A 72,089-nucleotide genomic window follows, 5' to 3' on the forward strand; every position below is an offset into this window, starting at 1 on the left:
CGTCCTCCTGGTGTGGTTGAATGGCCTTCTCTTCTTGTCTGAGTAATCTGGCCAACTCTTCAGGGAGTTCACAATCTTCCCCCACTTCGTCTTCAGCTTGGTAGATTGGACAATCAAAATCATGCCAGACCCTAGCAGTGTCGTTATCAATGGTCTCGATGGTGTCTCTACATGTTATAATTTATGCAGTTTATTTAGAAAGTGCGTGCATAAAAATTGATGCCATTTTATTGTAACAGAAAAAACGAAAGGAAAGGAACAAAAATTTGAATACAAATCACCATTTTATTAATGATATAAAAACTTCTTGAAAGATAAAGGAGGCCCTATAACACGCCACTGTGCCTTAGGCAGAGCACAGGGTCTTGTCTAAAATAATAAAATTACTTTTGAAAAAATTAGGGGACTTCCACAGCCTTCCAATTTGTCAGTTATTCATTAGGTGCGGCTTGTCGTATCCAGCTAGACACCCCCTCTTCGCGAACTTCATTATTGATCATTTCCACTTGGTTGCCAAAAATGTGGCCAACGCTGGTGAATGTTTCTTCTACCGAAGGAATTTGCTCTTTGTCGTGTTGGTTACCAGTTTCATTTGATGACGGGTCATACCCTAACCCAAACTTGCCCTGCTTCTCTCGTACTTCCACCACTTTTCCCCAGTCTTGAGCATTTTCACTCTCCATCACAGCCTTAGCTCCTTGCCACGAGGCCATGGATGGTCCTGATTTCGGGGTCTCCAATGTCTGTTGGACGGCCATCATATTAACCACTTCCAAGGATTGGAATGGTGTCTCGGTTATCTCGCCATCCACCTCGATATACCGGAAAGATGTTAAATGGCTAACCAAGATATCCTCCTCCTCTCCAATCACAATCATCTTATCATTTGTAATGAATTTTAGCTTTTGATGCAGAGGGGAGGTGACGGCGCCTGCGGAGTGAATCCACGGTCTCCCAAGTAGACAACTATAACCGGGATGTATGTCCATAACCTGCAATGTGATATTGAAAATAGTTAGGCCTATTTTGATCGGTAAGTCAACCTCCCCTATCACTGCTTGCCTTGAGCCATCAAATGCTTTTACGATTAGGGTGTTGGGCTTCATATTCATCCCTTCCATTGGCAGCTTTATCAAAGTGGTCTTTGGCATGACGTTTAGTGAGGAACCTATGTCTACTAATACCCTTGATAGTATAGTGTATATGAATTTCAAGGAGACATGTAGGGCTTTGTTATGGTTCTTTCCCTCGACCGGCAGTTCATCATCGTTAAACCCCAAAAAAATTCCAATGGTCACACAAGCTATTACGTCATCAAACTGTTCTATCGTTATGTCTTTCGTGATATGTATTGCGCTTAACACTTTGAACAACGAATTCTTGTATGCTTCTGAGCTAAGCAACAAAGATAACATGGAGATTTTTGAAGGTGTTTGATTCAACTGGTCCACCACTTTATAATCACTCTTCTTGATTATCCTCAGAAATTCCTCGGCCTCTTCATGAGTTACTGCAGCTTTGGGAGACAGATGCATTTCTTTCATTTCTTGATTAGGGACGGGGATTTGTATAGGAACAACAACTTCCTTCCCTTTAGCTTTTGCAGAAGCATCAACAATCCTTGGTGCGAGTACTCGGCCACTACGTGTTATTCCAGCTGGCCCCATAATCGAGGTGATGTTTGGTTCGTTGATCATCAAAGGTTGGTCTTCTTGCCCTTGCTTAAAAGCTTTGGGCTGATATATCCACGAGACCGCCTTCTCATCTTCATATGCGAACGGTGCTAGAAACTCTATCACCAATGGGCTTATAAGGATTTCCACATTAACCTCATCATAAGGTATGTCCACCACAGCTATCTCTTCTTCTCCCTTGCTCTTGACACAATGATTTATCTGTAGCTCGCCTTGATCCAACATTTGTTGTATAAAATTCCTCAACTTTTTATTGTTCTCTTCATCAACTAGCTCCTCCGGGATTAGACCACTCATTAGCAGTTGTGTTCCTATCTTGGCGATAGGGGTTTGAATCTCTTCAACCTTAAGAATCAATTCACCATGATCACTCTCCTCAATGGCATTGACGGAAGCATCCCCATGTGTTGGCATGGGATTGGTGTTCACGTTTGGGCGTCTCAGAGTGAAGGTGACAACATTTGCTTCAATCAAGTCTTGTACCCGATTTTGAAATGCAAAACAATTCTCCAGGGTATGTCCAGGTGCTCCCATGTGAAACTCACAATGGACATTAGCATCATACCCTGGTGGATATGGAAAAACAACCGGTTTCAGTTCCCTCAACGTCAAAAGCCCCTCCTTTTGCAAGTATGGGAATATTTGGCTATAAGGTACTGGTATAGGATCAAGTTGCCTTCTTGGAGGCCTTGGCCTGAATTTTCTTGGTGGCGCGGTGTTCTGCTGTTGATGTTGTGGTTGATACATTTGTTGTTGTTGTATGGGTTGTTGATAAGGTATGGGTACCACGGCGGCGACTTGGGCATATGAAGCATGTTGCTTCCCCTTATAGCCTCTGGATATAGCGTTCGTATCACCTTCTCTTTTCTTTTGGAATCCTCCAGAATACTTTTTTGGTGCACTAGGGGCTCCCACAGCTCCTGGAATCTTTCCATCCCTCAACCCTTTTTCTATGTGATCTCCGATTGTGACTAGATGTGCAAAGTCGGATGTTGCACTGCTTACCAATCTATCAAAGAATGGGTCCTTCAACGTATCCACAAGTATTCCAGTCATTTCCTTTTCAGACAATGATGGCTCTACCTGAGCAGCCAACTCTCTCCATCGCTGGGCGTATTCTTTAAATGACTCTTTTTCTTTCATGGCCATCCCTTGTAACTGCATTCGGTTGGGCGCCATATCTAAGTTATATTTGTATTGACGGAGAAATGCGTCAGCCAAATCTTCCCAGTTTTGAATCCGCCCTTGCTCTAAGCTCATGTACCATCTTAGAGACGCTCCACTTAAACTGTCTTGGAAACAGTGTATAAGTAGTTTGTCGTTTTCAGTATAGGCAACCATTTTCCTGAAGTACATTACCAGGTGACTTCTTGGACAAGTCTGGCCTTTGTATTTCTCGAAATCAGGAGTTTTAAATTTAGTCGAGATGACCAAATTTGATACCAAACGCATGTTCATGGCAGAGGCGCCAAAGATATTATTCCCCTCTATAGCTTGATCTTCTTTTCCAAGGCACGAAGTCTATCTACAGCAGGATCTGGAAGTATTTTAGGCTTCAGTTGATCAGGCACATTGATACGTCTCGTGACTGTATATAGAATATAGTCTATCAGGTACTTGACTGCAAGTGCACAGTCCAGTCGTTTTAGTTTTAAAAGATATCGAACCCACAGGGACCGATGGTCAAACTAATGCTACTGACATTACTATGTTTAGCTAAGGGAATGATTTTTAGAAGATTGGTTGAAGAAAATTAAATCTAAGGAAAGTTGAGTTTTAAGTATTAATAGGAGGAATCAGTATGCAATGCATTAATCGTCAGGGATTCGATAGGTCACCAGTGTATAATTTAAGTACCAAATATCTTTCAGTAGAAAATACTTATTTAAAAGGCTTTATTTCACACTCTCGTGATTTTCGATTCGACCTATACCTTTAAGTAAGAATGTACGCTCTCGCTGTCCTATTTGAAGTTAAATAATACTTTTTGAAAATAGATAAGTTCTAATTGCTTTTAAAGTGCTCTCGCTGTTTTTAAAATCAATGCCTAGTTTTTACTATCCAGTTCGACCCTCACGCTCTCGCGATCGTCGGTTCTCACCTTAGTTAATTTCCCACTCTCGTGGCAAAATCGTATTAAATAGCTTCTCACTCTTGTGACAAAGTTAATTAAATTTAAATTAAAAACTACAGTCGAAAAGATTGTTTGCGATAAGAAGTTTTTCACCGATTATTATTAAATCCCGTCTAATTAAATTGTTACATACCGATACCGGTAATTTAGCCGAACATGTTAAATAGCACAAACACAGACGAGCATAAACAGATTAACAGTGCAACAAATATAATTATAACAATAACAGAGCAATAATAATAATAATCGAATAAAAACCTGGCAATTGGATAAATAGAGTACGTCGAATCTTGAAGTACTTGAGCAGTCCTCCACAGGTTGGTAGGATTCTGCTTCTTCGAAAAAATTGATAAATCTAAATCAAATAAATTGTAGTAGTTCCCTAGTGTAGGAAACTACTACTTTGGCTAACTGAAAAACGGAAAGGGAAGGGGAAAATGGAAACTGTAAACGGAATGGTAACTGAATTGCGGTAAAAGAAACAATGTTGCTGGAGGAAAATAACACTAAAAGTTGAATTGCTGTAGAAAATAAATTGCAGAGAAAAATTAAACGTCCCCTCTTTCCCAACCTCTGTCCTTTTTATATTCCTGGTAGGTCATGGTAGTTGAGACAAACAAGGATGACTCGGTTGAGTGAGGAATCCACGGGAAAATGGTTCTGTTGCGAGAATTTAGGCATGTTTGGTTTCTTCTGTTGACTGCTTCAAGGCGTTGATTCTGGCCGTGTGACGTTCGTCATGGGGCTGTGACGACCGTCACAGGCTGGGCGTGTCAGTCGTCATACGCCTTGTGACGGTCGTCACATCAACAATTTTTGTGTTCTGCTGCTTTCTCTTCCTTTTCTTCTTCTTTTTCTTCCTTTTCTACACTTTGCTCATTTATGCATGGAGATTGAAATACCTTCAAAAATAACTCGAATACTTGAGGAATAATCGAAATATAAATGAAAGTGGTACGATCTTTGAGTGTAAATCAAGGCAAATATATGATGTATTTTCACGTTATCAAACTACCCTAAACTTGAATCTTTGCTTGTCCTCAAGCAAATAAAATTTGAAAGCACTAGTTAAACACGAATACATTTCCAATTCGTACGTGGTTGTTAGGTACTTTGTTAAGATGGCAGATACTCAAGTAAAACACTAAAGATACAGTGACGACATAAGCAATAAGCATTAACGTAGATCTCTCCTTTGTACAAGCCAGTTCAAATCATGCTATTATAGCTCAACCTAGTGTTTCTCCTTTCTATTTCACACGGTTTCATTCTAGCGCAATCACATTAAGCCCTTTGCCTTCGCACGCACTTAGGGAAGTAGCCGGTTAGTGACTTTGATCCTTTTCTTAGCACAGGGTCTGGTACACTAGTTTTGTACCCCTTTATGTATCCCCTTTTTGAAGGTTATGGGGGATCGAACCGTAGTTCGCCCTACCGAGTCCAGTACCAGGTACCTCTGAACCAACCAGTCGGGTTTTTCTGTTCCTTCTTTTTGTATATCTTGCTACCGTTTGTATGGTTCATTTATCAATTTCTCGATAGCAAAAGTATGAAGGATCTCTTTAATTCATAGGCATCAAACACTTATTCATCGGCTCTTCACGTGGTTTGTGTTTGAGACGGTTCTGACTGCTAGTATAAACTACTAGGGGTTAATCTATAACGGAGACTTAAGGTATCGATATAATGGGTATTCAAACTGATCTCGTAGAAGTGAGAGATCTAAGGTGTCGGGACGGTATCAATCTTGTTAGATTTTTCTCAGTTTCCTAACAGAACCTCTGTAAGACAACCTATATACTCGTAGGGTATGCATTTAATCTTAAGGACAAAAAAGTTGTTGTGCCAAATTAGGTATAAATGAATGAAGGGTTAAATACACTTTTCCCCCCTGTAATGTTAGCGAGTTTAGGATTACCCCCCTGTAAAAATATTTTTTGTAAACCCCCCCTTATGTTATGTAGATTCCTTCATAGAACCCCCTAATATCCAGGTGGCATGGAATCTAATAAGAGGTCCTACACCTGGCATATTTTTAATTTTGTTAAAGTGATTATGTGTCATTTTACACTTTTTAATTTCAAATACCCCCTTAGAAAATTAGGGTTCTGAACATAGCAGGGAAGACGAAGACGAAATTTCCAGGGGAAGACGAAGACGAAGAAGAAGAATGCAGGGAACGAAGCAAACGAGAAAGACGACCGCAGTGAAGACGAAGATGAAGACAACCTCAGCGAATACGAAGAAGCGATCCAGCTCAGTGAAGACGAGCTCAGTGAAGTGTCCAAAGTCCGAGGTTAGTAAAAATTTGAAGTTCATCAATGTCGTAGGGTAAAATTTTGAAATCAACAATCTTTGACATGTGGGTATAATATATTGACAGGATTCACAACACTTTAGTGTTACACTCCACCATGGGGGTGAATTTTATAGGGTTTTTGAAGAAGAAATTATATACAGAGGGGGTACGGATACGACAGTTAATGGGATACATGTTTCAAATTGGAACATGGATAACATTGAGAAGTTGTTGAGTAGGTTAGGGTATAAGGCTGATTGTGTTAGGGTATGGACAAAAGTTTTAGAAATTCAAGATGGTTTTTTTCTGATTAGGAAAGATGATGATGCTGTTGATGATTTTGCTCTATACTTTAGTGCAATGAATGTGAAAGGAGATTTGTATGTTGAACATAGTACTGGGAACATGGACCCTGCTGATAGGGAACCTAAATGTGTGAATGATGATGACCACCCCCCTGATAATGGAATTGATGGGTTAGATGAGGAGAAGGTAGAGGGGTTAGATGACAGTGAAGATGAAAGAGCTACTGCTTACTTTGATGGTTTTGAAGGAATAGATGTTACTAAGCCTATTAGGTGGGAGCCCAATAACAGTATGGAGGAGCCCAATAAGAGTATGGATTCAGATGATGTATACTATAGTGATGAGTTGAATAGTTCTGACCCAGATGATTCTTGTGATGAAGAAAGGCCCAAGTATGCTAGGTTTAGGAAAGAGCATCTAAACAAAGACTTTATATTCAAGTGGGGTATGGAATTCAACACACTTGATGACTTTAGGGCAGCTATCCGTGAGTGGTCAGTGCTTAATGGGAGGGAAATTTCTTTTGTGAAAAATGAGGGAGATAGGGTAAGGGTGGTGTGTAAGCATAAATGTGGGTTTTTAGTCTTATGCTCTAAGGTGGGCCACAAGGAGACTTTTGCTATAAAAACACTTGTACATAAGCACACATGTGCTAGGGTTTTGAACAACAAGTCTGCTAGCTCAAAGTGGGTGGCCAAGCATGTGGTAAAGAGGATGCAAACTTCTGATACAGTCAGGATAAGAGACATCATCCAAGATATGAGGCAAACATATTCTGTGGGTATTACTGTTGCAAAAGCATGGAGGGCTAAGCTAATTGCCAAGAAGATAATTGAAGGTGATGCTGACAATCAGTATGCTTCATATGGAGGTATGCAGAAGAACTAAGAAGGGTAAACCATGGCAACACTGTGAAGATAAATGTAGAAAGACCTAGTCCATCCATACAACCAAGGTTTGGGTCATTTTATTTCTGTTTTGATGGCTGTAAGAAAGGCTTTATTCATGGATGCAGACCATTTGTGGGGGTTGATGGATGTCACTTAAAGACCAAGTATGGTGGACAGTTACTTATTGATGTAGGCAGGGATGCTAATGATCAATACTTCCCTTTGGCATTTGGTGTGGTTGAAAATGAAACAAAGGAGAGTTGGAGATGGTTTATACAACGACTAATGGAGGACATTGGTCAGGATAGAAGATATGTATTTATCTCTGATCAACAGAAGGTATGTATTTAACTCTATCTTTCTGTTGCAAATTATTCTATTCTCTAAATGTTGGAAAAATTTCTATTTTGTATCAGGGACTTGTGGCTGTATTTGAAGAATTGTCTGATACTATTGAGCATAGATTATGTCTTAGGCACTTGTATGCTAATTTCAAGAAAAGGTTTGGTGGAGGAGCCCTTATTAGAGATTTAATGATGGGAGCTGCTAAAGCCACATACTATCAGGCATGGGTCCAAAAGATGAATGAATTGAAGAATGCAGATCCCAATGCTTGGACTTGGTTGATGGTTGTTCCTACCAAAAGCTGGTGTAAGCATGCCTTTTCTTTTTACCCTAAATGTGATACATTGATGAATAATATCTCAGAGTCTTTTAATGCTACCATTCTAGCTGCTAGGGACAAACCTATACTCACAATGTGTGAGTGGATAAGAAAATATCTGATGAATAGGTTATCCACCTCTGCAAGTAAACTAGAAAATTGGCCACATAAGGTGATGCCAATACCTAGGAGAAGGTTAGATAATGAGGTGTTCAGGAGTGGTCATTGGTTGCCAACATGGTCAATTGCTGAGACTTTTCAGGTTACACATAGTTACAACACACATGAATTTATTGTTGACATTGCTAAAAGGTCATGTAGTTGTAATTTTTGGGAATTAGTAGGAATTCCATGTAGGCATGTTGTAGCTGCTCTGAGTTATAGAAAGCAAAACCCTGATGAATTTGTTGATGCTTGTTACACAAGAGAAAAGTTTGCACTATGTTATGGATTTTCAGTAAGTCCAATCAATGGTCAAGATATGTGGCCAGAAGTTGAGATGGAACCACCTCTACCACCTGCATATAAAAATGGTCCTGGTAGACCTAAGAAGATTAGGATAAGAGAAAGTGGAGAGGATGGTGCAAGGAAGAGAAGATCTGGTGTTGCATATAAGTGCACCAAATGTGATAATTTTGGTCACAATGCTATGACTTGTAAGGCTACCACTCAGGATCCCAATGCACTTAAAAGAAAGGTAATTCATTGTGATATACATTTTGCCTTACATTCTACATTCTGTCTTACATTCTTCATTGTGATATGCATTGTGATGACAACCATACATTGTGTCTTACATTGTAGAGAAAACCTAAAAAAGGACATGTGCCAACTGCAACTGATATGCCAACTGCAAATGATATGCCAACTGCATCTGATATGCCTGCCCCAACTGCAACTGATATGACTGTTCCAACAAATGTGCCTGTTCCAACTGATCCACAGCCTCCAACTGATATGCCTGTTCCAACTATTATGAGTCAAACAGGATCTAGTGTGGCTGCCTCAATCACAAAACAATCCAGAAAAAGGGTTGAAAAAAAACCTATCATCAAAAGAAGGCAAAGTGAGAGGATCAAGTTGAGTTGGTTTAAAAGACCCATAACAGGTGAAGGAATATCTAGTGACAAACCAATTACCCTACCAGAAAATGAAGACATACCCACTTCAAAATGAGGGACTGATTATTATGTTTCTGCTATGTATTTTGTAATCCTTTTGGAAAACTCTTTTGTAATGCCAACTGATCTTTGAAGACATGTATTTTGTAATCCTTTTGTAACAAACATATGCACTTACTGTGATGATCAATTCTAATGTATCAGTTTAACATTATTGGTGTGTATTGTCTATAAAACACAATGGCTAGTCTGTCACATTTTTTTCTTGTTTTTCATAAACCATGAATTCTGCAGAGAGCCATGGCTAGTCTGTGCACTAATCTTACAACAAAACCATGAATTCTGCAGGACCTAAAGAAAAAGCCAAAGTATTTAATTACATTCACCTTGAATTCTGCACTGAAAAAGTTTAAGAGATAGACTACATTAATATATTTCAATTTATTTATATGTTTACTATGTCATATTTTCTTTAGAATTACTGACTATAAAATTGTTCTGTAGTTTTCTGATGATTTTGCAATTTTGCTCTTTCATTATGATATAACTTTTTTCTGTCATTATTGGTAGATTGAATGCTGAAAGTTTAATCAAATAATGATGCTGCACTGACAGTTTAAGATTGATGAACAGATTACATTTCATTGATGAACACATTACAAGTTCAACATTACATTGCTGAAAAACACTAATGACATAACAATTACATGACAGACTCATTAGACTAACTTAACCATAGCTGCTATCAACATCCATGACAGACCAATTACAAACATTAACCATAAATTTTTCCTCTTTTCCATTGCAATCTTTTTCTTCAGTTTTTCTAACTTGTTAAGCTTTCCGACTCTGCAATCTATCTCCTCAACAATCTCTTTAGCAAATTCAATCAAATAAGCCTTGTTGACTTCACATTGGCGGCATCCGGACGGATTGGTTTCTTTCACTGCAAACTCACTGACCAAATCATCCCACAAAAATAAACCGCACCCATTCTGCAATTTGAGACAAACACCACCAACAATTAATTTCGAAATCAAACTCAAAATAATAAAATGCTTCAAAATTGCTCACCATATTATTCCTGCATTTCCAAAATTTGCGACCGGGGTTTTCAATTGACTTGGAGACCAACAACTTCATGGTTTCATTGCATCCACATCTTGGTAAGTCGTTTCCAACTTCACTCGTGGAAGATGCCTTGCTGCCACCCATAACCCAGATGAAGGGGACACGGACGAAGATGAAGAGAGGGATGGATTTGGGGTAGGGATGGATTTCACGAAGAGAGAGAGGGATGGATTTGGGATAGGGATGGATTTCACGAAGAGAGAGAGGGATGGATTTGGAACCCTAATTTCTAGTTTATGCCATGCTGGAGACCTAATGAAGATTCACATGTGAAAATAAAAAAATTAAAAAGCCACGTCTGAAATAAAAAACCAAGATTCCATGCCACCTGGATATTAGGGGGTTCTATGAAGGAATCTACATAACATAAGGGGGGTATTGAAAAAATAACTTTACCAGGGGGGTAACCCTAAACTCGCTAACATTACAGGGGGGTAAAGTGTATTTAACCCATGAATGAATGATGGTAACGATTTAATAAAGACAAGCAAAAAAATTGTATTGGCTAAAAATAGAAACAAGTAAAGGAAAGATAAGGATTTCCTCCCACATTTGAACAAAGCATTGTCCTCAATGCGACAATATAAAGCACAAGGGAAGAAACAAGAAGATTGCTACTCGTCGTCACGCTGTTGGCCTCTGCGTGCTCTGGCTCTTGCTCGTGCACGCTCACCTCTTCCTCGCTGGGTAGGATCTAATCCTACATGCTGAATGTACTCCTGGATGGCATCAACGCGATGTGTCAAGGCACTCATCTGGTCTGAAAGCTCCGCCATCCCCTGGTCGTGCCAGTTTGCATAGTCATGTTGATCCCGCTGTATCTGCTGGATTATTTGCATCATTTATGTCTGGCGTTCTTCCATCCTCTGTTTGTGTCGTAACATCTCAGCGTAGATGTTTTCCCTGGTGGCGGGTTTTCGCTCATTTCTTCACTGGCCTCAGGAAGATGTCTCTGCAACATACTCAGGAGGTGGCTATGGCATGCCTCGGTTAAGTTCCTCCTCGACTTCATCTGCTTCATTATCAGGATCTCCTTCATTTGCCTCAGGGGCGTTCAGATCAAAAATCCAATTTGCCATATTCTGCGGATCTGTACGATTTCTGTTGGGCATGATGATGCTTCGAACTATCTTGTTTCTAACCATAGGATGATACTTCCCGTCGTCTCTGGCCTTGATGAGGTGTGATGAACGACAATAGTCGATGTCGAGGAACTCGGCTGGCAAGGCTGGCAAGTCGGCGAGCCTATCCCTCAAATTCAGGCCTAGTGCTATGGAGGTGATGACTCCCCCAAAATAGAACGCTTGGCTGCCTCTCATGCATGCAGCCTGAATGTTGTGCAATAGGAATGGAATGGCATTGAACGCAATCGGGGTGAACACACAGTGAAGAAAGAAGAGTTCCTTGGAGTTTACCTTGTGATTGTTGACTCTTCCGAAAACCGTGTGCCCTAGGACTCGGTGGAAATATCTTATAGCTGGGTTGTGAATGTAAGTTGCGTTGAGCGTATCTCAGCTTGTGGCGTTCATGTTGGTAAGGTTATGCCATACTCCAAATGCTATTTCTGACCATCCGTCAGGGATACAGCAGTGAACTCCCTCTCCATGTCGAAAAACTAGCATTCACGCTATTTGAGTTTGGTTTAGGGAATACTCGGTATCGAACATTCTGAATATGGCGACTCCGATGAGAAACTGAGTTGCGCCATGGGGGTAATGTAGGAGAAGAAACTTAGGAATTCCAAGTTTAGCGCCTCGTAAGTTGGTTGTGGTGTGGTGCAAAGTCGTGTCAAGTTGGAGTCGGTCAGCATCCAACCCACGCCATCTAAAAGTCCCAGCTCCGTCAGACATTCGTTATCGACATACCTCGTAGCTTGGACTGAACGTTGATAAAATTTGAGGTAGGTGTCTCTTTGGCGCTCGTCGGCTTCTCCATTTCTGAATACGACAGTTGAGAGGTCGGGAGCAGCTCTCTTTTGACGGGTCATTAGTGTGGTTTATGAAAATATAGGTGTTGGTGGGAGAGATGGATTTTGCGAGTTACACGTTTCTCGCTTAAAAGGATGTAAAGAATTGGTTAATGGAGAGAAGAGTGGTGTGAGTAGGAGATTAGGATGATTTGATGAGGAAGAAAAGAGGAAGTGCGCCTGTTTTTATAGGCACGCCCTCTGTTTTCGTGATGGTCGTCACGGGCCTGTTACGGTCGTCACGCATAACGGTTGCGTAACGGTCGTCTACAACGATCATCAATATGTAACGGTCATCTGCATTATGTGTGACGGGCGTGGTGGATCCGTGACGGGCGTCACGCCTGTGTGGTGGGTGTCACAGTACATGTGACGATCGTCACATGCTCGTTCACAAATTTTTCATTAAATGTAGCAGCAGTATAATAAAGTATAATAAAATGACTGAAAAATAGAATTCATTGTAGAAGCATAAATAAATAAATAGCAATGTTATTAAATTAAAAGATTAAAGTTAAATGTAATATTAAAAGAAATAATAACGATAAAAGTGATAAATAAAAGCAATGAATAAAAGCAATAAAAATGTGCTCCCTCCCGACACCAAAATATAGCAGTGTCCTCATTGCTTAGTGTGAGTAGGAAAGATCAGTGGTCAGTGAAATCAACCACGGTTCTGCCCCAATGCAGCTACAACCTGGTTCAAGTGATCAAACTGTTCGACAGCTACATCCATTAGGCCTAAGACATCAAGGCGCATGATCTTTATTTCTTCTTTCACAGCGGTAATGTCAGTATGGAAATCATCCAGATGGGTAAGAAGCATGGCTAGATTATCTGCATAGGATGGAAGTTCCGGTTCATCTATGTTATAGTAGTTTTGAGGGGTTTCAGGGTCAGATTCATCAACATGGATAGGGTCATTTACATACTCATATATAGGCGGTGTCTCAGGAGGTGAAGGTGATCTAAATCATAAAGCCAGTTATTTCGGTTATGAACACTTGTTCTCTCATGGTTAGGCAGGGTAAATAGTCGGACAACTTCGTTGTTAATTAGGTAATCAAAAGTATTTGGGCCAAGGTTTCCTATGATTCTACAGTCAAAGCAAAATTCAATGTCCATATGTCGGATGTGTCCAAATGGTACATGCTCGTAGAGTGGGCGTCTAAGTCCAATGGCATCAGCTATCATGGTTACTAGGCCGCCTATTATGATTGGGGTGCGATTGTTATTTGTAAGGTGAATGAATCTCTCCATCATAAATCTCACAACATTGACATGTCGACCTTGGTCGATGCGGAGTAAGATGAAAAGTTCATCTCGTGACAGTATGGTGTTGTTCGCTTCCTTTCCAAATAGGGTGTGGGCTAGTATTTTATGGAAGTAGCGGATAGCAGGGTTGTGGATCATTTGGGAGTGTATCTCATTTGGGTTAGGGTGGTAGTCTCCAGTTAAACTACCACAAAAGTAATATAGGTCGATGTCATCGATTAATTCCTCTTGGCGGGTAGCGAAAACAAATGGGACACTAGGAAATCCTAGGAGGTCAGCAAGGTCTCTACGGTTATAAGTGAAGTCCATGCTAAACAGCCTAAAGGAAATCAACCCTTTGTTAAGTCCGTAACCATGCTCGGGGTTGTAAACTAGGGAGCTAAGGAATTCTAGGGTGAGTTCACGGTAAGTGACAAACCTTCTCTTAATAGCAGCATTCTCCCATCCTAGCTGGTTAAACATAAATAAGATGTTGTCTCAGATACCTAACCTATCCATGGTAGCTTCATCATAATATATGGATAAAGCGATATCCTTTTGAGCTAAATAATCATAGAGCCTTCTCTGAACTCTGCCTCTGAAAACTGTGTCTACTGGTTGCATGATGAAAGTTAGTGACTAACTAGTTATAAATTCGCCTGTTAATCAGTATCCAATGTTTCTAAGTTAGTAACTAGAAGCAACAAGTATTACTGCATAGAATCAAGGAAGGGGAGAAAAAAATACAAATGAAAGTCAAAGAAGGAAAATACTTAGTAACAAAGATAACAAGTAAAAGAAAAGGCGGGTTGTCTCCCGCTAAGCACTTTGTTTAATGTCGTAAGTTCGACAATAACGTTGCGATGTACTAATTTTGGGGTTGAGCAGGCAGCTCTATAAGTCTTAGACTATTTGAATAGTCTCTATTGTCAATATTATGATAATGTTTTAATCGCTGTCCGTTTACCATAAATGGTTCACTATTCCGACCTTTGATTTCTATCGTACCGCTTTTAAGGACTTTTGTGATTTCGAAAGGACCTGACCAGCGAGATTTAAGTTTTCCCGGAAAAAGCTTAAGTCTCGAATTAAATAGTAGTACTATGTCGTTGACATTAAACTCTTTCCTAGATATACGTTTGTCATGCCATTTTTTGGTCCGCTCTTTATATATCCTAGCATTCTCATAGGCGTCTAGTCGAAGTTCTTCCAATTCGTGAATGTCCAAAATTCGTTTCTCACCTGCGGAAGTATAATTTATACTTAGGGTCTTAATTGCCCAGTAAGCTTTGTGTTCTAATTCCACAGGGAGATGACATGATTTATCATAGACTAATTTAAAGGGTGTGGTCCCTATTGGGGTTTTACAAGCTGTCCTGTAGGCCCACAGAGCTTCGTTTAGTTTAGATGACCAGTCTTTTCTGGATATTCCGACAGTCTTTTCTAGAATCTGTTTGATCTCTCGATTCAAAACTTCGACTTGCCCACTGGTTTGTGGGTGATAAGGTGTTGCTACACGGTGTCGAACTCCATACTTCAGAAGAAGTTTTCCAAAGATATTGGATATGAAATGTGAGCCACCATCACTAACTACTAGTTTTGGCACATCGAATCTAGGAAAGATGATGTTCTTGAACAACTTAATCACTACTCGTGTGTCATTTATCGGAGAAGCTACAACCTTGATCCATTTTGAAACATAATCGACAGCAACGAGTATGTACTTATTACCAAAAGAAGATGGGAATGGTCCCATGAAGTCAATCCCCCACACATCGAAGACTTCCACTTCTAAGATTCCTGTTTGTGGGATTTCATCGCATCTTGAGATGTTACCAGTGTGTTGGCATCGGTCTCATTTTATAACCGTATTATGGACATCTTTCCATATAGTAGGCCAAAAGAGGCCCGATTATAGGATCTTAGTACAGGTTTTTGAAGTACTTGCGTGCCCACCATAGGGAGCGGAATGGAAATGAGAGATTATGTCGTCTATTTCATCCTCAGGAACACATTGATAGAAAATACAGTCGGTACCTCTTTTAAAAAGCAGAGGTTCATCCCAGTAGTATTGTTTTAGATCATGAAAGAATTTCTTCCTTTATTGGTAAGATAGGTCCGATGGAAGTACTCCAACAGCTAGGTAGTTGACAAAATCAGCATACCATGGCAGAGTTACATTCGTATGAATTTCTTCCACGGATTCTTCTATTTCGATATCATTTATTGTTAGTTTAGACATGTCACTTTCCATTTGGGCTATGAGTCATTCGTAAGGGAAATCGTCATTGATTGGAATTTTTTCAGGTTTATTCCCTTCGATTCGTGATAAGTGGTCTGCTACTACGTTTTCAGTACCCTTCTTATCTTTTATCTCTAAGTCAAATTCTTGTAAGAGTAAGATCCATCTTAAAAGTCTTGGTTTGGCATCCTTCTTACTTAACAGATATCTAATAGCGGTGTGTTCAGTATAGATAATGATTTTATCCCCTACTAAGTAGGAATGGAATTTGTCCAAGGCGAACACAACGGCTAAAAGTTCCTTTTCAGTGGTGGCGTAGTTCATTTGGGCTGGATCTAGTGTTCTACTTGCGTAGTAGATAGCATCAAGTTTCTTATCCTTTCTTTGTCCTAGTACTGCGCCTACGGCGTAATCACTCGCATCACACATGATTTCGAAAGGTAATCTCCAGTCAGGTGGTTGCATTATGGGTGCGGTGATTAAAGATGTTTTTAATTGGTTGAACACTGTTAAACATTTTTCATCAAAGATAAAATCAGCGTCTTTCATTAATAAACATGTAAGTGGCTTGGTAATTTTCGATAAATCTTTGATAAAACATCGGTAGAAACCGGCGTGTCCTAAAAAGCTTCGTATTTCTCATACGGTTTTTGGAGGTTGAAGGTTCTCTATGATTTCGATCTTGGCTTTGTCTACTTCAATTCCTTTATCAGATACTACGTGACCTAACACGATTCCTTGTTGAACCATGAAGTGGCATTTCTCCCAATTCAAAACGAGATTCACCTTTACGCATCTTTCAAGTACCATTTCGAGGTTTGATAGACATCCTTCGAAGCTCTGCCCACAAACAGAAAAGTCGTCCATAAAGACTTCCATAATGTCGTCTATAAAATCAGCGAAGATTGCCATCATGCATCTTTGGAATGTTGCGGGAGCGTTGCATAATCCAAATGGCATTCGTCGGTAAGCGAATGTACCATAAGGGCACGTGAAGCTTGTCTTTTCTTGGTCGTCAGGATGGATTGGAATTTGAAATAATCCTGAATAACCGTCTAGATAGCATAAGTGGGAATGCTTAGCCAATCGTTCAAGCATTTGGTCAATGAAAGGTAGAGGAAAATGATCTTTCTGAGTGGCTTTGTTTAGTTTTCTATAATCGATGCACATTCTACTTCCGGTCACAACTCTTTGTGCTATAGATTCGCCCTTCTCATTCTTAACAACTGTAACACCCCCTTTCTTGGGTACTACATAAACGGGGCTAACCTATTGACTATCGGAGATCGGGTATATGATTCCAACATCTAGTAACTTCTTTACTTCATCCTTGACTACCGTACTTAAGATTGGGTTGATCCTTCTCTGGTGTTCTCTAGAGGTTTTACAATCTTCCTCCAGCATAATGCGATGCATACAGATAGAAGGACTTATCCCTTTTAGGTCGGTGATGTTGTATCCTAACGCAGTTGGATATTTTCTTAAGACATCTAGTAACTTTTCAGTTTCCATCTGTCCCAAGTCAGCGTTGACTATTACTGGTCTTTTGAGTTCAGTGTCTAGGAATTCGTATCTTAGGTTATTTGGTAGTGCTTTTAATTCCAAGTCAGGTTTCTTTGGGCATGGCATATGGTTGGGCGTAAGTGCTAAGCATTCGCTTACACTGTCATTTTGGTATGGTTCATGCCAATTATCATCTTCAAATATTGAAGGGATTTGGATTTTCATTATATCAGAGTATGTGGTTTCTTGCATCTCCATCTCTCTTACGCACTCGTCTATGACATCAAGTAGATAACAGGTATCGTCTATAGCTAGCGCTTGTAAGAATTGTGTCAAGATGAATTCAACCTTTTCCTCTCCAACTTCGAATGTTATCTTACCTCTCTTTACGTCTATTATGGCTCCGGCGGTAGCCAAGAATGGCCTTCCTAATATAATAGGTGTATTGGCATCTTCTTTGATGTCCATGATTATGAGTCTGTAGAAATGTAAAATTGTCCTACATGTACGGGGACATTCTCTAGGATACCGACAAGATATTTGATTGAGCGGTCAACTAATTGAGCAGACATCTTGGTTGGTCTTAGTTCTCCCATATTGAGCCTTTTATAGATGGTTAGGGGCATTACACTAATGTTGGCTCCTAGATCACATAGAGCTTTGTCTATGACGAATTTTCCGATGACACAGGGTATGGAAAAACTACCTGGGTCTTTTAGTTTGGGAGGCATGTTATTTTGGATTATTGCGCTACACTCAGCAGTATGTGTAATTGTTTCATTATCCTCAATCTTTTTCTTATTGGATAGGATCTCCTTAAGAAATTTGGCATATGAGGGCATTTCTATGATGGCTTCTGTAAAGGGAATTGTAATGTTTAGTTGCTTCAGAAGTTCAACAAATTTCCTAAATTGCCCTGCAGTTTTAGAACTTGCGAGTCTTTGAGGATACAGAATGGGTGGTTTATAGGGTGGTGGAGGCACATAAGGTTTTTCTTTCTCTTCGGCCTCTCGGGTATTATCTTCCATTTCCTTCGGTTCAATTACCTGCTCAGTTGTGGTTTTGTCTGGTTTTTGGTACATGGCAGGGTTTTGGAGTCTTGGATCTACGGGTCCGTCTATTTCTTTTCCACTCCTCAGTATAACGGCATTTGCATGTCCTTTTGGATTAGGTTGCGGTTGTCCAGGAAATGTTCCAGCGGGAGCGGCAGTAGATGCTTGTTGTTGATCCACTTGTGAAATCTGCGTTTCAAGCATTTTATTGTGGGTGGCTAAGGCGTCTACTTTGCTCGCTAGTTGTTTAAGTTGCTCGCTGGTATGTATGTTTTGGTTCAAGAAGTCTTTGTTTGTTTGAGCTTGGGTAGCTATGAATCTTTCCATCATTAATTATAGGTTTGACTTCCTAGGCATGTTAGGAGCATTATTAGATGGCTTTTGATATCCAGGCGGAACAGCTGGTGCTTAGCCAGGTGCATATAGGGCGTTGTTATTCTTATACGAAAAATTAGGATGGTTTTTCCAACCTGGGTTGTAGGTATTCGAATAAGGATTTCCTTGTGCATAATTCACTTGATCGATTGGGACTCCTGCTAATATCTGACATTCTGGTGCAGTGTGTCAAGGGTTTCCACATAATTCACAGTTTGGAGTCACGACAACCACGGTGGTTGCGGGTGGTATGGTCAAGTTGTCCAACTTTTGAACAAGGGCATCTACCTTGGCATGTACATGGTCAAGGCTACTGATTTCGTACATTCCACTTTTTGTTTGGGACTTTTCTACTGGAGTTCTTTCACCTCCCCATTGACAATGGTTTTGGGCCATGTTTTCAATGAGTTGATAGACTTCGTTGTATGGCTTGTCCATAAGTGCACCGCCTGCGGCAGCATCTACTGTCAATCTTGTGTTATACAGAAGCCCATTGTAAAATGTGTGAATGATCACCCAGTCTTCGAGACCGTGATGTGGACATATCCTCATCATGTCTTTGTATCTCTCCCACGCGTCGTAGAGAGATTTTACATCTTTTTGTCGAAATCCATTGATTTGAGCTCTCAGCATAGCAGTTTTGCTCGGCGGAAAATATCAGGATAAGAAAACGTTCTTCAGTTCTTCCCATGTTGTAACTGAGTTGGATGGCAAGGATTGCAACCAAGCCCAAGCTTTGTCTCTTAGTGATAAAGGAAAGAGGCATAGTCTTATCGCATCTTGAGATACATCATTCGCCTTTACAGTGTCTGCGTACTGCAAAACTTGGTCAGGTGTTCATTAGGGTCGTCCGTAGGATTTCCAGCAAATTGATGTTATTGGACGGCTGAAAATAATGAGGGTTTCAGCTCAAAATCATTTCGATTGATAGCAGGGGCAGCAATGCTGCTGTGAGGTTCTTGTTGGGACGGGGTAGCGTAGAACTTAAGAGGACAATTTTGTGGTCCTTCTTCAACCATGGTTGGTTTTTTGTCTTGTTTAGCAGTAGGAAAGAAAATATCGGGAATATCGTACCTTTGTTGGTACTATAGTATCCGGCGTCTTATATATAAGAAATGCTCTAGTTCAGCGATTGGCGGTGCTAAGTTATCGCCTTGTGAGCGAGTACTTGGCATACAATCGGGGGAAATAAGGGAAAGGAGATTAGTTTTTATTTTTACCTTAGTCTATACCGTGCAACGAAAGAATCACATTATTTGACTAAATTAGGTCCCCGGCAATGGCGCCGAAAACTTGATACGTCTGGTGACTGTATATAGAATATAGTCTATCGGGTACTTGACTACAAGTGCACAGTCCAGTCGTTTTAGTTTTAAAAGATATCGAACTCACAGGGACCGATCGTCAAACTAATGCTACTGACGTTACTATGTTTAGCTAAGGGAATGATTTTTAGAAGATTGGTTGAAGAAAATTAAATCTAAGGAAAGTTGAGTTTTAAGAAAGTATTAATAGGAGGAATCAGTATGCAACGCATTAATAGTCAGGGATTCGATAGGTCACCGGTGTATAATTTAAGTACCAAATATCTTTCAGTAGAAAATACTTATTTAAAAGGCTTTATCTCACACTCTCGTGATTGTTGATTCGGCCTATACCTTTAAGTCAAAATGTACGCTCTCGCTGTCCCATTTGAAGTTAAAAAATACTTTTTGAAAATAGATAAGTTCTAATTGCTTTTAAAGTGCTCTCGCTGTTTTTAAAATCAATGCCTAGTTTTTACTATCCAGTTCGACCCTCACGCTCTCGCGATTGTCGGTTCTCACCCCTTAGTTAATTTCCCACTCTCGTGGCAAAATCGTATTAAATAACTTCTCACTCTTGTGACAAAGTTAATTAAATTTAAATTAAAAACTACAACCGAAAAGATTGTTTGAGATAAGAAGTTTTTCACCGATTATTATTAAATCCCGTCTAATTAAATTGTTACATACCGATACCGGTAGTTTAGCCAGACATGTTAAATAGCGCAAACACAAACGAGCATAAACAAATTAACAGTGCAGCAAACATAATTATAACAATAATAGAGCAATAATAATAATAATTGAATAAAAACCTGGCAATTGGATAAATAGAGTACGTCGAATCTTGAAGTACTTGAGCAGTCCTCCACAGGTTGGTAGGATTCTGCTTCTATGAAACAATTGCTAAATCTAAATCAAATAAATTATAGTAGTTCCCCAGTGTAGGAAACTACTACTTTGGCTAACTGAAAAACGGAAAGGGAAGGGGAAAACGGAAACTGTAAACGGAATGGTAACTGAATTGCGGTAAAAGAAACAGTGTTGCTGAAGGAAAATAACACTAAAAGTTGAATTGCTGTAGAAAATAAATTGCAGAGAAAAATTAAACGTCCCCTCTTTCCCAACCTCCGTCCTTTTTATATTCCTGGTAGGTCATGGCAGTTGAGACAAACAAGGATGACTCAGTTGAGTGAGGAATCCATGGGAAAGTGGTTATGTTGCGAGAATTTAGGCACGTTTGGTTTCTTCTGTTGACTGCTTCAAGGCGTTGATTTTGGCCATGTGACGTTCGTCATGGGCCTGTGACGGTCGTCACAGGCTGGGCGTGCCGGTCGTCATACGCTTTGTGACGGTTGTCACATCAATAATTTTTGTGTTATGCTGCTTTCTCTTTTTCTGCTGCTTTCGCTTCCTTTTCTTCTTCTTTTTCTTCCTTTTCTACACTTTGCTCATTTGTGCATGGTGATTGAAATACCTGCAAAAATAACTCAAATACTTGCGGAATAATCAGAATATAAACAAAAGTGGTACGATATTTGAGTGTAAATCAAGGCAATAATACGATGTATTTTCGCATTATCACACATAGAAAGCGTCGTACGGGTCATCTCCCATTTCAGACCCATAATGAGCAGGCGCCTCAAAAGGCTCTGCACGATCCCCATCCCCTTTGCCTCCTACTGGTATATGAACCAGACTCTTCTTGGCGTGGATGAAGCTCTCGTCTTGTTGGACTAATCCTGATGTGCTATCATTCCTCCTTGCCCCAGCTTCTGCATCCACAACCCTCTATCTTTGGGTGATTGCGAGCATTATTTCTAATAGTTGATCCATTTTCTCTTAGATCGCATTGATGTCTGTCCTCATGGTAACTTGGTTAGCCTCCACTTGCTCTAACGTCATCTTATAGTTGCTTCGCATCTCGTATCGGTGTTGATTAGTCAGTGTTACTGGATATAGGGCAAAAGGTTGGGTAAGTTTTTTTGAACTGAAATATGTGATGGGGTAAATGCATGCAAATGAAAAAATGTCCTTCTTTTTTTATTTATTATTTCGAGGGAATTTTCATCATGATTGTAGTTATATTAAGCATTCAAATAAAACATAAAGTCAGGAAATAAAAATGAGGATCATCCTCCTCCATTCAAATGTTTAAAGTACGGAATACAAAGGCATAACTGCCCAAATCGATACAGCTCAAATACTAAACTTTTGTGAAAGTATAAACTGAATACAAGAAAAACAGAAGAATCACACAACGGTCTTTCGAGTTATGAGTTCTTCTAATTCAAACTTGAACCTCTTCACCATCCCCTCACACATCATAACAAAATGGATTACAACGGGATGCATGCCATGTTGGTCCAATCCTTCCACTGCCTCTCTCAACCTCCAAGGCATTTCTTAGGTCGTCCAGATGCAGAATTCTACCAAACCGTTAAGCTTTGTACGGTACCCATCTTTGTCCTCTTGCAGAAAATTGATAGTTCTTCTGAAGGTATCGTAATCCTCAATGACTTGCTCTCTTTCCCTTAGCCATATCACACTGTCTTGATGGAATGCCTGGAATCTAACTTTCCAATGTTGAGCAATTTGTCTAGCATTTTTTGCTTCTTGACATTTCTCGGCCCAAATCGTAGGTGTGACTCGAGAAGCTTCAAGGGCTCTTTCCTTAAGTCGGCGCTCGTGCTCAGCTTGGGTCTCAACATTGTGGAAAGAGATAGTGAGATCGTGTATCTTAGCCTCCAATATCTCTCTAACTTCTTTTTTCTCTTTTGTAGCTCGTAGCCACCATCACTTATTCTTTTGGCATTCTTTCTCAACTTGTTTCAACTGCTCCTTAATGGTTTCTAGGCAGTGGTCAGCTTGTCCCATGCCTACTTTCACCTTCTTTCTCTTGTGTCTTCCTTATCGACCTTTTCCTCAGTCGCTTCTAGCTGAGCCTTCTTCCTCTCTAGTTCCCACTTTATTTCATTTCTTTCATTTGAAACTTGCTGGAAGCTGGTCTGTAGCTCTTCATTTTCTCGTCTGAGTCTTGCTATAGTAGCTCTCAACGCTTCCACTTCTTCCATGGAGACAGAGATGGGTTCTGGTGGTGGAGGTTGAGTTGGAGGATTTATGATGAATGGTAGCTTGATCTCTTGACTTCTTCCGGTGACCCATTGATAATAGGGTTCTCTATCCCCTATGACACCCTTTCCTTTGTCTTGTCCTCTGAAGCGAACTTTTCCCCAAGCTTGAATAACCTTTCTCAACATAGCAAGATCCTCCATATCATGGAACACAAAACCTTCTAATAACTGGTCATCTGGCTTGTATGTGATAGGATAACCCAACTGCCTCACTGCTAAAACTGGATTGTGGTTAATGCACCCTTTTGACCCTATTAATGGTACATCCGGAAATTCTCCAAAACTAGTAATTGTATCTTCCACATTCAAACCATGAGGATACCAAATAATGGTATTTTCAGTGAGTCCTACTAGCTTTTGAGACCACTCATATCCATCCATCCCTTCAATTGTATCAACATATTTGAACACATGAGAGACAAACCATTGGTAAAGGAGCGGTATGCAACATAACATCAATCCCCATTTCTTCTCGAAGCGTAAGTGTAAGGTGTGATAAACATCTGCTAGGAGTGCGGGCACTGGATCTTCATTCTTAACCTTAACGGGCCAAAATACGCTAATAGCTACTGCATCAATTAACTTATCCATATTAGGAAATAACACCAATCCAAAAATGAGTAAAGCCATAATAGTATCATGGGCTTCCCACTTCTGGGCTTTAGCAAAGCTTTGAGCAGTCTTCTCCAAGTACTCTTGTGGAATTCCTTGTACCTTCCCCCAATTTTTGATGTTAGGGGTTAAATCTTCGACTGGGATGTCTAATACTTCTGCCAACTCTTCGGGTTTAGGGATTTGACCTAGATCCCTTTCATTGCTCCTAAGGTTATCCGTTTTCATGATAATAACTTAGAGTCATGGACCAAGTTCAGTCTTCCATCGCAATGATGGGCCAGCCACATCGAAATGGATCCTCATATTGTTCGAACAGGGTGTAGACCCTTCGGTTCAATACTACACGATCGCCGATCATGAAGACGGACTTCAGTTTAAGATGAGGTTCCCAAAAAACGGATAACCTTAGGAGCAATCCTTCGGGTTTAGGGATTTGACCTGGATCCCTTTCATTGCATAAACATCATATTGCATTCATTATGAGCATAACTAAATCATTTACAGACTTTTTATTTTCAGGGAATTTCAAAATTTTCAGTTAATTAAGCATTCAAGAACAAATGGAGTCAGGAAAGAGAAAAACATTCCAAATCAAAGCCAAAGTACTTTGTGTGAAGGGGTTCGTTGCATTCAGAGATGGGTTGACTAACATCCGTCGAGACGCATTCGCACTCAGATATGGGAAGATTCTACACTTGTTGTCTGTACCGGTACAAAAGGATGCTATTACCGCACTAGCCCCGTTTTATGATCCACCACTCAGAAGTTTCCTCTTTAGAGATTTCCAGTTGGCCCCGACTTTGGAAGAATTCAGAAGAATATTGGACTCTCCTAAGTAGAAGAAGGGACCATATAGGGGATTAGGTCAAATCCCTAAACCCGAAGAGTTGGCAAAAGTATTAGACATCCCAGTCGAAGATCTAACCCCTAACGTCAAAATTTGGGGGAAGGTACAAGGAATTCCACAAGAGTACTTGGAGAAGACTGCTCAAAGCTTTGCTAAAGCCCATAAGTGGGAAGCCCATGATACTATTATGGCTTTACTCATTTTTGGATTGGTGTTATTTCCTAATATGGATAAGTTAATTGATGCAGTAGCTATTAGCGTATTTTGGCCCGTTAAGGTTAAGAATGAAGATCCAGTGCCCGCACTCCTAGCAGATGTTTATCACACCTTACACTTACGCTTCGAGAAGAAAGGGGGATTGATGTTATGTTGCATACCGCTCCTTTACCAATGGTTTGTCTCTCATGTGTTCAAAGATGTTGATACAATTGAAGGGATGGATGGATATGAGTGGTCTCAAAATCTAGTAGGACTCACTGAAAATACCATTATTTGGTATCCTCATGGTTTGAATGTGGGAGATACAATTACTAGTTGTGGAGAATTTCCGAATGTACCATTAATAGGGTCAAAAGGGTGCGTTAACTACAATCTAGTTTTAGCAGTGAGGCACTTGGGTTATCCTATCACATACAAGCCAGATGACCAGTTATTAGAAGGTTTTGTGTTCCATGATATGGAGGATCTTGTTATGTTGAGAAAGGTTATTCAAGCTTGGGGAAAAGTTCTCTTCAGAGGACAAGACAAAGGAAAGGGTGTCATAGGGGATAGAGAACCCTATTATCAATGGGTCACCAGAAGAAGTCAAGAGATCAAGCTACCATTCATCCTCGATCCTCCAACCCAACCTCTACCACCAGAACCCATCCTTGTTTCCATGGAAGAAGTGGAAGCGTTGAGAGCTACTATAGCAAGACTCGGACGAGAAAATGAAGAGCTATAGACCAGCTTCCAGCAAGTTTCAAATGAAAGAAATGAAATAAAGTGGGAACTAGAGAGGAAGAAGGCTCAGCTAGAAGCGACTGAGGAAAAGGTCGATAAGGAAGAACACAAGAGAAAGAAGGTAAAAGTAGGCATGGGACAAGCTGACCACTGCCTAGAAACCATTAAGGAGCAGTTGAAACAAGTTGAGAAAGAATGCCAAAAGAATAAGCGATGGTGGCTACGAGCTACAGAAGAGAAAAAAGAAGTTAGAGAGATATTGGAGGCCACATCAAGGATTGCTCCTAAGGTTATCCGTTTTCATGATAATAACTTAGAGTCATGGACCAAGTTCAGTCTTCCATCGCAATAATGGGCTAGCCACATCGAAATGGAAGTTCTGAATCGGTTTACTCTAAGTGGGATCCTCGTATTGTTCGAACAGGGTGTAGACCCTTCGGTTCAATACTACATGATCGCCAATCATGAAGACAGACTTCAGTTTAAGATGAGGTTCCCAGAGTCATGGACCATGTTCAACGTTTCCTCATAATAATGGGCTAGCCATATTATGATGGAAATTCTGAACATATCTACTATAGGTGGAGTTCTCGTATTGTCCCAATGAGGTGTACACCCCTTGGTTCAATACTACACAACTCTGGGTTCTAAGTTCTTCTCAAAGCTCGGGTACGAAGCTTATCTCACAACATGTGTCAAACACCATAGATCACCCAACATAATAGCAGAATAAATTACATAGCATAAATAGTACATCAAGATATACATAAGCAAGTAAAAAGCGGTATTTTAACATTAATAGCAAATTGACTAAGTTAGGCTTGACTCTCTCTTGCTTGGAGCTAGTCCCCAGCAAAGTCGCCATCTGTCGCATCTCAAAAAATACGATTCCTCGCGATGGTCGCGGAAAAAACTTATGTTCGAGCAGAGTCGCCACCAAACTTTATTTATTCCAATGAAGGAATAGGAAAATATCGATAAAACCTTTGAAGAATAGAATAATGGTCGTCACAACCATATTCGGGTTCGGGAGTCGATTACTCGAGGGGAAGGTATTAGCACCCCTCACGTTCGTTGTACTCAACGGGAACCTTTTAGTCTTTATTTGCTATTTGAATGTTAGTTGAATGTTATTCCCTTTCTTCGGGTAATTAGAATTGATAATAGTGATGGATGAAGACCTCAGAAGGAGAAAGGGGAGTTTTTTTATTAGTGTGCTCGCGAAGATACAACAATCTTCTGCCTACGTATCCTTATGGTGCAATAAGGAAATCAGAGCATTCGTAGTTCGGGGAACTACGGTTTGGTTGGTGTTTTTTAATGAACGACTGTGTAGATCACGTTCTAAAGGCTAAACGTTGACTTGTCTACTCTCGGCGGAGGCTTAAGCACTAGTTTGTTGTGCGCATTAGAAATGATTAACAGTGTTCTTTTTTTAAAAGAGTTTTGGTCACGCGGGGGTGACAAGTTGAATTGATTTGTTTGATGTTTTGTTTGATTGGTTTTAATCGCACGGGGGTGAGAACAAATAAATTTGATGTGTTTAAGATATTTTGGAAGAATGACAAAAGATCGAGCAATGTGGTGCACACCAATTGTTCAATTCTTTCGAGGAATAATAAGGTGAACACCTTCTATTCCTTTTTCGTTCGAATTATTTTTGAAAGTTTGTTTGCGGAATTCAAATATGCACGGTAGTGAGGCGTACGCCTCCTACTTGCTTACTCAAGGAATAATAAAGCGTGTGCCCTTCATTCCTTTATCTAAATTAAACTAGAGTATTTTAATCGGCAGTCGAAAGAAAAATCAAGCAATATGGCGAGCGCTAATCGATCAATTATTCGAGGAATGGTGAGGCGACCGCCTCCCATTCTTTTGTTGCCCGATGTATTTTATAAAAAAAAAATCTTTCTTAGAAGTTGTATTCGATGCAGGAAACTAACTTTGAGTTTGTATGGTCAAGGTTTTAATCGGATGATAAGAATTCAAGCGATGTGGCGTACGCCAATCGTTCAAGTAATTGAGAAATAGTGAAGCAGACGCTTCCTATATTCTTTTTCATCCCAAGTTTTGAAATTAAATATATTTTTGAGTATTACATTAATTTAGGAAAATGATTTGTATTTGTAAGTTTTTCAGGGTTTTAATTAAATGACGAAAATTCGAGCAAAGTGGCGAACGCCAATTATTCGAATAATCGAGAGATAGTGAAACATGCGCTTACTATTCTCCTTTTCATTCAAGGATTAATTATTAAAATAAAGATTTTTGAATTTATAATTAATTTGAGGTAGTGAATTTAATTTCATGTATTTAGGGGTTTTTTTAGTTTTTTTAATTGAATGAAACAGCTTTCAAGAGTATAATAATTAAATACTTTGAATTCGATTTTGCGACACTAATAGGGTTTAGCTAAAATGTTTAGTATTTAATCAAGACCTAAGTTAACAACCAAAACCGTAATGAAGGGAGCACTTATTTGTTTTCTTTTAAAAGAAAATATTCCTTTAATCATAATAATCTGGACAAATAAATAAAGGAAATATAAATTAAAAAAAACAATGATTAAATTAAAGCTAGGAAAATAATAATCATAAAAATAAAAAAAAAGTAAATCAAGAAAACAGGGGTGCAGAAGTGAAATAAGAGGTTGAAGCCCATATGAAAAATCGTGAGGCCCAAAGCTTTATTTCCTCTACCAGATTGGATAGGTCCGGAAGCCCAAAGATCTCTTATGCTACCCGATCCACAGGCGGACTCACCAGGGAAACACGTGGCCATGATTCAATGTATTTCCACTACCACATGGCAGAATGATAAGTATACCAGCTTTGGAAACTGGCACAGGTGACAGCTAGCTACCCTATGCTACTTGAAAAGATGAGAACGCGGTCACGAGGCAACGGTTAGATGCATCCTTTCACTTTCAAAATAAAATATAGTTTAACAATGTAAAATGGTCACCTTAGACTTTCTAATAAGAAGTCCTGGGATGCGTCTTCCATCTTCGGCATCACCGGCGCGACGGTGGGGAAACCGACAATGGCGCCGCCGTCAGCCTAAAACATCGACCTAATAAACACCCTTCTCTTCTCCCCTGTCTAAAACCTACTTAAATCTCAAATAATGGTGATACTTAACCGGACTTGAATCATGTCGTATATTCTACTAACGAAAACCAGAATCCGACCAATGGTCGATGATTCAGCGAAACAAAAAAAACAGGTTTAAACCAAGTTAAAGAGCCTTGGATCCAGCTCAATCAACGACAACAAGTTAAGCAACAAGATATTCGATGGTCACTACGAAGACATTTAAAGGAAAAGAGAATCTACCAACTTCCAGGTTACAGTCTTTCTGTTCTTCGTTCCTTTCTTTTATGTTTATGTTTGTTAGATCTTCCTCTCCAACGTCTGTTGTACTGCTGTTTGTGATACAGGAGGTCAAGCTCTTCAAGCCCTGATTTTCGATATAAAAGTGAGAGTTGAAACAAAGGACTGATTGAGCTTTAATGGGGGTTTTCGATTTGAATTTCGGTCAGCATTTATGCAGAGTAACAACAGGATTTTTTCCTCTTTTCTTACAATGATTGGTGGCCTTTATATAGAGCCTTTGGGTACCAGGTTTCTTTCCTCTTCACCCCCTATGAGCTGGCGAGCGGATCAAGATTTTTCCGTTAGGGAAAATCTCTCACAGATTCTGCGTGGTCCTCCAAACGGAAGTGGTCCCAAAATGAAAATATTAAACATTTGGTTTTGTCTGTAGCGAAAGCTTCAAAAATGTGACCCATCCCACTGACTCCTTCATTAAACCTTCACTGCACTAAAATGTATGCTTGCTGTGGTAAGAAAACTTGATTTTTACTGTTATGTAATTTCATCCTCAAACCCCTTACGACCCTTAACTATTCCTTATTTTGCAAGTGTGGTCTTCTTTTTCTGTCAACTGATATGACAGGGCGTTTCCTCACAACTTCCAGAATTTTAAGCTTCTCTTGGTTTATGCAGCTAACATGATGTTACTGCACTCGTATTAAGCTGCTATGCAGTCCATGCCGGTCTGTTGTGGAATGGATAAAACATTTCCAGGATATGGTTATGGATACTGAGGCGAATGCCAGAGCATGGTTGATGAAGAGTGTGTACCAACTCGGGTGTGGTTGTTTTCTTAAGGCTACGTTTCTGTTGTCTATTCGTATGATAATTGTGTCTGCACTTTGACCACTGCAACATTTGATTTCCGTTTGGACGTTGCTTGGTATCGTGGCTCCTTGTGTTGTCGTGTTATGCCGATGCTTATGTTGCTCACGTTCCAATTTGATGGCCATTGGTTTGCAGGACATGTGATTGGTGACTTAGCATGAAGGTAATAGATGTCATTTTGCAGGTGAGACGGTAAAGTTATCAATTACGACAACATGTTATTCTATGGCAACAACAACCACTTCAACGTCAAACTTGGCATAAATACATGGCAAAACTCCTACCATGAGCACGGCCATCAATGCGACATAACGGAGCAGCATGAAAATGATCCTCATCATGTTACGATATAACAGTAAGTTGTTAAAACCATTAATTAACACCAGCCTGACGTAATGGCGAATGACATATATCATTTTCACTATATCTAATCGTTTCAATCTTTGTTAGGGACTGCATGATCAAGGCTTCATGGCTTAATGTCATCCTTGGGGTTTTCCAATAATTCTTGAAGTATATTATGGCAATTCCTTCCAATGCCCAAGAGTAATTAAACTCTAAAGGTTTCCATATGTTCCTTAAATATTCCTGAAGTCAACACATTCCATTTCTTTGCAAAAATCTGCAGAAGGAGAATCCCACAAAACACATCACTTCAAAGGTTGAACATCACTTTGTCGGAATTGGAAGTATCATGAAGAGCAACTCTCATCCACCACCAATATCACCGGCTTCACTACTGCCATGTCAAGCCTCGCCTCTTCAAAGCTTCAGCGATAGTACAAAGGTGCAGCAATTCCTCTAGCAAATTCAATGGCTAACAATCATCCCGAATACGAATCATTGTTGTAGGCGGTGATGGTGATAACGTCACCATGTGAGACTCCAAGATGGAGAAGGCCGTGTGCTAGTAATGTTACTTCCTCCACAGACTGTTGCCTGGTTTTGTGGTGGTTTCCAGAAATGGTTTGTGCTTTGAGGTTTCACCGGTCGGGTATAGCTGGCCTAAATCAGTTCTGGTTACTTTGTCTTTGGTGTAATAAGATACCTGTATTTATGTACTATCTAGTGGCTGTTTGTTTCGGTGATGTAAAGTCATTTCTTCTGTCGGATGTATTATTCATTGGTTTATATTAATCCTGTAACTGCACCATGGTCTGTCATGTGTTGTTGATCAAAATAATGGTTTGCAGGTTGTACTGTAGGTCGGTAAATGCAGACTGTAATTCGGTTTGTGAACATATTTTGGAAATGTGTTGTCTCTTGGTTCACGTCTTCATGGTGTGGGATTATAAGTTATGGCTAATGTAAGTTTGCTTATGATGGTGTTATTCATGTGTACTTAGACTTGCCTGGACTATTTTAAATAAAAGCCATGTCTGTTGTAAGCAAGAGTGTCTTGGCTTGATTAATTTTTGTAGGCATGCCATAAATAAATGCAGCTTGTCTCGAAAGAAATCTAAGTGGAAACAGGTAAAAATGGAGATGGATTAGGTTAAGTTTTTATGGTATGCAATGTAGGTTAGTTGACAAGTCAGTTAGGGTTGATCGAGAAAGTCAGTTGTTCAGGAAAAGGTCAAACTTGTAATTTTATATGTATGGATGCGAAATGATCTAGGCATAAAGGAACTTTTTTCATTTGGTGATTGTTTAAGAACGAATGGACTTGAATGATATTGTATGGGAGTGACTCAAATTGACTTTTTGAACCACAATATATATATTGAAAATGATCATGTGAACACGATTACCACTTGAACCAACGATCCATGAATAAACAATGAAGGAAACATGACCAAACCATTGTACAATGTGGGGATGATACAAGTCTTAAAAGAAACCCTATGCCTTAGCAAAAGCCAACTAGAAATGAAGTTGCATAAATCAAAGGGCACCAAATGACCAGACCAGAGACAAACCATGCACTGGAAGTAATTTAGATGAAATCAGCATAGCCAATGTATGAACAAATCATGGGTTATGGACAAAGAAATAATCGGATGAAACGCCATAGGTGAAGGAAGCAGATGAAATCAAGCGATGAATGATGAAGAATTAAGGAGGACTCAGGGTTGGGAAACTAACAAATAATGCTAAACCTGATTAGGTTTCATGAAGGTTTGGTCAAGTAAAGATCCCTAAGTTTTGAGTCTATGCATCATACCCTCTGGTTGGGGATGTCTAACGAAAGTTTTGAGACTATCCCAACGAAATTGGGATACGACAATTATTATTCTGTTTCCTCCCCAGTTTATCATCTGGATGGCACCATTCCCCCTGAGTTATATCCTTATTGGGTCGAGTCTTTAATTGGCCGTTTCTTTCTAGTTATTGCCTAGATAGATCTTTTGGTCCCCGAGAGTTTATTACTCAGTAACTGATAATATTCTTCTTGATGTTGAGTATTTTACCTTTACCCAGTAACTGGTAAAAGGTAATTTACTTCCTTTGTTTTCCCCAGCGGATTCGTTTTCACGTTTCTCCAGCAAGTCTACCCTTGATATGTTCATCCTAATCGGTGACGGATATTCTTCATATTTGGTTTTCTACCTAGTAAAAAGGTAGTCGTACTCCCTATTTTATTCCCCAAAGAGTCTATACTTGATATGTTCACTTTAACCAGTGACAAATTTTCTTTTCTTTGCGGTCTTCTACCCAGTAACTGGTAGATATAAATACCATTTCCCCTCTGAGTTTATCCTTGATATGTTCACTTTAATCAGTGACGAGTATTAACTCTTTGGTATTCTACCCAGTAGCCAGTAGTTATAATTCCTATTTTTCCCCGGCAGTCTATCCTTGATATATAACGAATATTCTTCCTCATTTCCCAGGTGGTCTATCCTTGATATGTTCATCCTAATCGAAGACGGATAGTCTCCCTTTGAGTTTATCCTTGATATGTTCACTTTAATCAGTGACATATATTCTCTTTTTAGTCTTTTGCCCAGTAACTGGTAGTTGTAAATCCTATTTTGTTTCTTTCCCTAGTAGGTGAAGCTAGCGGAAATATACCCGAACGTATCGCACGCTCGAACATACAACAGAGTCGCCATCGAACTTTATTTATCCCCAGAGGGAAGGGAAAACATCGATAAAACCCGGGGGAAAGAGATATACTGGGTAAGGAAGTCGGTTATGCAAGGGGAAGGTATTATCACCCCAAACATCCATGGTACTCCATGGGAACCATTTTGATTATTCTCGCTCGAATTAGTTTTAACTAAGGATTACTCGCAAAGAATGGGAAAAGGAAAGAAATAGATAAAGTGCTCGGTGAGGATTAGGGCCCTCATGCCTACGCATCCTCATAGTGCAATGAGGAATTCAGATCTCCGTAGTTCAGAGAACTAATGGTGGGAGATGAAAAGAAGGTGTGATCAAAGGTATGGTCTGAACCAAAGGATTGGAACTCCAACAAGGGGTGAAAATGTGAACCCACGAGTAAAAATGGTATAAGCTAACATGTGAGGGCCTACAACATCCTATTGGAAAAACCAAAAAGAAAGGGTTACCTAAATGCGGCTGCAAAGTAAGTAAGGAGATGTTTGTCTAAGCTACAAGGTCTGACAAGACAAACAAATCGGCTCTTGGTTCACAAGAAGGGGTACAAGATGGAGCACAAAGGTATAGTGTATTTGGCTCAAATAATAGGTATATTACATGAAGTGGATGAAGGTAGATTATGAAGGTATCATGGAAATGAACGGAGTGAAGTGACCTAAGTCACAGAATAGAGTATCTGGTGATAAGTGACTAGAGAAGTAGTTTGAAATCGAAAGCCAAAGTATCTTGGAATCCATAGGAGAAATAGAATTTGTACCATAGAGGTGGCATGAACCACAAGTGAGGGGTCTAAGACATGGTATCACTATAATGGTTGGCCGAAAAAGAAGGAATTAAGTGTTCGACTGCATAGCGCGAACAACTCTATGTGCAAAAATGGACTATTCATTAGGCGTCCTAAAAGGGTATGTATGGAATTCCAAAGAAAGTGTATCTCGATGTCAAAGGTATAATATGTCACTAGGTGGACGATTTATGATCGAGGGTAGATAATGGATTGTGACAGATATGAATGGTGCCCTAAGGTGAAGTAGGAAGAATTAGAAGTATGCTCGTCAAGGACTCGCATCCTCGTGCCTACGTATTCTCATTCTGCAATGAGAAAATCAGAGCAATCGTAGTTCGGAACTACGAAAAGAGAGAAAGGGAGATATACAATGATGGATATTATAACTTGCACCAATAGAATGGTATCGAGGGAGCTCACGAAGATAACTGGCTTCGAATTCAAGAGTAAAACTGGTATGAACCAACACGTGAGGGCCTACAACATCATGTTGGAATAACCGAAAAAAGAATAAATTAAGTGTTCGACTGCATAGAGCGGACAACTCTTGGTTCACAAGGCGGACTATTCATTAAGCGTCCTAAAAGGATGTGAATGAGACCCACAAGAAAGTATTGTTGGATGCAAGAGAGAATGTATCACTTGTTGGGGGACAAATAATTTGAGATCAAAGAGAAGAAACATCTTGGATCCATGAAGGAATAAACTCTGAACCGAAGAGCAAAGGTAAACCAACAGAGTGAGGGCTTGAGGCATGGTATCACTGTAGTGGAATAACCAAAAAAGAATGAATTAAGTGTTTGTTACATAGTACAAACAACTCTTGGTTCACAAAGATGGACTGTTCATTAAACGTCCTAAAAGGATGAACATGGAAACCAAGGAACAATGATATTTGATCTCAAAAAGATGATATTGATTGAATGAATGAAGAATGATTGATTAAAAAATAGGGTAGCTCGCGAAGAAACTGGGTTCTCCTGCCTACGTACCCTCATTGTGCAATGAGGAAATCATAGCTTTTGTAGTTCAGCCCACTGGGCTGAAAAGAAATTGTTTGGAGGCAAAAGAAATGAATGATTGAGATTGAAATGATTTGAATGGAATGATTGAGAATTGAATAGAATGAGAGACTTGATAGTTACTAGATGATAAGAATCACACTAACTTTCAAGTGGAGAGAGAAGAGTCTTTGTAATTGTTTCTTGTATTGAAGATGAAGACCTTATCAATCGTTAGATTCGAATTGCACTAAAGTCTATGAAGGGAGGTGAATACGATGAGCGTTTGGTCATACGTTCCATACCTAAAGATACTCAAGATGGGGGTAGGAATACTCAAGTCTCACTCCTTCTCCATTACTTAAGGCTCGTATCGTACAACTTGATTCATGATTGATAAGTTGTTGATTGTAGTCCTTGCTTTTGTTGTTTTTTGCTTTATGAAGACAAACTTGTTAATTGTATGATTAGAATCGTGCTAAAGTCTATGAATAGAGGTGAATACGATGAGTGTTGGGTCATACGTCCCATACCCAAAGATACTCAGAATGGGGGTAGGAATACTCCAGTCTCACTCCTTCTCTATTACTTAAGGCTCATGTCACACTCTTCTAACCTTGATTTAACAAGTTTTGAAGACTTCCACCTTTGATGTGCTTGAATAATCCGCTGCTTGATATAACTGAGGATGCCTTGATTGAAGATCTTGACTTGAGGCCTTGAGCTCTACAGCGTGAACGAAAAGTCTTACTAAGTGACCAAGGGTCTTTTGGTCACTCAATTAGACTGGGGAATTATACAAGTTCAAAGGATTTAACTAATCAAAATTACTTTTGATCAATTTAATCGGGGGTTTGGTTTTAGTTTTGAAGGGAACTAATTTTTGGATCTAATTGAAGTTAGTAATTGTTAGAAACTATCCTAAGGGATCATGCATTAGAAATTGATTGAATATTCTAAGTTAGATTAGAAGTCCTAAGGGAGCATGTCAAAGTTGATCAAAATCATGATTAAAATTCTATGTTAAGTCCTACAATTATTAGGAAATGATTTAATTCTAATCCTAAGGGGAGCATGCATTTTTCAACACAAAATATCAAAATAAGCCCATAAAGGGCAAAATGGTCAATTACAAAAATACGTCAAAATTTAACCATTGATTAAATCCTAAAGATGAACTCTAATCCTAATGTTTAAAGTGATATCAATCTAAATTTAATCAAACCTATTTGTTTCTAATTAAGAAATTCTATCTAAAATCCTAATTAAAATTCTAAGGAAAAAATCTAATTAATTCTAATGGAAATTCTAATTAAACTCTAATGTCCTAATGATCAAGACTTACCATCCTAATTAATCTAATATTATCCTAGTTATCCTACTTAAAATGTAAAACCAAAAGAAAATAAAAGAAACAAATAAAATGGAAAATAGGGTGTATTTGTTGAATGGGGTGTAGATTGAGTTTAGGGTAATGGGCTGCCAGTTGAGCCCACCACTGCTTTTTTGTCCATCCAGAGAATCCAACAATAAAAAAACAGAGGGTGCACTAGTGAAAATGGGAATGGGCCATTTGGGCCCAAACAACATGTCTAAGCCTTCCACAATAGGGGGTGCAACAGGAAACACACGATGAACTAGCAAATGGCTAATGGGCCTAATGAAGCCCAAACTCAATTTCTTCACTAAATGCCTGGGGGTGTATCATTAATGACTAGAGTGTCAATAGTGATGTCCATGGGTCTTGTTGGTGAAGCCTAAACACTCACCTCTGTTGACTTAGACAAGTCAATAGAGTCAAACTAAATTAAAACGCGCGCAACCTTACTACACTACCTCACCGTCTCTCCTCCTTGGTCCACCGCACCGGCGGCCGTCGTCGACGTCGGTGTCAGCTTCTACCTAAACAACACCACCAACCTGAGCACAATAACATGCTGGATACGCCTGTGGTAATGAAATTGACCAACGGTCAAAGGATTCATGGAATCGATCATAACATAGGGAGAACCCTAGCCTATTCAAAATCCAATTAAACGACACTCACTAAAGATTAATGCCTAACACCATGGGGGTTTCACTACTCAACCTAAATGCTATGTTTCGGCACAATCAGAGCAAGAAAACGATAACAAATTGTAAATGACATATCGGAGAAGATGATCGGAGAAATCGCCGGTAAGTTTTCTAACCTTGATTCTTCCTTCTTCTTCTTTTTTTTCGTCTCCTTCTTCTTCTTCTTCTGAAACTCGATAACAGAGTGAGAGTGAGGTGGCTTAGCTCAAGCTGAATTGAAGCTTCAATGTGAAGCTTCAATGTGAAGCTTCAATGGCTTTTCTTGTGAGAGAGAGTAAGAGCTTTGGTGAGGGTGAGAGAGGTTGCAGAGAGATTGCTCAAAATTTGCATGGTTCAAAGTGATGAAAAATGATGTGATGAGCTGTTTACATAGAGTCTAGGTTTGGAGATGTTTTTTGATTGGAATTAGGATTGGAACTGTTATATTTAGGCTAGGAGTTAGTTGCATTCAACTCACTGAGTTCATGGTGAAACTCAGTTAGCTAGAATCAACTCAGTTGGTTAAAATTAGTTAATGAGTGAATTAAAAGGATTCTCACTGGCTGTTGCAGGTTAGAAGGAGGTTGAAGTTGTGTTGGAGTGATTTTCAATGACTGGTTGTCCAAGTTACCAGTTGAGTTTAAGTGACTTGACTTGGCTTGGAATGATGAAGCATGAAGGTTAATGATTTTGGGATGTGCATTGGTTGTAGCAGGTGGCTTTAGAAATAGGATTAAACCAATGAATTAAGGGTAACCTGTTGAACTGGTCATTGATTGCAAGTGTGTTTTGGTTTGAATTTTGTGATGTTTAACCCATGCTTTGATTCAATACATTGCAAGCTTAACATGTGCATCTCCTTTTCATATGCTCCACTAATGGCTCATTCTTTTTTACTGCAGACTTTGATCTTGTTCATTGAATCCAACTCATGGTACCATGGCCTGTGCACCTTGAGTTGGTAGGTCAGCTTGTTAAACCATGCCCTGCTACATTGCAATGATTTGGTGTTCACATTTGGTCTGCTTCTGTTCATGTCAATGCAGGTTATGGTTAATGTTTCATAGATCCCAATCTCACTGTTTGTATTCACTTCCTTGCCCTCTTTTATTTCTCTTACTGCAACACAAGAATTGGTCTTGCAAGGCCATGGTACCAAGGTAATGGTATCTTGAATTTGCTGTTGTTTGACATTACATTCAGTAACCAGCCTCAACAGGATTTAGACTTGGTAACTGTTTTGGTTGGTGTAGGACTTATCCCTATCATGGTGAGTTTCAAATGGTTAGTTGTATGATTGGTTTACATGATTGGTCTTGAAGTGAATTTGAAGTTTGACCTTTCTTTAATATTTTAATTCAAGTTTATTTTCAAATATTAAAAATGCCAAAAATGTTTTGTTTATTTCTTGACCTCCAATCTTCATCTCACTTCTTTCTTTTATGGTTTGACCTTGATCTTCCTTATCTTTGGTCAACATTTATGGATTGGTACATTCCATTTTCACTTAATGCACTTTATATTCTTCATTTCTAATTCTTCCTCTTCTTCTTCTTTTCTTCTTTTTGATCAATGAGTTAAAGATTGACAAGTTAGCATTGATTAGGGAGGTTTAATCTTCCTTGATTCAAATCTAATTCATCTTGATCAAATGATCAAGTGAATGGCTTTGCATTAAGGATAGATTGCTTTCTAAATCATGCAAAGGACTTAAACTAATACAAGATCATTTCTCACCTTCTTTTTTGGCATGGCAAGTTGTTGGAACTTGGTTCACTAATCATGTGTTGTTGCCTACATTATTATTGACCGGCCTCAGATAGTTGTGACTTCTACATAAGTCCAATTACGATTGCTTAACATAGCGCTAAATTTTCCTTATGGCACACTAACTACTAACATTAACCATTAACCATTAACATTTACTTTTTGCTCTTTACATTTATGCAATTTATTATTCTTGTACATATTATTAATTTGCTTTTTCCTTTGCTCACTTGAGCACATGTTTATGTTAATGCAATTTGCCTTTTGCTCACTTGAGCACATAATTGTGTATATATTATTGTGCCTTTGTTTTGTTTTGATTGTTGTGGACCAAATGCAAAGGAATGGACAAATGGACTTAGACTTTAGGACTTCCCTATGCAAATTTGGAGTCAAAGAGCAACTAGGCATTGAGCCTTTAGAATGCTATAAATGTTGAAGAGGATTTTGGAAGGACCAATTTCTAAACTCTTGCTTGTTCATTCTTGATTTGTTTGATAGAACTTTTTGATGTGTGTGTTTTTGTGCTAGGGATCCCAACATTGAGCCTAAGTGAGGAACCATTGCCACGAGCTTCTAAGAGAGAGATCTAAGAGTCATTGAGGAACTCTCCAAGAATTTGTTTGATTATGTTGATTGCTTGAGCTTACTATTATTTTGCTTGCACATTCCAAAGGATGGCAGCTACTTGGATCATCAATATGATCTCAAGAGAGGAACTCCATTTGTGATCTTGTTTCTTATCCCTTATCTCTTGTATGATTAGGACTCTAGCCATTCTTCTTCTTCCCTCCACTCTAACCCAAGCCAAAACTTTTGTGCAAACATTTAACATTCTTTTCAAACATTAGAAACCTAAGCCTTATGCTTTTGATTTTCAAACTCTCTCTTCATAACACTTATTTTGAATTGAACTCTTAAGGCAACTTTGACCATATTTTGTACATACTTTTCATTGGTAAATATAACCCATTCAAATGTCTTTTTGTGGTTTCAATGGCCATTTTATTAATCAAATTTTTCATAACCTTTAGCTATTAGGTTTGAGTTCTCCTTGAGGTAGATGTAATCCTCACTTATATCCTTAGTGATGGACAATGAGTCTTCCATGCTTATTATAGGGTTACCCCCTCACTAGCATGTTAAAGCTACCCTCACATGGTGGATTTGTGGTTTTAGGTTGAGTTTTCTCCCTTGGATAACAAAAGACCTTAAGGCTTTTGGATCAATCAATTCACCAATTCATTTTTTGAAATTTTTACCCCGAATTACGAGGTTTTGATCCTAATCTTTCTTTAAGATGGTACGTAGGCAATGGGTTTATCCATCCAAACACAAAATGTAAATAACTTGTATATTCTCTTCTCATCTCTTCAATCATGTTTGCACAAATAAATTTTTCACAAAAAATACCAACCTTACAACATATATGAAAAGGGCTCCCTAGGAGTACCTAGGATGTTTTGGGTGCTTAAAACCTTCCCATTGCATAACCAACCCCCTTACCTCGATCTCTGACATTTTTACTAGTTTTTGATTTGATAAAACTTTTAGGTTTTTGTTCGCTTTCTAACCATTCCTTTGGATAAATAGAAGTGCGGTGGCGACTCGACTTGTATGGTTTACTTTTGATTTAGTCAATAAATCTAAAGGTAACGAATACCCCGCTACAGATTGATCAGTGCATTTTGATGCACATTCTTCTATATTTATACTTATGCATTTCTATGTTTTAGTTTGGTTATTTTTCACTTTTAATGTGTTTTTATAATTTATGTTATTTTTGCACTTATTTAATATTCGTATTTAATTTTCAGCATTAGCAGCTTTCGTGAGAAAAATCATATCTTGAGCTAGGAATATCGGATTGAGACGTGCTACCAATTGATGGAAAGCTAAGAAAAAGATTTACAACTTTTGTTCAGAAGTCGAGAGCTGAATCAGACTGTAGCAGGGCCAGAAAAGTCGTTGAAGTTGCAGCATTAGTTTTATTTATGTTTTGGGTCATTAGTTTTGGGCTTGAGTTATGTTTTCGATCCAGTTGGGTTGTAAACCAAATTCCTTGTTTTCCATATACCTAGCAGCCGCATAACACCAGGGATGACTATTCACGAAATACTAGGAAAGCTTTGGCAAGAATTCTCATGAAGAACTAATCGATCCAAACAATTTGCTGTATTCGGGTTCCGATACCTTGAGATTTTAGTAATTCTTATTCCTTTCAATATTAATATATGTATTTTGTTTGCTTAATCCGATTTACATATGCTATATTGATTTAATCCGATTGATTGTGTGATCCTAACTATAGTCACGATTTCGTTTGCTTAATTCGTTATCGAGTCCGTTTAATTCATGTTTGCTTAATTCATGAAACTTAATCCCGTTTGCTTAATTCGGATAATAGGAACATACAACTTATACTATCAATTGCGCTTGTCAGTTGATATTATAATCGAATAGGAATAGTTAATCTGCGGTTGAAATTACGATAGTCGATGATAGGCAAAGACCGAATCAGTAAATTGTTGCTACAGCTTATTTCAATAATCACTTATTTTAATCTATTTTTTTTATTTGAATCCTAAACCAACCAAAACCCCATTAATCGTTACTATCATTGGTTAATTCATTCAAGAATCCTTGTGAGAACGATAATCCGAGTCAATTTGTCGCTAACTACGTTTTATCAAAAATACTCGTTTTTGATCCGCGCGCGACAGTTGATCAAATTGGCGTCGTTGCCGGGGATTCTTGTCGAATTAGCCAATAGTTTAGTTTTAAGTATTGTGTGTTTTGTTGTTCTGCAATTTCCTGTTACTTGTCCGAATTTTTCTATAGTTTCGCGTTAGGAGTTGCGTCTAGAGTCAGAAAAAATCGGTTTTTGGAAAATTTATGTTTGATTGTATAAGTTTTTTGCCTACTGGAAGCAGAAAAATCGTGTGATCAATACTCCTTTACTCTAAAAGAGTAAGAGACTCTGACGTCAAATTTGCCAAATTCTTTGTTTTTCTATTTTTAATTAATTTTTTTACTGTTTTCATAGTGTCGAAAAAATCTAAAAAAAATCTCAAATTTTTTATTTCACGTCATTAGATTAAGTTTGGTGCTTTTGTATTTTTTTGAATTTATTTTAATCGTTTTTCTTCTTTCTATTTGTTTTTGTCTATTTCGGACATAGTTGGTATTTCTGTGTTTTTTTTTATTACATGGATGATCAAAGAACATTAAGGCGGTTTGCTGCTCCTGATGTTAATTATAATGACTTTTGTATTGAATATTCTGATGTTTCGGTTCCTTTTGAATTGAAATCTGGTTTAATACACTTGTTTCCAAGGTTTAGTGGTCTTGCAGGTGAGGATCCGCATGAGCATCTGAAGGAATTTGAGGTTGTGTGCTCTGCACCTTATGGACCTTCACTAGAAGATATTGTCAAACAAATGGCTGCAAATAATCTCCAGTTTCAATAACAAGTAGATTCTACTTTAAAGACTTTGCAAACACAGATTGGGCAGCTTGCCACTTTGGTGAATGTCATGCAGCAAGCTCAAGGATCAAACCAACAACCCTTGGAAGAACATTCTGTTTTTCAAATAGATTTGATTTCTGAAATTGTTGATGATACTTGTAGTGATTTGTTTGCATTTGATTTTCCATCATTGTCTGGTTTTGATGATGTTTATTCTTGTGATATTTGTACTGAAACTAAAATTTGCTCTATTTGTACTGAAATTAAGGCTGCCTTGCAAGTTGATATTCTTATTGCAGATGAGGTTGCAAATAAAGTTGTTCATGTAGATAAAACTCTTGACATCCCGGTTTCCCCAAACACTCCTTCTATTGAGCAGCCACCTTCCCTCGAGCTGAAGCAACTTCCTGAAAATATGAAATATGCTTATTTAGAGATGAATAAAAAACTACCGGCTATAATTTCTTTTAACCTTGATTTCGATCAAGAAAATAAGTTTTTGCAGGTTTTAAGGAAGCATAAAAAGGCATTTGGTTGGACATTGGCTGACATTCCAGATCAGATCACCTTCACGTGTCCATTTGACACTTTTACTTTTAGAAGATTCTTTGATCCTGGAATAAGAGGCGAAGATACTAATAAAAATTTCAAGTTCAATGGACATTACCCAAAGTTATTCCATGACAGTCCCACTTTGAAAGAAGAAAATGTAGAATATATCTCTTTGGGAAAGACTGCTTATGTGATCACCTATCCTCCTTGACTACTCGGGTATGTTCTTTCCTCTCCCTTCTCTCTCTCTTATTTTATGTTTGTTTCTTTCATTGAGGACAATGCATATTTTAAGTGTGAGGGAGGGAATACTTTATTTTCTTTGTTTTTGTTCTTTGTTTTGTTTTGTTTTTGTTTTCTTTCTAAAAAAAATTGCATTTTTGTTGAAAGTTTTAGGCTATAGAATAATTTGAGGTTGGTTTGTAGAGACTTGGGAAAAATTCACAAGATCGGTATTGTTTTAACACCGTAAGTCTCCTGCATATGGAAATTGAGTTGAATTTTTATTATGTTTTAGCCTTACATTCTCATCCTTTGACAACTCTTGAGTAGTTTATTTCAGCAGTCAGCACCATCTCACACACACTCTACGCAGGGAAGCCGATGAATATAAGTGAGTGTTCCGAAAAAGAAAAAAAAAGAGAAAGGAAAGGGAATGCACCTTCTAAGTTTGGTGACCCTCACCCGGTCACTTAACCCAACGGTTGTGGAACATTCAATTTTTTTTGGAAATAAGACTAGTTGTCAGTTGGTTCAGCGGTTTCTGGTACTGAACTTGGTAGGGCAGATTAGAGTCTGATCCCCCGCAACTACAACTGAGTAAGCAAAGGGTTATGCCACGTAAGTACTAGAATCCCGTGCAAAAAGGATCAGAGTCACTAACCGGTCGCCTTGCTATGGGTGTGTGGAGATAACAGGCTTAATGTGTTTGCGCCTGAATGAAAAAGAGCAAAAAGAAGGATGAGTAAGTTAGGCTTTAACATAATAACATGATTCGAGTTGATTTGTGTATTCAGGAGGTTTATGACTGCACAGTTGTGGATTAGTGTTCCTACGATATCCTTAGTATGCAAGATTAGTACCTATCGATACAAACTTAACCGAAGAAGACTTGTAGCTTAGGATGAGTAACTAATGATGTATTTGTGTTTTCTTTATTTTATTTTAAATTTTGCTCGGAGTGCAAAAGTTCAAGTGTGAGGGAATTTGATCAGTGCATTTTGATGCACATTATTCTATATTTATACTTATGCATTTCCGTGTTTTAGTTTGGTTATTTTCACTTTTAATGTGTTTTTATAATTTATGTTATTTTTGCACTTATTTAATTTTCGTATTTAATTTTCAGCATTAGCAGCTTTCGCGAGAAAAATCATATCTTGAGCTAGGAGTATCGGATTGAGACGTGCTACCAATCGATGGAAAGATAAGAAAAAGATCTATAACTTTTGTTCAGAAGTCGAGAGCTGAATCAGACTGTAGCAGGGCCAGAAAAGTCGTTGAAGTTGCAGCATTAGTTTTATTTAAGTTTTGGGTCATTAGTTTTGGGCTTGAGTTATGTTTTCGATCCAGTTGAGTTGTAAACCAAATTCCTTGTTTTCCATATACCTAGCAGCCGCATAACACCAGGGATGACTATTCACGAAATACTAGGAAAGCTTTGGCAAGAATTCTCATGAAGAACTAATTGATCCAAACAATTTGCTGTATTCGGGTTCCGATACCTTGAGATTTTAGTAAATTCTTATTCAGGTTTTTTATTCCTTTCAATATTAATATATGTATTTTGTTTGCTTAATCCGATTTGCATATGCTATATTGATTTAATCCGATTGATTGTGTGATCCTAACTATAGTCACGATTTCGTTTGCTTAATTCGTTATCGAGTCCGTTTACTTCATGTTTGCTTAATTCATGAAACTTAATCCCATTTGCTTAATTCAGATAATAGGAACATACAACTTATACTATCAATTGCGCTTGTCAGTTGATATTATAATCGAATAGGAATAGTTAATCTGCGGTTGGAATTACGATAGTCGATGATAGGCAAAGACCGAATCAGTAAATTGTTGCTACAGCTTATTTCAATAATCATTTATTTTAATATATTTTTTTTATTTGAATCCTAAACCAACCAAAACCCCATTAATCGTTACTATCATTGGTTAATTCATTCAAGAATCCTTGTGAGAACGATAATCCGAGTCAATTTGTCGCTAACTACGTTTTGTCAAAAATACTCGTTTTTGATCCGCGCGCGACAGTGGATCACAAATCCCTTCATGCTATCTCATCATTTACATTGCCTTTGGAATCAAACCTTGGCATCCTCCTTACCCCTCACTAATTAAGTTTACATTGGGAGAGATCACCAAGTACACTTAATTTTATCATACTTTGTTTTTCTTTGATTACTAACTAAAATGCCAAAAATATGTCTATGTATAGCTTTGTTTCTATTGTAGGTAGTGTGTGCATCCACCTATGCCCTATCAAGCCCACAACTAGGGTTTGAAACCCTCATGACAAGAGATCAATCAAAGAATGGTTCACTATGGCTCTAAACATCATATATGGATCCCCATGTTCTTTATTTGTCATTTCGATCAAGAGTTCATCAAGAGTTCGAAGTTTGTTTGCCTTGGAAGCCCTAATTCATCTGGTTATCTTGTGTGACTTCCTCAGTAAGTTTATTCATCAATTGGTCAAAGATTTCAAGCTATACTTCATTATACATCATCTTATGCATATATGATCCACCATGAGTACCAAATATCAAGAGAACTTCAAGTTTGCAAGTTGGTTCAAAGATGTTGACCAGAGAAAGTCAAGTGGTCAAAGCTGGGGTTCCCTATACCCTATCTCCTACAATTTTTGCCATATGAAAATGATTCTAAAAGAAAAGTTATTATGACATTACAAACAACTTTCATGTTTACATCAAGAGCTAGTTTTTCTTGGAAAGTCATTTTTTATGGTGAATGATTATAGGTCATTTTGCCTGTATCCTAGTTAGGGGGTCAACTTCCAAGGACCATAAATTGCTCAATTTTTATGATATGAAGGTCATATAAATTTCATGATCAATTTTAAGATGTATTCTCCAACTTCGATTCTTTTATAAATTTCAAATTCAACTTGCAAGGGCATGTGCCAAGAGGAAACATTATATTTCATTTTGGGCCATCACCATTGAGCAAGCAATTTTCCTCAACTTCTAAAATGCATAACTCCCTCATGAAAAATTCAAATGATGTCAAATTTGTTACTAAACTAAAAAGGAATGAAATAGTTACAACTTTGGTTAAGAAACAATTTTCATTTGGAGCTCATAGCAAAAGTTATTCAAGGTGGAAGAAGTGGTTATTTGACTTTGTACTTAGAAAATTTTATACTATGTTTGATTTCTCCAACTTCCACCTCAAAATTCATCATGATTCAAGCTCTAAATAGAAATGTGTTCAACATTAAAGTTGTTCCCATTGAAGTCACTTTTCCAAGTTGTCCAAGATCATGGCATTTGGATCATTTTTTAGTGACTTGCGCATGGGTGTAATGCATGGCCCTAATTGGAAAGTTCACGATCATTTTTTCAAATACACATTGCATGGCTTCATGTTAAAGTTGCAACATCATTTGAAAATGAATTTGGACCTGTTTACATCATTTCATGGGCCTATCACATGCCCATGCAAGCATGCACATCACATTACTATTTTTGGCCAAAGTTTGAAAGTGTGTGGAAAGCAATGAACATGGCTATAAATACACTGCCCTTGTGATCAGAATGAGGACCCCTTGGCCCAAGCTTTGAGTTGCATCTTCCCTAACCTCCATTGATAGGATAACCTTGAAGATTTCACTTGAAATCGAGCTTCAATTCCACTTCTGTTTTGGGATTGAAACTCCAAGGATCCGAGCCTTTTGATCATCCCTTTCATCTCCTGCAAGCAAGTAGAAGCAAGCCCAAGCCAATTGAGATCCAAATCAAACTTCATCACTGCAAACAGAAGGTGAATTTTATGAAACTTTCTCTTTTCGATTCTCTCTCAATTCTCTATCATTTTAAGTAATTTTTGGTTGGCTGAAGTCCTACCAATGTAGGCAACAAGATTGAGTTGATTTGAGGTTAAATCGAAGCAACTCAGATCATGCACCTCAAACTTCAAGTCCACATATCTTTCAATATACTTGAAATTGGGTTAAATTGAGGCCAAATTCGAGCTCCTGAGCATTTTTTCTTTAAAATAGTATACTCACTTTTTGTTTTAATAGTGGTTGCTGGTGGACTAGTCCGCGCAAGATTCATCAGAGAAGAAGACCAGAGCTAGGACTCCGGTGGTGTGTTGGCATCTTCCCAACCACTTGACCATGTTCAAACGTTTTAATCCTGGCCCTCGCTTCTGATTACCACGCGTGTGCACGCATTGACTGTGGTGCATGATGGAGCACAGATTGTGACCATCAGATCTGCCACCTCAATTAATGAGGGAGATCTGATGGCCCTTGTTTTTTCTCTTTTTATTTTAATTTCTGATTTTCTATTTAATTCCTTTAATTTATTTAATTCATATAAATTTCATTTTTAATCCAAAAATATGAGACTTTCACCAAAAATCTTTAAATATTTTCCTCTTTCACATTTTGAATTAAAATTATTTTTTGGATTAATTTTGATTTTTTCATGAATTAAATGTTTTTGGACATATTTTTAATTATTTTAAAATACTTCTGTCTTTTCAAAAATCATGAACTTTTTTGTATAAGGTTCTTTGACCTTGTTTCACCTAGGATGAATCCCTTAGCCATTTATTTGGTGTTTTGAAGGGACTTGAGGTTTTGTCCATATTAAAATGCATTTTAATTCATTTTTAATTTGATTTTTAATTGAATAGATATTTAAAAATTATGTTGAGCTATTTTTATGGTCTTTTGATGTTTGACTTTGTGTTTGGGACTTGGTCATGGTTGATGATTTGACATTTGTTTAATCAATACCATTGAATTTAGGGAATTGATGAAATGTACATTTCATCTCCCAAAATGAATGGATGGTATTGATCAGATGAAATTCCTCTCATGATCAATTTGTGTTTCTATTTCCCCTTCCCTCTTCATCTTCATCTTCATCCCTATTCTTTCCCAATCCTTCACTTGACCAATGATTTCTCTAATGTCTAAATGCTAGTTGGTTCATCAATGACCTTGTGTCAAATGAATCAACACAAGTCTGACTGAGATATGTCCTTCCCATTTCTTCTAGTGTGTGGTATGTTTTAGGAGTTTGGTTCTTTAAACCAAATCTCAAACATGCATTAACACCTATATTTTTATTGTCCGACCTCAGATAGTTGTGACTTCTACATAAGTCCAATTATGATTGCTTAACATAAAGCTAAATTTGACCATCAAGGCATAACATTCTAGTAAGTGAGATTGTAAGTCTCCCATTCTTCATGGCATTGTGTGGGAACTTGACCTTTTTCCCATTCATGAGAGATAGTGGCATACATGTTGATTTATCCAAATTGGACCTCTTCTCATGAATGATGTCTTGGTTCAAGGATTCATACTTGTGAATGAATGGTTGAGTGTTCTCCAAAGAATGATTTAACCAATTAAAACTCACCACTAACATTTGACTAACCATTGACTAACTCTTGTTAATGTTACTTTACTTTCAAGTCATTTACTTTATGAACTTTAAATTTCAAGCACCTTTATCATTCATTGCTATTTACATTTCATGCAACTTGTTTATGTTTCAAGTCCTTTTCACTTTGCTCATTTGAGCCATATCTTGTGATTATATATATTGTTTGTTTGTCTTTTGTTTTGTTTGTGGTCTTAGGACCTTAAAACACCTAATAATAATAAAACCCTAAAAAACACTTTGTTGGACTGTTGGGATTTGATATGAACTTCTGGACTTAGAACTATGTAACATTCCCTGTGCTAAAGGACTTGGCTAATGCCAACATCTGAGACTGCACTATCTTTGGCCATGCTTTCATCTGATGCAAGACCTTGGATGCCCTCTTTGATTCATCTGCTACTCTGTCTTTGTGCTTAATTCTTATTTTATTATTATAAGTCTATGTTTGATGTTTTGTTCTGAGTTGATCAAGGTATATTTTGTTTGATACATTGGAAGACATTGAAGGTTGCTAGCTATTGGAATGCTTGCTTGGATATTATGACTATCTTTATTTGATGCTTTGATCTTCACATAATGATTGGATATTGCTCATTTCTTATTGCTTGTCAAAATCCAAATAAAGTGGGTTTCTATATGATATTCTTGTCTATTGGATTACATCCTATTGGTCAAATCTTTTCAACTCTTAACTTTTAATTTTTGCTTAGGGTAGTCATTTCATCTCCTCTCACTTATTTAATTTCAAAATCTCTCCCTCTTTTTAAAAACTTTATTTGCTTGTGATTTCAAACTTAGACATGTTTTAATGATTAGAAACTTTGGCCTTATGTCATTGAATTTTTAAACTTTTTCTTAAATCAAACTTGTAAATAAACTTAACCATATTGACTTTAATTTCAAAAAGACAAAAAGAACTAACAACTCCATTCAAATGTTTGGCCTTTTTGTGCCATTTTCTTGTTAAACTTTTGTTAAAATCAATTCACCAACTTCTTTGAAATTTTTACCACGAACTACGGGGTTTTGATCTCTCATTTTTATGTTGGTACGTAGGCATAAGACCGAAGGTCTTCTCAAGCACAAAAGTATAATCAATGAATTCTTTTCTAATCCCCACACTCTTTATTTTATCAAACATTATTTATACCAAAAACATATGCACACAAAAAGGGCTCCCTATGAGTACCTAGGACACTTTGGATGCTAACACCTTCCCTTTGTGTAACCAACCCCCTTACCTGTAATCTCTAGCATTTTATTAGTTTTGATTTGAAAACTTCTTATCTTTGGGTCTTGTTCGTACTTTTTTCCTTTTCCTTTGGAAACCATAAAAGCGCGGTGGTGACTCTAGTTTTATCGACGTTAAGTTTATCCATAGCTTAATGGTCATGAATTTACCACTACATGATGAATGTAAAGAGAATAAGGAGATATCCACACAAAAAACTTATCTTGGTTCACCCTATTAACTAGAGGCTAACCAAGTCCCCATATTAAGAGATTCACATTATAATCAAATTTGATTATAGATAACCACTAAGATAATTCAGTCCTAGGTTTTCATGCCTCACACTCAAGAACTTCCTTGCTTAAATCTTTAAGTACTTTCTTGCCTCACGCACGAGAACTTATTTGCCTCATAATGTAGGATTTTAGAAATTACAAATATGTTTGTTTACAATAGCTCACACAGAGTGGTAAAAACAATAAAGCTCAGTTACAACTCTATAACTTTCCTAAGAAATAATAGCGATTAAAAGGGAACTTGTGCTCAGGTGTTTATTCTTTGCTAATATTACAATGAAATACAAAGCTTAAAAATAACTCAGAATGATGTTCAATGATTAATAAGTCTTGTAATTTGGTAACCTTCAACATTTTAATTTGATTCCTTTATATAGGCCTCGAATATTTGATTTTCTAGTCATTTGTCTTTTCCAATCTTTTGTATGTTGGAAATGGAACCTTTGAAATTGTACTATACGTCTGAAGCCTTATCCTTTAATTCCTTGTATTGACACATCTATCATGATGTCACCGTTGAGAGAACATTCTTTATGATAACTCACCACAACAAGTCTTTCATCATCTAGGTACAAGTGATCATTTCTTCATCACGACACATATTGTTACTTTGTGTTGAGTGTAAATGATCATATCATTTAGGGTACATATGATCATGTTCGCATTGAGATGTAGATGGTTAACCCTGTTGAATTTGGAACAAATGATCATTACTTCATCTAAGACACGTGAATATTTCTTATACCCAGGTACAAATGACCATTCTCTTTATCTAGGGGGCATATGATCATTATTTTTTCATGTAAATGATTGGAAATTGTTCTATACATGAAACCAAACACATTAAAGTATCAATTATTCTCAATTATATTGTTCTCATACAAAATATACAATTAGAGGTTATTGTTCTTCAAACCATTTTTTATTCACAATTTCTCACTTTTTGATGATAAAAAAATATATGATTTTATGAACAATTTTTCAAAAAGAACTTAGAAGGAGAGGTTAATAATCCCCATTGAATATAAGAAAATTAAATTAAAAAAATTAACTTGTAGAACTTGACACACTCTATTAAGTTTATCCATAATATATAGGTATCTTAGTTTAAATATTTAGAACATATTCAAACATGGCTAATTAATTCTTGATTATGATTTTAATTAAAAGATTAACACAAATTAAGCTTGTTAACTTATCTCTTTATGCATCATTAACATTATACATTTTCGTCCACTTTGTCAATAATAAAAAGTTGAAAAAGAAAAAAAAATACAAATTTTAAAAGGATAAAAATAGCTTCCAAGAAGAAAGAAGAAGACTGAATGAAAAAATAAAACATATTTCATTTATTAAACATATCATTACATTCAAAATATCCCAAAAGGGAAAACAACAAAATAAAAAGTAAAAAGAAGCTACAACATATACAAAACATCAAGATTGATCTTTGTTGAAATGGTCTCGGTGAATGTTGAGATACAAATCAAAGTCGGGGTGATTCATATCCGAAGGGTATACATCCAAGTTTCTTTTATACTCACTGTTGTTAGCATGGGTGATTTCTCTAAAAAAGAGTGAACCTCAGTCAATGGTATTGGAGCCAACAGTGGGTGAAGAAGACTATGAGGATGAAGAACTTGAAGAAGAAGAAGAAGAAATGTCTTGATTTTTCTTTGATAAGATGGATGAGATAAGTGGTGGTGAAGGTAATGACATATTTTCATTCCACTCTAGATGAATATTTGAGCTAGGTGGTGGTGGTGCATGTATGGGAAAGACTGTAGAGTCTATCCAGTTGACAATGGTTGTGAGAATTTGTTATGATAAGACAATGTTGAAGAGTTTTTGAATTGGAAGGTTTATGTTTCAACTTATTCGTTTGAGAAGGGAAACATAAGTTTTCAGAGACATTTTGAAAAAGAAAAGAACAAAGTTTTTGGTTCTTACCCAATCTCAGCCCCAAGCCCATTCTAGTCACTTAACCCAAAATGCGAAGATATTTATGATGATGTGACATTAGAGAATAAAATATGTGTCTTGATATCAACTGTTCATTAGAATGTTCTAGGAACAATGGAGTGGACATAGACATGCCTAGTAAGCACATGATCCAAACATGCAATTAAATTAGAGTCATCGTATAAAAAAATTATATTTTGACATTTATTTGCTTGGATGACCATGATTAAAATTAAGGATATGAGTCTTTATAAACCCTAATAAGACCCATTTGTTGATCATCACTAATGCTCTACTGCTCTCGGTGTTGATGTGTTTTTGCGTGTTTCTCACTGCAAAGCTACAAAAGAAATGCGGCATACCCCATAAGTTACCCGTGAAGGTACTACTGAAGTAAAGAGGTTGAGGTTGAACATATTGACCTGTGAGTTTGAACTCTTTAAGATGAAACCTGAAGAGAACATTTATCACATGTAAAAGTGATCCCCTCATATCATGAGTCACATGAGAACTCTTGGGAAATTTTTTCAAAACAGGGACTTGGTTATAAAATTCCTTAAATGCCTACATTGTGGTTGGAAACCAAAAGCCACTACAATTTATGAATATGAGGATTTGTCAACCATGGGCATGGAAACTCTATTTATTAAATGGCAGGAGCATGAGATAGAACCGAAAAGACTCACTAACGATGATGAAGGAGACAAGAAGAAGAATAGTCTATCTCTCAAGGTTGAAGAAGAGAAAGACTCTGTCACTGATGAATAAATGTCATTGATGGTAAAGAGTTCAAGAGATTAGTGAAGCTTGAAATACGACAAGAAGGACAAAGCAAAAACAAAGGAAAATCAACATTCACTCCCATATGCTTCCATTATGGGAAGAAAAGGATTATAAGACCAAAATTCCCCTAAAATCATAAGGAATATCAAAATCAGAAAAAGTCAAAGAACCCTCATAAGGATGAAAAGAAATCTTACATCTCTTGAGATGGAAATGATATGTATTCCTCAGAAGAATAAGCCAATATATGCTTCATGGCAGATCACAAAGATAATGAGGTAACTTCCCACTTTTCTTATCATAAATTATTTCAAATTTGCAAGAAGTTAAATAATGAAACAAGTAAGTTGAAAAAAGTTGATTGAAATTATAAAGAGACCATATACTTCCTTGAAATTGAAAATCAAAACCTAATGGAAGAAGTGGAAACTCTTAGAGAAAGACAAAGTGCTCTAACTCAAGTCTTTTCCCATTCCCGGGAAGTTTTAGTTGAATCTGACAAGTGCAATCAATGCGATGTTTTGAAAAATGAAAATAAAGATATACAAAACACGCTTGAAACATTCACTAAAGAAACTGACAACTCGAATATCAAAGAGCATCGTATAATAAGGTTGGCTTAGGTTATGAACCTTTTAATAATGTTAAGAAACTTGATAAAGTTTCTCATGATCATAAAACTTCAAAAATGCAAAACTCTTAAATGTAACTATTTAAATAGAAATGGACATGTTGCTCTTTTATGTTTTATCAAGAAAAGTTATGAAAGTAAAGATGATCATCCTCCCTCACACTTTTTTAGAAAGAAGAATAAACGTACAATGAAAAACATGTATACTGCATTTTTGTTTGTGATTATGATACTCATGAAAACCCAAATGGAAATCATGTCTAAGTAACATTAAAGGATCCGAAAAGATTTTGGAACCTAAAGTTAAAATTTGGGTTTTTGTGTAGGAGTGATTTATAGTATCTAACACTAAGTGGTATCTTGATAGTGATTGTTCAAAGCACATGATCAGAGACAAGACCTTATTCTCCTCTTTATCTCCCACAAAAAAAGGCTTTGTCTCTTATGATGACATAAACAAAGGGATAATCATTGGTACTCGTACCACTAGTAAGTTCATTAATCCAATGATTGGGGAGGTTCTCTTAGTTGATGTCTTAAAGCATAATTTACTAAGTATTAGTCAATTATGCAACTAAGGTAACATTGTAGTGTTTGATTCTTCTGGATGCATGATTATAAAGTCTAAATTTGATCAAACCATTTTTACCACCTCTAAAAGTGAAAACACATGCATAGTGAATCTAAATAAGACCCCTTCAAATGATGTTTGTCTTCTTAGTAATGAGGACAAATCTTGGCTTTGAGATAGGAAAATAACCCATATCCACATGAACTACTTAAACAAGTTAATCCATAAGGATTTAGTGACTGGCCTACCAAACACACTTTGAGAAAAATTGGGTATGTGATGTGTGCCAAAAAGGAAAACAAGTAATGAGCTCTTTTAAATCTAAAAATGTTGTTTCTACAAACCGACTCTTATAACTTTTGTACATGGATATTTTTGGCCCATCCAAAACCTAAGAGTTTTGGCAGCAATTTATATGCCCTTGTAGTTATGGATGACTAGTCATGCTATACTTGGACTTTATTCCTATCTAAAAAAAGAGACATATTTTCTGCCTTTAAGGAACTTACAAAGGTTATCCAGAGTGAGAAAGGATTAAACATTGCATTAATATGTAGTGATCATGGTGGAGAATTCAAAAATGAGGAATTCGAAAGATATTGTAATGAGTATTGTATTAAACATACTTTTTCCACTCCACAAACTCCACAATAAAATGGGGGTAGTGGATATGAAGAATACATATATAGAACATACACATTTATTTCCTTTTGGAAACATGCCAAGGTTATCCATAAGAAAAAAGAATTAAACATTGAACCAATCCGTAATGATCATGGTGGAGAATTATAGAATAAGGAATTCAAAAGATACTGTAATGAGTATGGTATTCAACATACTTTCTCCACTTCACGAACTCCTCAACAAAATGGGGTTAGTGGAGAGAAAGAATAGATATCTAGAATAACTAGCAAGGATGATGCTCAATGAAACAAATCTTCCTAAATACTTCTGTGTTGGCTTTGTAAACATTGATTGCTATATAATGAATTATGTCTTGATAAGATTAATTATAAAGAAAATTCCATATGAGTTTTATAAAAGAAGAAATTCAAATATTTCTCATTTACATGTCGTTGGATGCAAATATTTTATCCTTAACAATAAGAAGGATAATCTTGAGAATTTTGACACTAAAGATGATGAAATTTCTAGGATATTCCATTTACAAAAAGGATTTTAGAATTTTCAATAAAAGAACCCTTACTATTGAATAATAAATTCATGTTACCTTTGATGAGTCTAACCACTCTCCTGTAGATGTAGATATTGTTGAATATGCATGCATTCTTGAGAATCAATGGAAGGTGATCAAAATAAGTATAAAGATCAAGGTCAAGAAGAGGTCAAAGTATAAATTAAGAGACTCGAAGCAAAGTCAACTCCGAGAATAAAACTTTACCCAAAGAATGGAGGACTTCTAACGACCATCCAATTAATAATAATATCAAAGATATTTCAAAAGGAGTTATAACTCGACACTCCTTTAGCAAGGTATGTAATCATATGGCCTTTGTTTCCCAACCAAAGGAAATTGATGAGGCCCTCGTCTATGAACATTGGTATTTTTCTATGAAAAAAGAGTTAAATCAATTTGAAAGAAGTAATGTTTGGGAATTTGTTCTCAAAGCATAAACTAGTCAAGTGCTTGTGACCCGCAGGATCTTTCACAACAAACTTGATGAAAATGGAAACCTATTGAGATATAAAGACTTGTTGAGAAAGGATACAATCAATAGAAGGGTATATATTTTGATGAAAGCTATGCTCTTGTAGATCGATTAAAGGTCATAATGGTGCTACTAGCTTATTCTTGCATCATTTTAAAATCCTCCAAATGGATGTAAAGAATGTGTTTTTGAATAGTTACATCCATGAGGAAGTGGTTGTTGATCAATATCTAGATTTTATCAACCCAACCTTCCTTGATCACATCTTCAAACATGAAAATTCTTTATACAGTTTGAAACAAGCTCCCATGGCATGAGATGATTGTCTAAGAATTTTTTTGCTTGAGAACAAGTTTTAGAGAGGGCAAGTTTGATAATTTTTTTTATCAAAACGTATGACCATACCATTTTACTTGTTCAAATTTATGTAGATGTTATTATATTCAGTGCTACTAATGAATCCTTGTGTAAGGGTTTTTCTGATATGATGCAAAATAAATTTGAGATGTCCATGATGGGAGAGTTTTACTACATCCTAGGACTTTAGATCCATCAATCAAAATAAAATACATTCATTCATCAGTCCAAGTATTGCAAGGAACTTCTAAAGTTGTTTGGTATGGAGAATTCAAAAGCAATCGATAATCTAATGGCTAAATCATGCAATTTAGACAAGGTTGAAGAATTAAGTCACGTGGAGGAAAGAAGATATTGAGGTATTGTAACACCCCGATAATAATAAAATAATTATTTAAATTGGGTTAATAATTTATTTATTAATTTAATTAAATAATTGGAAATTTTATTATTATTATTTTTGGATTATTATTATTCGGAAAATATATATAAATTGGAATTGAGAAAAATCCCATTTTGTGGTAAAAAGGTTATTTTCACGTGAAAAGGGAAAAGAGGCAGAAAAGGGAAAAGGGCAAAAAGCCAGAGAACGAAGGTTGAAGGAAAGGAAAGCTTGGAGCTCAGAGACTGCCGGATTAACTCAGGTAAGGGGGGTTTATCATCGATTAACGGGTATTATGGGATGATATGTACTGGGTAGTAAGAAACTATTGTTTTACCTCTGATTTGATTGATGCATGCTGAAAATGGTAGAATATTGGATGAACGAAATTGGGATTTTAATCGAAGGAATTCGTAGAAATTATATGTAGTGATGTTAGGATTTGTGAAATCGAATAGGGGATGATTCGGGTTAGATGATATGAGTAATATTGTGTGAAATTTGGACTGTGGAAGGGTGAATTGGATAGATCTCGTAGCAGAGAAAGCCATTGCAGATCTGAGAGTTCTGGTTTCTGGTCATACGCGTATGGCACTAGGCAATACGCGTATGAGATGACTGGTACGCGTACGGCACTAGGCAATACGCGTATGGATGAGAAAGATGATGTTTTGAACGTGTTTTGGTCTCTGTTGGTACGCGTATGGGAATGTGATACGCGTAGCATACGCGTATGGGAGTGGGCAATACGCGTATGGATTTGGTCAGGCGTGGGCAATACGCGTATGGGCATAGGCAATACGCGTATGGGCAGAATTGTGATTTTTCTGTGCTGTTGTTGTGCAGTTTTTGGTTGTTTAGGCTGAGTGATGTACTTAGCTGATGTATGATGTAGCAGGGATCATTTCCCGTTGTTTTGAGTAGTATAGGTATTAGTAGAATGTGCTAATACTGTATTTGATTATGTGGCATGATGTGATATGCTTTTGTGATAAAATGTATTAATGATGTGTGATGATAAGCATGATGCTGTGAATGTATCAGTATGTATGCATTTGTGAATAGACTGTTTTATGGCTTAGAGTGTGAGCTTATGTCTATTCTTGAATTGTTGCTGTTGTTGTTGTATTGCTAGGTGATTAGCATGCTTATTCTAGCCTTTGGGGTTGTAGCTAATGCCCATGGTGAGGAATTAGTGAGTGAACCATGGTGGGTTTGTTGTTGATGTTTGCATGCTAGATGATTAGTGTGCATAGTCTAGCCTTCGGGGCTGTAGCTAATTCCCATGGTGAGGAATTAGTGAGTGAGTCATTAGATCTCAAGTGAGTGGGACTAGTGAGCTTAGTAGCCGTATCTGGATTTGATCGGTGAGCTTGAACTGTATGTTCAAGAATAGTCGGTACCGCATGTGTGGAGTCTCATTTCATAATGAATGTATGGCATATAATATGAATGGATGTATTCCAGTATTATATGTGTGTTATGTGTTGTGTTGTTGATGTTGAGTATGGTTGAGATTATACATATGCTATATGTTACTGTTGAATATGATGTTTGAACGGATATTGCCGTTGCTGAGTGCGTAGTCTGATTAGGGTGAATTGATGTGTTATTTACTTAGCATTACATGTTGTTCTATAATGCTTATTATATTGATTGAGGAACTCACCCTTACAACAATTTTTCAGGTAACGAGCAGTGAGTTGAGTAGAAGCTAGTGCTATGGAGTCTAGTGTCGTCCTTAGTGGGTCATGCTCTGGTAGATGTAACATCGGGAGGGGATGTTTGAATATGTTTTAATTCAGTTGTTGATCAACTTTACATGTAATGTAGTACATGCTTTGAATGTCGATGTTTTGTATCCGCTGCGAATTATGCAAAAGAGTCTTATTTTGATTAAATAAATGAGCATGACAGGATAGTTTGATAAATGTTGTGAAATGATTGTGTGACACCCTTCGGGGCATAATTACTCTGATTGATATGTTATTATTTAATTAAAGATTTTGGGGTATTTAGAAGGGTGTTACATTAGTGGTATCAGAGCATAGTCGGTCGAGTCGAGTCGTAATTATTCTGTTTCCCCTGTACGGTATAGGTGTTGTGTAACCTATCAGTACTCATTGTTTTAGTTTGTTTGGGTTTCAGAGTAGAGATGGCTGGAAGAGGTAGAGATGATGCTGCGATTGCTGAGGCTCTGGGTATGCTAGCTGGAGTACTTGGAGGAAATCCGAATGTTGTGGGAATGGGAGCTGCTCGTCAACTGAGTGAGTTCCAGAAGAACAATCCTCCAATGTTCAAGGGAGCATACGATCCAGATGGTGCTCAGAAGTGGTTGAAGGAGATTGAGAGGATCTTCCGAGTGACTGAGTGTGCCGATAACCAGAAGGTCAGGTTCGGTACGCATATGCTGTCAGAAGAAGCTGATGATTGGTGGGTTGCTACCCGCACTGAGTTGGAAACTGCTGGGAATGCTGAAATCACTTGGGCTGTGTTCAGAGAGAGATTCCTGAGGAAGTATTTTCCAGAGGATGTTAGAGGGAAGAAAGAGATAGAGTTCTTGGAATTGAAGCAAGGTAACCGGTCTGTTACTGAGTATGCTGCTAAGTTCACAGAGCTGTCGAAGTATTATACTCCCTACAGTGAGGCTACTGGGGAATTTTCCAAATGTGTGAAGTTTGAGAACGGGTTGCGTCCCGAGATCAAGCAGGCGATTGGATATCAGCGGATCAGGGTGTTTTCTGATTTGGTTGACTGTTGCAGGATTTTCGAACAGGATTCCAAGGCTAGAGCAGAGAGCTATCAGCAAAGGGTTGATAGGAAAGGTAAGAATCAGATTGATCGTGGGAAACCGTATGCAGTTGGCAAAGGTTTCCAGAGGCAGAGTGGGATGAAGAGGCCTAGTGGGGGAGACTCTAGTGCTCCTGTTAAGTGTTACAGATGTGGTCGGGCTGGACATCGTGTTCATGAGTGTACCAGTGCTGAGATGAAGTGTTTCAAGTGTGGAAAAGGTGGTCATTTGGCTGCAGAGTGTCGGTTGAAGACTGTGACTTGTTTCAACTGTGGAGAAGTGGGTCATATCAGTCCACAGTGTCCTAAGCCGAAGAAAGAGAATCAGTCAGGAGGCAAGGTCTTTGCTTTATCGGGTTCTGAGACTTCTGCAGATGATCGTTTGATCCGAGGTACGTGTTATATTAATGGCTTTCCTCTTGTAGCTATTATTGACACCGGTGCTACTCATTCCTTTATATCTTTAGATTGTGCTGTGAAACTTAAGTTAGAGATATCTGAGATGCTTGGAAGTATGGTGATTGATACTCCTGCGAAGGGTTCAGTGACTACTACTTCAGTTTGTTTGAGTTGTCCTTTGAGTATTTTTGGTAGAGACTTTGGGATAGACCTTGTGTGTCTTCCACTAGTGCAGATTGATGTTATCCTGGGTATGAATTGGTTGGTGTTTAACCGAGTTTCTATCAACTGTTTTGATAAGACTGTGATATTCCCTGAGATTGAAGAAGGAAAGGATTTGTTTCTATCAGCGAGGCAGGTGAATGAGGAAGTAGCAGATGGGGCAGAGTTGTTTATGCTGTTAGCGACGTTGGAAGCTAAAGATAAACTGGTGATTTGTGATCTGGCTGTGGTGTGTGATTTTCCTGATGTGTTTCCTGAAGAAGTGAATGAATTGCCGCCAGAGCGTGAAGTTGAGTTCTCGATTGATTTGGTACCTGGTACTAGATCGATATCGATGGCTCCGTACCGTATGTCTGCTGTTGAGTTGACTGAATTGAAGAGTCAGTTGGAAGATTTGTTGGATAAGAAATTTATTCGTCCGAGTGTGTCACCGTGGGGTGCTCCAGTGTTATTGGTTAAGAAGAAAGAAGGTACTATGAGGTTGTGTGTGGACTATAGGCAACTGAATAAAGTGACGATCAAGAATCGGTATCCTTTACCGAGGATTGATGATTTAATGGATCAATTGGTTGGTGCTAGTGTGTTCAGCAAAATAGATTTGAGATCTGGGTATCATCAAATACGTGTGAAAACTGAAGATATTCAGAAGACTGCTTTCAGAACAAGGTATGGACATTATGAGTATTCTGTAATGCCTTTTGGTGTGACTAATGCGCCTGGAGTATTTATGGAGTATATGAATAGGATTTTCCATCCGTACCTAGACAAGTTTGTGGTAGTGTTTATTGATGACATTTTGGTGTATTCGAAATCTGAAGAAGAGCATGCGGAGCATTTGAGAGTGGTTTTAGAAGTTCTCCGAGAAAAGAAGTTATTTGCTAAACTGTCTAAGTGTGAATTTTGGTTAGAAGAAGTTAGTTTTCTTGGTCATGTAATTTCAAGAGGTGGTGTTGCTGTTGATCCTTCTAAGATAGAAGCGGTGTCTAAGTGGGAAGCTCCGAAGTCAGTTTCTGAGATAAGGAGTTTCCTTGGACTTGCAGGTTACTATAGGAAATTCATTGAGGGATTTTCTAAGTTGGCGTTACCGTTGACGATGTTGACTAGAAAGGGGCAAGCGTTTGTTTGGGACTCGAAATGTGAAGAAGGTTTCCAAGAGTTAAAGAAAAGGTTGACTACTGCTCCTATCCTGATATTACCGAGTTCGTCGGAACTATTCGAGGTTTATTGTGATGCTTCATTGTTGGGTTTAGGTGGTGTGTTGATGCAGAATAAGCAGGTTATAGCTTATGCTTCGAGACAGCTGAGGGTTCATGAGAGGAACTATCCGACGCATGATTTAGAGTTGGCAGCTGTGGTATTTGTTCTGAAGTTATGGAGGCACTACTTGTATGGGTCAAGATTTGAGGTTTTCAGTGACCATAAAAGTTTGAAGTATTTGTTTGATCAGAAAGAGCTGAATATGAGACAGAGAAGATGGTTAGAGTTTCTGAAGGATTATGATTTTGGTTTGAATTACCATCCGGGTAAAGCAAATGTAGTAGCTGATGCATTGAGTCGGAAATCATTGCATATGTCTATGTTAATGGTTAAGGAATTGGATTTGATTGAGCAGTTTAGAGACTTGAGTTTGGTGTATGAGAGTACTCACAATAGTGTTAAATTGGGAATGTTAAAGTTAACGAGTAGTATTCTGGATGAGATTAGAGAGGGTCAGAAATCTGATATGCTTTTGGTTGATAAGTTGACTTTAGTGAATCAAGGTCAAGGTGGTGAATTCAGAGTTGATGAGGATGGTGTTTTGAAATTTGGTAATCGGGTGTGTATTCCGGATGTTACTGAACTTAAGAAGAGCATTCTTGAAGAAGGACATCGTAGTGGTTTGAGTATTCATCCTGAAGCTACGAAGATGTATCATGATTTGAAAAAGTTATTTTGGTGGCCGGGAATGAAGAAAGAAATTGCGAGTTTTGTTTATTCCTGTTTGACTTGTCAGAAGTCAAAGATTGAGCATCAGAAGCCGTCTGGGCTAATGCAACCGTTGGCTATTCCTGAGTGGAAGTGGGATAGTATCAGTATGGATTTTGTTTCTGGTTTGCCGAGGACAAGTAAGAATTTTGAGGCTATATGGGTAATTGTTGATAGATTGACGAAGTCGGCTCATTTCATTCCGATCAGAATGGATTATCCGTTAGAAAGATTAACTGAGTTGTATATTGAGAAGATTGTAAGTTTGCATGGTATTCCGTCGAGTATTGTTTCGGACAGAGATCCTAGATTTACATCGAAATTTTGGGAAGGTTTGCAGAGAGCTTTGGGAACTAAGCTGAGATTGAGTTCTGCATATCATCCGCAGACTGATGGTCAGACTGAGAGGACGATTCAGTCATTAGAGGATCTTTTGAGAGCTTGTGTTTTGGAAAAAGGAGGTGCTTGGGATTGTTATTTGCCTTTGATTGAGTTTACCTACAACAATAGTTTTCATTCGAGTATTGGTATGGCACCGTTTGAAGCTTTGTATGGTAGGAGATGTCGGACACCTTTATGTTGGTATGAGTCCGGTGAGAGTGTTGTGGTTGGACCGGAGATTGTTCAACAAACTACGGAAAAGATTAAGATGATTCAGGAGAAGATGAGAATTGCTCAGAGTCGTCAGAAGAGTTATCATGATAGGAGGAGGAAGTCACTTGAGTTCCAAGAGGGAGATCATGTGTTTCTTCGTGTTACTCCGATAACTGGTGTTGGTCGAGCTTTGAAATCGAAGAAGTTGACACCTCGATTTATTGGTCCTTATCAGATTTTGGAGAGGATAGGAGAGGTAGCCTATCGTATCGCTTTACCGCCATCGCTTGCGAATTTGCATGGGGTTTTTCATGTGTCTCAGTTGAGGAGGTACATTCATGATCCGTCGCATGTAGTCCAAATAGATGATGTACAGGTGAGAGATAACCTGACTGTGGAAACATCACCTATGAGGATCGAGGATCGAGCATTGAAGCAGTTGCGGGGTAAAGAGATTGCCTTGGTGAAGGTAGCTTGGGGAGGACCAGCAGGTGGCAACGTGACTTGGGAACTGGAGAGTAAGATGAAGGAGTCTTACCCAGAGTTGTTCGCTTGAGGTATGTTTTCGAGGACGAAAACTCTTTTAGTGAGGGAGAGTTGTAACACCCCGATAATAATAAAATAATTATTTAAATTGGGTTAATAATTTATTTATTAATTTAATTAAATAATTGGAAATTTTATTATTATTATTTTTGGATTATTATTATTCGGAAAATATATATAAATTGGAATTGAGAAAAATCCCATTTTGTGGTAAAAAGGTTATTTTCACGTGAAAAGGGAAAAGAGGCAGAAAAGGGAAAAGGGCAAAAAGCCAGAGAACGAAGGTTGAAGGAAAGGAAAGCTTGGAGCTCAGAGACTGCCGGATTAACTCAGGTAGGGGGGTTTATCATCGATTAACGGGTATTATGGGATGATATGTACTGGGTAGTAAGAAACTATTGTTTTACCTCTGATTTGATTGATGCATGCTGAAAATGGTAGAATATTGGATGAACGAAATTGGGATTTTAATCGAAGGAATTCGTAGAAATTATATGTAGTGATGTTAGGATTTGTGAAATCGAATAGGGGATGATTCGGGTTAGATGATATGAGTAATATTGTGTGAAATTTGGACTGTGGAAGGGTGAATTGGATAGATCTCGTAGCAGAGAAAGCCATTGCAGATCTGAGAGTTCTGGTTTCTGGTCATACGCGTATGGCACTAGGCAATACGCGTATGAGATGACTGGTACGCGTATGGCACTAGGCAATACGCGTATGGATGAGAAAGATGATGTTTTGAACGTGTTTTGGTCTCTGTTGGTACGCGTATGGGAATGTGATACGCGTAGCATACGCGTATGGGAGTGGGCAATACGCGTATGGATTTGGTCAGGCGTGGGCAATACGCGTATGGGCATAGGCAATACGCGTATGGGCAGAATTGTGATTTTTCTGTGCTATTGTTGTGCAGTTTTTGGTTGTTTAGGCTGAGTGATGTACTTAGCTGATGTATGATGTAGCAGGGATCATTTCCCGTTGTTTTGAGTAGTATAGGTATTAGTAGAATGTGCTAATACTGTATTTGATTATGTGGCATGATGTGATATGCTTTTGTGATAAAATGTATTAATGATGTGTGATGATAAGCATGATGCTGTGAATGTATCAGTATGTATGCATTTGTGAATAGACTGTTTTATGGCTTAGAGTGTGAGCTTATGTCTATTCTTGAATTGTTGTTGTTGTTGTTGTATTGCTAGGTGATTAGCATGCTTATTCTAGCCTTTGGGGTTGTAGCTAATGCCCATGGTGAGGAATTAGTGAGTGAACCATGGTGGGTTTGTTGTTGATGTTTGCATGCTAGATGATTAGTGTGCATAGTCTAGCCTTCGGGGCTGTAGCTAATTCCCATGGTGAGGAATTAGTGAGTGAGTCATTAGATCTCAAGTGAGTGGGACTAGTGAGCTTAGTAGCCGTATCTGGATTTGATCGGTGAGCTTGAACTGTATGTTCAAGAATAGTCGGTACCGCATGTGTGGAGTCTCATTTCATAATGAATGTATGGCATATAATATGAATGGATGTATTCCAGTATTATATGTGTGTTATGTGTTGTGTTGTTGATGTTGAGTATGGTTGAGATTATACATATGCTATATGTTACTGTTGAATATGATGTTTGAACGGATATTGCCGTTGCTGAGTGCGTAGTCTGATTAGGGTGAATTGATGTGTTATTTACTTAGCATTACATGTTGTTCTATAATGCTTATTATATTGATTGAGGAACTCACCCTTACAACAATTTTTCAGGTAACGAGCAGTGAGTTGAGTAGAAGCTAGTGCTATGGAGTCTAGTGTCGTCCTTAGTGGGTCATGCTCTGGTAGATGTAACATCGGGAGGGGATGTTTGAATATGTTTTAATTCAGTTGTTGATCAACTTTACATGTAATGTAGTACATGCTTTGAATGTCGATGTTTTGTATCCGCTGCGAATTATGCAAAAGAGTCTTATTTTGATTAAATAAATGAGCATGACAGGATAGTTTGATAAATGTTGTGAAATGATTGTGTGACACCCTTCGGGGCATAATTACTCTGATTGATATGTTATTATTTAATTAAAGATTTTGGAGTATTTAGAAGGGTGTTACAGGTATGGTCGACTTTCTCCTTTATCTTACTGCATCTCGTCCTAATATTATGTTTAATGTTTGCCTGTATGAAAATATTCGATATCCACAAAAGAATCACATCTCTCTACAGTTCTCATTATGAGGTATTTCATTGGCACACACCAAATGAGTTTATGGTACCCCAAAGGGACATATTGTATCTTAGTTGGGTGCTATGAATCTGATTTGTTATAGGTGCAAGTTAGATCGTAAGATTACTAGTGGTACAAGTCACTTACTTGACAACTCGCCTGTCTCGTGGCATAACAAGAGACAAGAAAGTGTACGATGTCCACAATTTTGGCATAATACGTTGTTGCATATAGACGTTGCACACAAATCATCGGAATGAAACAATAACTAAGTGATTACAGAGTTAATCTTATTGACATCCCGATAAAATGCGACAACACTGGCACCATAAATCTCACGAAGAATATGATACTTAACTATCGGAAGAAACACATTGAAATTTGACACCATCTTATTATGAATCGTGTTGAAAAAGGGGATTGCATGATTGAGCATGTGTCTTCATATAATTAACTCACGTCTATTTTTACCAAACCATTTTCTAAAGAAAAAATATTTTTCATAAGAACTGGGTTAGGGATATTGAATCAATCATGCATGTATAAATACCTTATATATGTCTCCACTCCTTCCTCTGCATCCCTTTGTTTATATGAATTACATGACATTGGCTTGATTGTGGTTATTTTTTCGCCTTTTTGATAAAGCATAAGGGGGATAAGTATACTCTCAAGGGGAGTAGATTATATTCTCTATATTTGTTAGGGTAAGTTTAACTTCTCCATTCTATCACCCTGTTTCTTTGTTTATCTACCTCCTTGAGAGATACGTTGCCAACATCAAAAAATGGAGAATATAGATCTATATGCTTGCAGGTACTGCAGTTGATGATTCATTGATCCTTTGAGTGATTATAATTATTTTGGCGATGACTCACTTGTTAGGTGGAATCATGTTGGTTGATCCCTCACTTGACCATGTTGATCTCTGGTGATATCTTTCTAGTTGTCTATGATGATGTTGTTCATCCTGAAAATATCTCTAACCTCATCAAAGAAAATATTCAAGATTCCAGTGAAGTGCTAAAGTCAAATTTAATGTGGTAAAGATCTTAAAGCTTTACAGTTGTAAAAGAGAGGAAATGTGAAAACTCTTCTGGTTGGTCATGCGCTTATTGTAGTCTTTAAGTTACTAGAGTATCGTAAAAATGTTAGAGTAGCTCATAAGATACTAAGGCAACTCTCGCACACTCATAAAATGTTTTTGAGGATCATTTCTCTTTGATAAAATAACCATAAAATTCTTTTTGTATTACAAGCCCAAATAATTATTTATGAGTGAAAATTATACTGAATAATTGATTATCCATTAGGTCTAGTCGACTATCTCAATTGTAATGCCTCATAATTGATTACTAGGGTTGATAGTCGATTAGTAATAACACAATTCTAAAACTTTCCATTTTTACACTCCATAATCGATTATACATATGGCATGATTGATTACGAGCATTAAAATACCCATGGGTCATTTTCCTTTTTGAGCTACATTTTCTTCTATATAAGGAGGGGAAGGTGTCTCCTCACTATTTCATACACCATAATTCAATTTTAAATTATTCTTCTCTCATTTTAATCTCTCTCTCTCTCTCTCTCTCTCTCTCTCTCACTCATTCTTTCATTCACTAAAAGATGCCTTAATGCCTTTGTGAGTGAAATACATTTATGAGGTTTTAATTGTACTTATGTTCAACAATTTTATGAAGAGTGTGATTCTCTTGAAGTATATCTTGTTTGGTTATTGAGGTTATCCTAGTAAAACCTCTCTTTGGTTTTCGAGATCAACCATTCAAAATCTCATTCTTGGTCTGTGAGCTTAATATGTGAAAAGCTCCACTTGGTTTGAGGGATCAACTTGCGAAAATCTCTTAGTCGATTGTAATAAGATTTGTGGACATAACCTAGTAAAAATCTCAAATGTTTTTTAGTGGAACTCTCAAAAAGTTTTTCTTATGGAGAAGAGTAGGCCAAGTGATGGACCAAACCTCTATAAATTTGGGTGCAATTTCTCTAACTCTTTCTCTTTACTTTCAGTCATTTACTTTCCTTTACATTTCTATCTTTCTATTTTTCACTGCTTTTATCTCTTCCATTTTAATACTAACACAAGTTGTTATTTTAAGAAATACATTTTAACTTAATCACAATTTTTAAATACCATAATTCACCCCTCATCTCTTGTGCTTGGAGTCAATTTTTCTAACACTTATTTTCAAACAACATACAACAACTCAAATATTCAATAAATTACTTCAAACTTCAAAACAAATATTTCACTTTAACTCTTTGAATCATTTCTCCGATAATCACAAATAATATGTATGTTTGCATTGTTTTAAAATCTTGAAACCACTGGTCTACATTTTATGATGAATTTTCAAAATTTAAAGTATCTAACATGCCCTTTAATTTTTTATAGGACAAAAATAATCTTAAACTTTTTTTTTCAAAAACCTAATCTTATGCAATGATAGATTGACTAAATATAAGATCAATAATATAAAAAAAATAAAATTTTGAAACTTTTCAAAATGTTAAAAAATTTCAAAGTGTTCAAAAATGAAATTTTCTTTTAAAGTTTACTAACACAAGAACATCGTGTATTGCTTCCGTGAAGGAACAAACAAGAAAAATAAAAAATAAAAATCCCTCAAACCATAAAGTGGTTCAAAGAATAACAAAGAGAGAGAAATAAAGGTTTTTTCAAGATACCTCAGTTAGTGTACAAGATTGTGCTTCTAGCTAGCTTAGATTCATGCGAATTGAAAGAAAATTGACAAAAAAATGATGGAAAGAGAGAGAGTGGCCATGAATTAGAAAGGATGACCATAATCCTCTGCGGTCAAAGAAAGACGCTATCATGCATTCATGGCTTTGTAGGTCTTACAATTAAAATTAAATGGTACACATTTAATATTTAACTAGTAGATTACCCGCGCGTCCGTGCGAGAAAGTTCATTTATATCTTAAATCATTCATTGAAATGTCATTAGAAATAATGAAATACTCCAAATTTGTAGAGTAATCATCTCAACGAACATTATTATAAATTGCTTTAGTTAAATTTTCCGATAGAATATCTACAAAGAAGTTGATATAGATCTCATCACCTATAACAATAACATATGCATCAATAAATAACTAAATTTATATTGATATAACAGGAAATTTTCATACATTAAAATAAAACCTCACCATATGCATCAATAGCATAGTTTTTTCCTCCATATTTTCTATTCAATGTACTTCACACTCCAAATGACTAAGTTATACCTTAAGGTATGCCCAAGCCACGTCTCTTCCTTCCCGATTGTGGCCTTTTCCTTCCCGATTGACATTGAATTCAAAAACATCATCCTGACTTCAAAATCATAGATTGTAATGTCTTGAAATACTTTGATGCATCTGCTATGTCATTGACCTGTTATTACCATCAAAAAAAAAAATTATAACCAAATTGAATAAACATATATGATGATGAGTTCACAATAAAGTAGTTTATTGGTAACCTACCTTAATAAGGTAATCCATTTTAATGAACTTGCAGTTGAAAGCCAAATGCTGCCAAAAAAGGGTAACCTACCTTTGTAGTAGCAACACAGTGCTTCTTCGATTTACACTGCTTTCAGTGAGAAAGTTGATAAACTCACATATAACACCTAAACATAACCAGAAATGTCCACATGAATCTGTCTGAAATGAGAGGTAACCGAAAAATAAATGAAATGAACAACATTTTAGATGAGATAAAAACAAATGATACCCGCAAGCAGATCTCCATGTTCTTCTTCACTTGAAATCGAAACCACAAAACCAAAAAGAAATATTTGAAGATGTTTGAAGCAAAAACGTTTGATGTTGGTTGAGCAAAATCGATTTATGCAATAAAAGGAAAAAAAACATACAAGTGAAGCAAAATAAGAGGTTAAGGGATGCACTTACAGACAAGTGGAGAAGAAAATAGTTGTTCTTGAAACTTGAAATCTAAACCCAAGAAAATCTTTATGGTAGAGGAGAGAGGGAAAAGAGAAAATGTTTTAAAATGAGAAAAAGGGATGGGCGAGTAGAAGTGTGACAAGTGGAACGAAATTGACAAACATTGCTTAAAGTACATTGATTAATATGTTAATTACAACTATGTATAAATTATAGTGTATTTCATAAATCAAGGAAGAGAGAAATAGGTATAAGAGTGGAACCCTTCGATCTTAGTTAGGTAATTGATAAATAAATAAAAAATATCATAACAAATCCAATGACTTTGATCACCGAGCATTTACTATTTGACTGTAATGAATCCATTTCCTAGAAAGGAGAAGGATAAGATAGAAGTTTTTGTGGAAATGAGAAAAAATTGTATTGTCGAGATACTTATAGGAAAAACAAATATTAAAATAATATAAATTTAATCGACTATGATTATGGTTCTAATCTAACACTCACACAAATCTTTTAATTTGAGAAATAAACTAAATATTTTCATCGCTAATAATTTCACTAACACATGAATAAATTATTTTTCTACTGAAAATATGATCCAAACCTCTTCAAGATATATATGAATTCTCTGTTTAAATCTTAGCGGTAAAAGAAGCCTGGTAAAATTTAAAAAACAAATAGTTTTTGTCTGGTCTTCGTAAAATCAATATTAAAATATTTATCTCACACAAGATAAATAAATTATGTCCAAAGCATAACAATCATCATCGTTCGATTACACAATTAAAAACATCACATGTGTTAATTATAAACCACATAATTAATCTTGAGCACCAAATTTTCCATCAAAATGATGAAGTTTAGTAAAAAAATATTTTTTTACTACTATTTAACCACATAATCTTGTCTACTTTTTCAAAAATTAGTATAATATTTTTTCTAAAAAAAAATCTAACAATATGCGGACACTCAAAATAATATTTTACCTTAATAACATTAAGATAAGTTTTCCTATGCCAAACTTCTACGTGAGAATAATATCCACAACTTTTCAATTTAAAGACATAGAAACATCAAATAGGCAAGTCAATAAATAGTCATAGACATATATATATATATATATAGATATATATATATATATATATATATATATATATATATATATATATATTCAATCTAGTTTATATTTAAAATTTTGGGTCTTACATTATTATCTATCTAAAAGAAGTTTCATCCTCAAAACTCAGGTTCAGAATCACTACCACACTAGCCGTTACCACCACCGATTCTTATACGACATAAGCACTTACTAAATCTCTTAACTATATCACACTACTCACAAAGTTCTACATACATAAAATTCAACATCACAATACAAGTTATTAACTTCAAGGTCATATTAGCGATAATACATCCACACAACACTAGGTTCTCAAGGAGCTAGGTGCACTTGTCAAGTTTTCAACATCACCTTTGATCTCAAAGAACTTGCTCACCTCGTCGGGTCCATGCAAAGTGGTTGTTTCCTACTACTTTCTCATAGAGTTCTCAGAAATTCTACACACTACAATAGGGGATAGAATTGTCTCTTACATTCAACATGATGTTTGATGACTATCAATAAAAGATTAGGGATGGTTAGTTCCTGAATTTGTCAATAGGTAGATGGCAGCCATGAAGGTGGAATAGACCATCTCAACCTACAATAATAGTGCTCACTGCAACTCTTAACTCAAGGTTATCTTGAGGCATATGAAATCAATCAATTCCTCCAAGATCCACAAAGTTCAAATAAAACTAGTAAGTATGTCTCCAAATAATGAGTATGGAGTTGAAACACTTACTAGAAGGTAGTCGTTACTGCAGTGATATTCTAAAATTAATCAATATTAAAAAATTCTTGTTTTAATACAATCGTTCAATTATGCTAATAAAAATTGGTCCACAAGAGAATCTCATAACTTCAACAATTTTGTCAAATACCTTCTAATATAGGCCTAAATCACATAATCCATTTCATAAAAAACTCATTCGTCTAATGTTCCGACTTTCTATTCATACTTCATAAAAACTCCATCTTGTAATCGTTGTGATAACGAGTAACAGATAGGGATGACAATTTGACTCATCCCTAATGGGCATCCGCAAATTTATCTACAACAGGTAGGGTAAAAATCCGCAAAAATGGGTACGGGCATGGACTCAGGTAATTATCCATAAAAATAAGCGGGTACAGGTGCGGGTATGGGCACCTTGGTACCCAACCCTCCCCATACCCGCACACTATATATTTATGTATTTTTATTTTGATTTACATATTTTAGTTTATATTATTATATAAAAATGTATGTCTATCAATTATAAAACGTATATCAATGTTAAACCATTAAATATTTAATTAAGTGTTCGTTTATTTCAATAATAAATTGTTTGAAATTTTTTAAATATTTTTAAAAACTTAAAATTATATCATGTTTTATAATTGATCTATTTATTTTTAATAGGAATGTGGGTCACGGGTACGAGCATGAGTACCTACATACCCATAGGGCACGAGTACCGGTGCTAACTTGGGCACCCAAGCGGGTATGGGCTCGGGCACGGGGATTTTTTTAAATCGCGGATACGGGGATGAGTACTATAGTACCCTGCCCAAACCCTGTCCATTGCCATCCCTAATAGAGAATCCATGGAGGTTCATCTACCAGCACGAGGATGTCTTCTTTAGTGTTAATGAGAGGATCTTACATTTGACTTGAGTCATTCACGCCTATTATCGCCATCTGGACGGTAACATACTCATGTGGGTATATGACATTTATACCCTTCTTTCACCGTCCTTATGTTGTTGTTTGTGAAGGTTTGTACACTTTTGTAGGATTTCGTTTTAACGACATAACTCGTACATTGTGACCCGCATCTCCGTTATGGCGTCAAAATCGACAATGCTGGAGGAAAACTTCACCATTATGAAATGATGTTTATACTATTGGAGTTTTTCATGAGAGTATGGCCAAATCACTTTATCGAGGGTCGATGGTACAATACTAAAGACCTTGCCTGCGATATACAAAGCTAAATGTCGTTATTGGTATGTGAAGATAATTTGTATGTGAAGCTAAGAAAATGTAGTTTTGCCTGGACAAGTATAAATAGCCTCAATCATTCTTGGGGACGTCGACTTTTCCTCCGATCAATACGGCCATACATAACTCAAATAATTGTCTAGCATGACAAATGACTCACTCTTTTGATATAGTTGACATGCTTTAGCCAATAAAAAAATTTAGTTTGTTCCCTTCACACGTGATGATCCCACTTTGATGAAAATCCTTCGATGAGTCATCTTCGAGCACATCAAGTGACATGGCGAGTTCGCATTTGATGAGTTGGCGTGAAAAGAGTCCGGGAAAAACCACAACAATTAATATTAAAATAAATTTAAATTATCATATAGGTATTCGAAACTTGAGAGTAATAGTTCAGAGTAAATTTATCTAAAATTA

General features: G+C 37.2%; 2 protein-coding genes, 2 long non-coding RNA genes and 1 other non-coding gene across 9 annotated transcripts; 2 read left to right on the forward strand and 3 right to left on the reverse strand.

Annotated features, from left to right (window-relative positions):
- Window positions 1-431: 431 nt before the first annotated feature.
- LOC127079506 (uncharacterized) lies at window positions 432-2,750 on the reverse strand. Its single transcript, XM_051019893.1, has one exon. It carries the CDS (start codon window positions 2,748-2,750, stop codon window positions 432-434), a length of 2,319 nt encoding a protein of 772 aa, XP_050875850.1.
- A 7,089-nt stretch (window positions 2,751-9,839) lies between these two features.
- LOC127081180 (uncharacterized) lies at window positions 9,840-19,626 on the reverse strand. The gene is made up of 2 exons (XM_051021463.1): window positions 10,183-19,626; window positions 9,840-10,103 (listed from the first exon to the last, which is right to left on the reverse strand). The coding sequence occupies exon 1, from the start codon at window positions 18,584-18,586 to the stop codon at window positions 17,675-17,677; it is 912 nt and encodes a 303-aa protein (XP_050877420.1). The 5' UTR covers window positions 18,587-19,626; the 3' UTR covers window positions 9,840-10,103; window positions 10,183-17,674.
- Window positions 19,158-19,264, forward strand: LOC127088856 (small nucleolar RNA R71). The gene has a single exon (XR_007790668.1). It is a non-coding gene; the product is annotated as a small nucleolar RNA R71 (small nucleolar RNA).
- A 1,854-nt stretch (window positions 19,627-21,480) lies between the features above and the next one.
- On the reverse strand, window positions 21,481-29,001 carry LOC127081183 (uncharacterized). Its single transcript, XR_007788069.1, has 2 exons — window positions 28,809-29,001; window positions 21,481-21,887 (listed from the first exon to the last, which is right to left on the reverse strand). It is a non-coding gene; the product is annotated as an uncharacterized LOC127081183 (long non-coding RNA).
- LOC127081181 (uncharacterized) lies at window positions 27,736-31,022 on the forward strand. Of its 5 annotated transcripts, none has more exons than XR_007788068.1 (4): window positions 27,736-28,818; window positions 28,913-29,626; window positions 29,811-30,030; window positions 30,126-31,022. It is a non-coding gene; the product is annotated as an uncharacterized LOC127081181 (long non-coding RNA). The 5 variants fall into 5 exon arrangements; XR_007788066.1 differs by having other exon boundaries at window positions 28,913-29,316; window positions 29,431-30,030; XR_007788065.1 differs by having other exon boundaries at window positions 28,913-29,316; window positions 29,481-30,030.
- The last annotated feature ends 41,067 nt before the right edge of the window (window positions 31,023-72,089 follow it).

The sequence above is a fragment of the Lathyrus oleraceus genome, chromosome 5 (genome assembly GCF_024323335.1).
Source record: "Lathyrus oleraceus cultivar Zhongwan6 chromosome 5, CAAS_Psat_ZW6_1.0, whole genome shotgun sequence".
In the NCBI taxonomy this organism is placed as follows: domain Eukaryota; kingdom Viridiplantae; phylum Streptophyta; class Magnoliopsida; order Fabales; family Fabaceae; genus Lathyrus; species Lathyrus oleraceus.

What these genes read in the sequence shown, in the direction of transcription:
- LOC127079506 (XM_051019893.1), bottom strand. Translation starts at nt 2,750, where the DNA reads ATGACTGGAATACTTGTGGATACGTTGAAGGACCCATTCTTTGATAGA.
- LOC127081180 (XM_051021463.1), bottom strand. Translation starts at nt 18,586, where the DNA reads ATGATGGAAAGATTCATAGCTACCCAAGCTCAAACAAACAAAGACTTC.